The sequence below is a fragment of the Schistocerca nitens genome, chromosome 5 (genome assembly GCF_023898315.1).
Source record: "Schistocerca nitens isolate TAMUIC-IGC-003100 chromosome 5, iqSchNite1.1, whole genome shotgun sequence".
Taxonomy (NCBI): Eukaryota; Metazoa; Arthropoda; class Insecta; order Orthoptera; family Acrididae; genus Schistocerca; species Schistocerca nitens.
The window spans coordinates 756013087-756077525 of NC_064618.1; the positions used below are offsets into that span (position 1 = coordinate 756013087).

The following is a 64439-nucleotide window of genomic DNA, read 5'->3' on the forward strand; positions in this document are numbered from 1 at the left end:
TTAAATGGGTCACAATATTCAATAAGAATATTGCTGTGCTGCTGCACAGCAATGCTTGCTGTGGAGATAGAAAAGGCTGCAGTAGAGTTCACGAAACCTGTCTATGTGGGGATGTGCATATTAGGACTATCAAAACTCCATATTTACCGTTTTCATGAGTTTTCGAAAACTCATTTCACTGACCCTAAATTACTTAATGTGGATACAGGTAGCTTCATTTATTAGGGGAAGAACTGTGATCTGTATGAAGTAATGAGGTATCATAGCGATGAATTTGACATGTCCTCATACATGGCCAATGATTCTTATGGTATTATTCCATGGAATGAGAAGGTCATTGGCCTTATGAAAGATGAGGCGAGTTTGCAGGTCTATGAGAAAAAATGTACGCATATCACACTTTGGAAGGTGCCACCCAGAGGAGGGCTAAGGGTGTGTACTGTGTGGCATCGAGAGCCCTCTCAATCGAAGACGATTTGCAGTGCCTGTAGAGTGGTGTTTGTGGTACACTGCCACAGCTGCAGCAAGGTTCGGCAAATTAATATTTGATCGAGAGGACAGAAGATGTACACTGTGCTGTGCTCTAAAATCAGCCTGTCGCCTCATGATGATAAAAGGGTCATACATGATGACAGGACTGAATCTCTCCCATACTCACAGCATTCACTTGTTGAGAGAGATGGGGTGGGGGACTCTGATTGAGTAAGAAATCGAGAATGAGACTGGGTCTAAATGCTGCAGAATAATATGATCCTTTTATCATAGTTATCATAATGTAAGTAACTGTGTGTGTGTGTGTGTGTAAATATTTATTTATAATAAATCTTGTATTGTGTGTGTGTGTACCATGAAAATTTGTAGATAGAATAATTTTTAAGTTTAATCTGCTGCCAGGTGTCCAATTCTGACTAGTTTTTAAGTGTACATAGCTCACAGTCGATAAGAATTATTGTTGTTCATCCATGTAGCTGCGACTAGTGAGACTGTTGAAATGTAAGATTAAAAGTATCTCAACATTTGTTTTTAGCGAAGATTTATATATGTCTGAAAATTGTAAATATTTCAACCCGTGAATTTTTTACATGTTACTGTCAAAAAAGTATTATGTGAAAAAGATTCAAATTGTATTGTCGAGAACTGAATTGTAATCTCAAGAACTGAATTGTATCTGAAGAACCAAATTGTATCTCAAGAACTGAACAAATGAAAAAAAATCTTTACCATATGCCTTCATTGTTGTTGTTTACAGAAAATCTACACCTAGTTGCATTACATCCATACAAATATCCTCTCCCCATGAGTCATGTACCTTGCCATTGGTGGGGAGGATTGTGTGCCTCAGTGAACAGAGAACTGTACCGTAGGTGCAACCACAATGGAGGGGTATGTATTGAGTGACCAGACAAATATATGGTTTCTGAAGAGGGCAGCAGCCTTTTCCGTAGGTACAGGGACAACAGTCTGGATAATTGACTGATCTGGCCTTGTAACATAAGCCAAAACGCCCTTACTGTGCTGGTACTGCGAACAGCTGAAAGCAAGGGGAAACTACAGCCGTAATTTTCGTGAGAGCATGATGCTGGCGATCTCTTGGGTAAAATATTCTGGAGGTAAAATAGTCCCCCTTTTGGATCTTGGGACAGGGACTACTCAGGAGGACGTCGTTATCAGGAGAAAGAAAACTGGCATTCTACAGATCATAGTGTAGAATGTCAGTTCCCTTCATTAGGTAGGTAGGTTAGAAAATTTAAAAAGGCAAATGCATAGGTTAAAATTAGATATAGTGGGAATAAGTGAAATCCGGTGGCTGGAGGAACAAGACTTTGATCAGAAAGGTGGGAGGAGTATACAGAGGGTCTCTACAAGGGCAATATACTTGAGGACAAATGCAAGATCAGATAGAGGTAATGCAGGAATAGGTTTAATAATCCATAAAAATAGGAGTGTGTGGAAGCTACTATGAACTGCATAGTGAACGCATTATTTTAGCCAAGATAGACACGAAGCCCATGCCTACCACAGTAGTATAAGTTTATATGCCAACTAGCTCTGCAGATGACGAAGAGATTGAAGAAATCTGTGATGAGATAAACTAAATTATTCAGATAGTGAAGGGAGACGAGAATTTAATAGTCATGGGGGACTGCAATTCGATAGTAGAAAAGGAAGAGAAGGAAAAATAATAGGTGAATATGGAGTGGGAGTACGGATTGACAGAGGAAGCTGTCTGGTATAATTTTGCACAGAGGATAATATTATCATTGCTAACAATTGGTTTACGAATCACGAAAGAAGGCTGTATATGTGGAAGAGGTCTGGAGACACTGGAAGGTTTCAGATAGATTATATAATGGTAAGACAGTGATTTGGGAACCAGGTTTTAAATTTTAAGACATTTCCAGGGGGCAGATGTGGACTCTGACCACAATCTATTGGTTATGATCTGTAGATTAAAACTGAAGAAGCTGCAAAAAGGCAGGAATTTAAGGCGATGGGACCTGGATAAACTGAGAGAGCCAGAGGTTGTAGAGGGTTTCAGAGAGAGCATAAGGGAATGATTGACAAGAATGGGGTAAAAAGATACAGTAGAAGAAGAAGGGGTCGATTCTAGAGATGAAATTGTGAAGGCAGCAGAGGATCAAGTCAGTAAAAAGACGAGGGCTAGTAGAAATCCTTGGGTGATGGGAGAGATATTGAGTTTGACTGATGAAAAGAGAAAATATAAAAATGCAGTAAATGAAGCAGGCATAAAGGAATACAAACGTCTCAAAAATGAGATCGACAGGAAGTGCAAAATGGCTAAGCAGGGACGGCTACAGGTCAAGTGTAAGGATGTAGAGGCATATATTACCAGGGGTGAGATAGACACTGCCTACAGGCAAATTAAAGAGACCTTTGGAGAAAGAGAGCCACTTGTAAGAATATCAAGAGCTCAGATGGAAACCCAGTTCTAAGCAAATAAGGGAAAGCAGAAAGGTGGGAGGAGTATACAGAGGGTCTCTACAAGGGCAATATACTTGAGGACAATATTATGGAAACAGAAGAAGAAGTCGATGAAGATGAAATGGGAGATATGATACTGCGTGAAGAATTTGACAGAGTACTGAAAGACGTAAGCCTAAACAAGGCCCTGGGAGTAGACAACATTCCATTAGAACTGCTGATAACCTTGGGAAAGCCAGCCCCGACACAACTCTACCACCTGGCGAGCAAGATGTATGAGACAGGCGAAATTCCCTCAGACTTCAAGAAGAATATAATAATTCCAATCCCAAAGAAAGCAGGTGTTGACAGATGTGAAAATTACCGAACAATCAGTTTAATAAGCCACAGCTGCAAAATACTAACACGAATTCTTTACAGACGAATGGAAAAACTGGTAGAAGCCGACCTCGGGGAAGATCAGTTTGGATTCCGTAGAAATACTGGAACACGTGAGGCAATACTGACCTTACGACTTACCTTAGAAGAAAGATTAAGGAAAGGCAAACGTACGTTTCTAGCATTTGTAGGCTTAGAGAAAGCTTTTGACAATGTTGACTGGAATACTCTCTTTCAGATCGTGAAGGTGGCGGGGTCAAATACGCGGGACGAAGGGCTATTTACTATATGTACATAAACCAGATGGCAGTTACAAGAGTCGAGGGGCATGAAAAGAAATCAGTGGTTGGGAAGGGAGCTAGACATGGTTGTAGCCTATCCCCGATGTTATTCAGTCGGTATATTGAGCAAGAAGTACAGGAAACAGAAGAAAAAAAATTAGTAGAAATTAAAATTCATGGAGTAGAAATAAATCTTTGAAGTTTGCCGATGACATTGTAATTCTGTCAGAGACAGCAAAGGACCTGGAAGAGCAGCTGAAGGGCATGGACAGTGTGTTGTAAGGAGGATATAAGATGAAAATGAACAAAAGCAAAACGAGGATAATGGAATGTAGTCGAATTAAATCAGGTGATGCTGAGGGAATTAGATTAGGCAATGAGGCACTTGCTTTTTGGGGAGCAAAATATCTGATGATGGTCAAAGTAGAGAGGATATAAAATGTACACTGGCGATGGCAAGGAAAGCGTTTCTGAAGAAGAGAAATTTGTTGACATCAAGTATAGATTTAAGTGTCAGGAAGTCTTTTGTGAAAGTATTTGTATGGAATGTAGGTATGTATGGAAGTGAAACAGGGGCCATAGGTAGTTTAGACAAGAAGAGAACAGAAGCTTTCGAAATGTGGTGCTACAGAAGAATGCTGAAGATTAGATGGGTAGAACACATAACTGCTGTGGAGGTACTGAATCAGACTGGGGAGAAGAGGAACGTTTGGCACAATTTGACTGTAAGAAGGGATTAGTTGCTAGGATATGTTCTGAGGGAACAAGGGATCAACAATTTAGTATTGGAGGGCAGTGTGGAGGGTAAAAGCTGTAGAGGGAGACCAAGAGATTCAGAAGGATGTAGGTTGCAGTAGTTACTTGGTGATGAAGAAGCCTGCACAGGATAGACTAGCATGGAGAACTGCATCAAACCAGTCTCTGGACTGTAGACAACAACAACAACAACAACAACAACACACACACACACACACACACACACACACACACACACATATATATATATATATATATATATATATATATATATATATATATATATATATTTGTGTGTATGTGTGCAAAGGGTGATCAAGACACAAATGATACTAGTTTTGAACATTAGTGCTGTTAAGTCAGTGAAGTCTTAAGATGGAAAATAAAAAAAAATTGTAATGTTTGCATGGGATTTTGAATATCATACTGCATGTGTTTCACTGTGAGAGCATGTGGCATGTGACCATGACCACTTCCACTGACATTCAGTAGACATGTCTAAAATTAAATCTCCTGTGCTTGAAGAAAACCACAGAGATAGTATTTGGCTAAAGATGCATAGTATAAAACTAGCAAAGTGGTACAGGGTGAAAGGATTAAAAAAGAGTACACAGAATATAAGGTTAAAGGAAATCATTTATTTCTCATCCAACTTAAAGACAAAATTTGACGTTTTCATAAGCAGATACAGAACAATGTTTTCATACATAATATTATTTTTCCTGAGTTAGCGGAGAGCAGGGCACCTGTAGAATTCCAGGTCTTGAATAGCAACATATTTGAAGATTCGATGCATCCTTGTGATGCCCTTCTCCTTGATGTAGATGCTATCTGTGTGGTCGAATAATCGAAGCGACGCCACCATTTCTTTATTGGGTATACCAGGATCATCCCAGTTAATTCCTTGGTACAAATGTGTTAACCACTTTTCACTCCTCCATGTTTTAGCACACTTCACATACTTGAAAGATCTCGATAATGCAGTGCTTACTGGGAGTGTTCCTATTATACCTGTTTCTTCTTTGTATGCTACAATTGCATCATCCCTAAATATGAAATGTCTGCACTCATCATCATACAGGGTGTTTCAAAAATGACCGGTATATTTGAAACGGCAATAAAAACTAAACGAGCAGCGATAGAAATACACCGTTTGTTGCAATATGCTTGGGACAACAGTACATTTTCAGGCAGACAAACTTTCGAAATTACAGTAGTTACAATTTTCAACAACAGATGGCGCTGCGGTCTGGGAAACTCTATAGTACGATATTTTCCACATATCCACCATGGCGTAGTCTCTGGATGAAATTACCCGAAACCTTTGCCAACGTGTCTGGCGGAATGGCTTCACATGCAGATGAGATGTACTGCTTCAGCTGTTCAATTGTTTCTGGATTCTGGCGGTACAACTGGTCTTTCAAGTGTCCCCACAGAAAGAAGTTACAGGGGTTCATGTCTGGCGAATAGGGAGGCCAATCCACGCCGCCTCCTGTATGTTTCGGATAGCCCAAAGCAATCACACGATCATCGAAATATTCATTCAGGAAATTAAAGTCGTCGGCCGTGCGATGTGGCCGGGCACCATCTTGCATAAACCACGAGGTGTTCGCAGTGTCGTCTAAGGCAGTTTGTACCGCCACAAATTCACGAAGAATGTCCAGATAGCGTGATGCAGTAATCGTTTCGGATCTGAAAAACGGGCCAATGATTCCTCTGGAAGAAATGGCGGCCCAGACCAGTACTTTTTGAGGATGCAGGGACGATGGGACTGCAACATGGGGCTTTTCGGTTCCCCATATGCGCCAGTTCTGTTTATTGACGAAGCCGTCCAGGTAAAAATAAGCTTCGTCAGTAAACCAAATGCTTCCCACATGCATATCGCCGTCATCAGTCCTGTGCACTATATCGTTAGCGAATGTCTCTCGTGCAGCAATGGTAGCGGTGCTGAGGGGTTGCCGCGTTTGAATTTTGTATGGATAGAGGTGTAAACTCTGGCGCATGAGACGATACGTGGACGTTGGCGTCATTTGGACCGCAGCTGCAACACGGCGAACGGAAACCCGAGGCCGCTGTTGGATCACCTGCTGCACTAGCTGCGCGTTGCCCTCTGTGGTTGCCGTGCGCAGTCGCCCTACCTTTCCAGCACGTTCATCCGTCACGTTCCCAGTCCGTTGAAATTTTTCAAACAGATCCTTTATTGTATCGCTTTTCGGTCCTTTGGTTACATTAAACCTCCGTTGAAAACTTCGTCTTGTTGAAAACTTCGTCTTGTTGCAACAACACTGTGTTCTAGGCGGTGGAATTCCAACACCAGAAAAATCCTCTGTTCTAAGGAATAAACTATGTTGTCTACAGCACACTTGCACGTTGTGAACAGCACACGCTTACAGCAGAAAGACGACGTACAGAATGGCGCACCCACAGACTGCGTTGTCTTCTATATCTTTCACATCACTTGCAGCGCCATCTGTTGTCGAAAATTGTAACTACTGTAATTTCGAAAGTTTGTCCGCCTGAAAATGTACTGTTGTCCCAAGCATATTGCAACAAACGGTGTATTTCTATCGCTGCTCGTTTAGTTTTTATTGCCGTTTCAAATATACCGGTCATTTTTGAAACACCCTGTAGAAACCCTGACCATCTGCAATGATCATTCACACCACGAGATGCCATTGTGAAATGCAGCACTTGTTCACTTGTACAGCTTGCTGCATGACGCCAGTGTGTGGGCAATAGTTAATCACACAGTCATGTAGAACTAGAGAATACATGACTGTGTGCTCGGGAAAGTTTTCAGAAGACGTAAATTTACTTCTCACGTCTATAGGCCTCGATTTAATGACGTCGATCTGTTTTGAGCAGCCTATTACGATGATTGGCGCCAGCTCCTTGGATTTCTATGGACTGAGTAGACAGCCCTCCTTTTCATAGTACAAAGCACAGAACCTCGTGTACATGTCATCTGCTAAACTGTATTCGTTTTCGTCTCACTGCAGTTGTGAATTATCATATGGGCAAAATTCCCAGTTCAAGTAGATTCTGGCATCAGGTAACATGCAATTATCAAATTTGGTGGAACCGTTTGCTATATTCCCTTTCCTATTGGTCTGAAATGCAACCTGGGCATCTCCAGTTAAGTAGACGTTTTAATACACTGGGTACTCGAAAACCTCCCATGAACAGAAAGAGAATGGTAGAAATAGAATAGCATTAAAAATTCTGAAAGCTTCAAATGCTGTTCGTCTGATACAGTCATGTGAGTCATTTTCTGTTAAAGTAAATTCTTTTTAGTAACGTATTTAAAAAGAATTTTTGTGTTAAATTATTAATCAACATCATATATGCGCATAATATTTTGTTTATCTCTGTTTTTAGTTTTTAGTCACAACACTCGCACTTTTACTCTTGGGTGTTTTTAGAAGCTCTTTGGTGAAGTGACTTCTTGTGTAAACAGTGCCTGCAGATTCTGAAATGAATCTAAGTATTTGAAAACCAAATTCACCACTTTTTGTCAGCACCTGATCTTTATTGAGAATAAATAAGTTTTTTTTCTCAACAAAATACAATAGGTTATGGATCCGAGTTACATGAATAAAAATGTGTTCAAAAAGTGACAGATACAGTTTTCTTTAAACTCGTATTTGAGAATGTGTTTTTGGTTTTAGAGTTTAAAAGGATGTGGTAAAACATATCAATCCGCTGAATAGCGAAACTGATTGTCCAGTGTGGAAGAGAAAAATACTAGATCTAATTAACCATCATGAAGGAGCTTTAGACATAACTGATGGCAAGTCGGTAAAACCTGAGCCACTGTCTGAAGGTGCTAATGATGCAGCAATAAAGGATCATAAAGTCAAGTCAAATTTTTACCATAAGGCAAACAGTTATACCTAGTCGATGATTACAAGTTCAGTTACAGACACTGTGTATCAGAAGATCATGGACAAAGAAGCGGCTCATGAAGCATTGGAGGCATTGAAGCAGAATTTCGAAGCATCATCAAAGGACCAGGTGTTCAAGATTTGTTCAGATTTCTTCGCATTCAGTTGGACACAGGGAGAAGACACCTCCACACACATAGCAAAGTTAAGTCTGTGGAATAAACTCAACAAAGGACTTGAAGCAAAGGGAGAAACTGTGCTATTGGTATGTAAAGTTTTACATATTCTACCTGCAAGCTTTGATTCCTTTAAATCGAGTTGGATGTTATTAACGAAAGATAATAAGAAAATGTTTTATGAATTAAAGGAACAATTGTGCGTGTTTGAGAGAAATTTCACAAAGAGTAGCGACAAAATCGAACAAGAGTCATTAGTAGTCAAATCAGGTGTACAAAACAAAATAAAAACTAGCAAATTCAGAGTTAAAGGAAAATGTAAATATTGCAAAGAACCGGGCCATTAGATCAAATATTGTAAGAAGTGGATTGCTGACGGAAGACCAGCTAAAAATAGAATTGTGCAGAAAAACATGGACAAAACTGTAGTAACGAATGTAGCATTGTTTACTATTTATGGCGAGGCTTGTTCATTAGAAGTGGACGTATACAACTGGTGGATTGACAATGGTGCAACGAAGCATATGACAAATAGTCCTGATTACTTTGTCAACTTGGAAATGTTCAACAATCCCTGCTGTATAAAGGCCGCTGGAAAGGAGTCTCTAGAAGCAACAGGAGGATCAATTCGGATTCTGTCAAAAGTTGGCAGCAGACGTGAAGAGCTGACCCTGACTGATGTCTGATATGTACTACAAATTTCCAAAAACCTTATTTCTGTTTTAGCTGCCCAAGATCGTAACAAAAACAGTATATTTCAGTCAAGTACTACATATTGCTCTTTGACAATTGGTGGTAGAGTGAGACTGTGTGGAAATCGTGAAGTTGGTGGCACTTTATACAAAGCAGAAATTGAACCCTTAGTGCCAGAGATGGGTGCAACTGTGAATCTTTCAGTGGTAGATAGATTTAATGTACTTCAACTGTATCATGAGAGATGGGGTCATCAAGATAAGCGTCATGTTAAAACAAAACTCAAAAAGGAATTTAACATTGATATTAAGGAAGGGGTAGAGATTTGTGAACCATGCAAATTTGGGAAAGCGCATCGTCTACCATTTGGAACTAGAGAAAAGTCAACAAGGCCTGCTGAGTTGATAACAGCTGATCTGTGTGGACCTTTTCATGAGTCATTCCCGAAGAAACGCTACCTCGTTTTCTTCAAAGACAATTACACCAAGTTATGATTATTTTGATGATGAAAAACCAGAGTTGAGTAAAATTCTCAAAGATTTTGTTCAACGTACTCTGTTAAAGAGATGCTGAGTGACTATGGCGAGGAGTTTGATAACAAAGAGATTAGATCCATCTTAAGTTCAAATGGTATAACACAGCGATTGACTGCTCCCTATACTCCTGAGCAAAATGGTATTTGTGAGAGGGATACTAGGACAGTTGTTGAGATGGCCAGGACACTTGAGTATTCACATCCAGATGTCACTTATCCAAAACAGATATGGGCTGAACTGGCTAACACAGCAATTTACATTTTGAATAGGACAGGGAAGTCATCTGTAGAAGGTGACAGTCCTTATAAGTTGTGGGAACGGAAAAAGCCTTGAACTAAACATATTAGGATTACTGGCTCAACATGTTATGCACACATTCCAAGTACATGTCGTGTGACAAGGGCCTCTCGTTGGGTAGACCGTTCGCCGGTTGCAAGTCTTTCGATTTGACGCCACTTTGGAGACTTGCGCGTCAATGGGGATGAAATGATGATGATTACGAGAACACAACACCCAGTCCCTGCACGGAGTAAATCTCCGACCCAGCCGGGAATCGAACCCGGACCCTTAGGATTGACACCCTGTCGCGCTGACTACTCAGCTACCGGGGGTGGACATATTCCAAGTGAAAAACGAAGGAAAATGGATAAGAAAGCTGTGAAAGGACATATCATTCGTTTGATGGTAATGTTCGCTTCAGGATTTGGATAAAAGAAAGTAATTCAATTGTGCTGTCCAGAGATGTGCAGTTTGAAGAAAAACTGAGATGCTGTACTGAACAAGTTACACTACCATTTCAAGATGTTGAAAAGCTCATTGCAGGTCCAGATTACATTAAAACTCAATCAGAGAGTGAGGAAAATACACAATCAAAAGATAGTTTGGGGCATGAAACTAGTTCAGACCCAGAATCTTATGATGACGTTCTGGAAACTTGCAAACAGGAAACAGGAGTGAAGTTAAGAGATCGTTCATCATTATAGCGACTAAAATACGTAAATGATTATGCAATGATAACAGAAGATTTCTTTGTCACAACTGAGGTTCCTGAAACCTATGAGGATACGCTTAGACATGAAGACAGCATAAAATGAAAGGAAGCAATGGAATCTCTGATCGAAAATGAAACCTGGGAGCTTGAAGACTTACCGATGGGTGCCAAGGCAATACCATGTAAATGGGTGTTTCGACTGAAAACAAATGGAGGGGGCAGATCGAAAAATTTAAGGCTCGACTGGTTGCCAAGGGTTTCAGTCAACGAGAGTGTCTAGATTACAATCAAACTTTTAATCCAGTTGCAAAAATGACAACGATTCGGTCTATTCTGAGTGTTGCTGCAACTAAAAGAATGCATCTCGGACAGTTTGATGTGTCAACGGCCTTCCTGTATGGAAAACCTGAGGAAATCATTTATAAGGCGCAACCAATAGGTTTTGAAGATGGTACCAACAGAGCTTGCAGGTTGAAGAAAAGCCTGTATGGTTTAAAACAAGCACCAAGATGCTGGAACAAGCGAATCAGATAATTTTTGGTCAGTCTAAATTCCAGAGTAAGCCAAGCAGATCCATGCAAGTACATTCAAAATAGAAATGGCAAAGAAGTTCTGGTAATTTTTTTTGTATGTTGACGACGGGTTGGTAGCTGCCACTGATTCAAATGATTTGAACATTTTCTTTCAACAATTTCAAAAGGAGTTCAAGATCACAATGGCATCTGAAAACTATTATTTAGGTCTGCAAATTAAACATGGAAAGGGTGACTGTATCAAGATTCACCAGAAGGCTTATGCACAACGAATTTTAAAATGTTTCAACTTTGCAGAATGTAAAGTAGTTTCTACCCCAATGTTGAAAGTTACAGATATTTCACAGTCAGGGAAAGATGACACGGTAGAACAGTCTTTTTGGAATAGAGAAGTAGTTGGAGCATTAATATATCTCATGCTTGGCACAAGACCAGACCTAGCCTTCAGTGTAAGTGTTCTGTCAAGATCTCTCGAGAGTCCCACCAAAGAAGACATATTAAGAGTAAAAATGGTTTTCAGTTATGTATCAGGAACGACTGAATATGAAATCACATACAAATCAAGAGGAAAGAGCACAACTCTGGAATGCTACAGTGATACAGATTTTGGAGGCAGCTCAAAAACAGGCAGATCAACATTCGGAGTAGTCATCAACTACGCAGGAGGGGCGATATCATGGCTAAGTCAATGACAAACTATGGTAGCAACATCTACAACTGAAGCTGAACTAGTTGCCGCAAATGAAGCTGTCAAGGAGGTTATTTGGTTAACTTGTCTATTTGGAGAAACAATAAGATTATCTGAAATTCTACTTCTCCGTATTGACAATTCGGCAGTAGTGAAGTTGGCAGAGAATCCAGAATTTCATCATAGAACCAAACATATAGCCATCAAGCATTTCTTTATTCGTGAAAGACTTGATGAAGGAAGAGTTAGAGTTCATCAAATCCCATCTGAAGAGCAGGTAGAGGACATCATGATCAAAGCTCTACCGAAGACATGTATGAAGATACTGGGTAGTCAAACGGGACTGTTGTAAAACTCAGTTTTGTTTTGTTTTGTGGGTTTGCGTGTTTGTTGATTTCTATTTAACAAGGAAAAGTGTTAAAGTACATTTTTTAACTTAATGTATTTAAAAAGAAGTTTTGTGTTAAATTAATAATCAACATCATATATGGGCATAATGTTTTGTTTATCTCTGTTTTTTATTTTGAGTCACAACATTCGCACTTTTACTCTTAGGCGGTTTTAGAATCTCTTTGGTCAAGTGACTTCTTGTGTAAACTGTGCCTCCAGATTCAGAAATAAATCAAAGTATTTGAAAACCAAGCTCACCGTTTTTTGTCAACACCTGATCTTTATTGAATATTATTTTATTGATGGCGATTTCGTTGTCTTCTTGAGTTCCTTGAGTATATGAGTTGTTATGTGCTGCATCCATATCAGAATAAGTTCCTGTTTAGTATTCAGAACTATTCGCCACATGTCCTCAAAGTATCCCATGAGAAATTTTGAAGATATACATGCAGTAAATCTCTTGTAGTCTTCCACTATTCTATCCAATAGCTCATCTATGAACCGTCCTGCATTTTCTAAATCTTTCAAATCTGGGAGAGAAACAGAGACATACGTTTTAAGAGTTGATATTATGCCTAAACTCGACCTTGTTCAGTTCATACCATATCCCATACCATATCCCATGAAACAGGAACACTAAAGCGTTATGTGTGAGGTTCGATGGCACTGTAGCAGAACCATCGCTTTTTGTAAATGATTCCTCAAGATATACGAAACTGTAGCATGGGAGGGTTAAAGCATTTTAATGCTGGATGAAAATCCTTATTTCATTGTTCTTGTTAAATGTGGTTGATGTATAAGGTTTATGCTAGAAGTATTTCTGGTGTATAATACACTCAACATATTCCACTGGGCTAGTTATATAGAATGACGTCCAGAAACTTACAGTTTGCATGTGTTTTCATCTTATTGTTCTGTTGTGAAGAGCCACGCTGGCCTTGTGCAGTTTGGTTTTATACCTTTTGGCCATTCTGTCTTCATTGACAATATGGGGACGCTGCGATCTTGACCGGTGGAAGCTCGCTGCCAAGGCTTCCGGTCCTGCAAGTTAAAGGTCGTCGCTTCTGTCTTCAACAGGTCTTCTGGGTCTCAGCACGTTCAATGTCACTTGTGCTTCCATTTTAGATGTATGCTGTACAGTGATTTCCCCGCCACGAAAATTGAAAAGTTGATTATCCTGGTCCACAATAGGCAGCTCCAGATAGTCCAATGCCTGAACTGTTACTGGGAGGTAAATAGCTTTGGTAGGGGTCTCAATCATCTTATACCCTGTTTTATGGTATAGGAAGAGTCCGCAAATTGTATGAATCAGTCTGTTGTTGAGGTAAGAGTTTCCCATAATGTTCCACTTGGCGTGGATTGTACTCACAGAAAGTATATCTACTGACTGGTCGGATCTATAGAATTTATAGGACCCTCCTTCAAAACCCGCCCTTTTGTGAAACACAGTAGTCGTCCTATTGAATATTTCTGCTTAAAGTTGTAAACATAGAACTGTATCACTGACTATCGATAGTCGTCTCTGCCGAGCGCAGAGCAACAGTGGGGAGTCGTGGCGCAGCTTTCGTGGAGCGTGGGCGGAGTGTTGTGGTGATGCCGTGACTGCAGCGAGTATTTTATAAAATGGTGGAGTAACTGAAAATGTTTGCCACACAAGTTTTGCGTTTAATTTCAGTGTTCACGACGCAATTCAACGGTTATCAAAAAGGTGATGTTTCTCGGTTTCGTGTGTAGTGTTGGGAGAACAACAATCAACCACGTCGCGACGGTTACGGAAAAATACTGTGGACTGGTGTGATCCTAATTCCAAGTTCTAAGTGAAAGAAGCGCATAGCGTTTTGACTGGCTGAATATCACGAGCGCAGGTACCGTCTCGTTCGTATATCGTACCCGAAATTTTTTAAAGCATCCGCGTCGCGATTCGATCGCGCACGCTCGTGTATAAGCTATTGAACTGGTTAGTGCTGTTGGAAGAACTGTGCCAATCGTCGAATGATGAAACATCCGTTGAGCAGTGATTATTTTGTGTTCTACACACCATGGTTTTGCATTGGATGCCATCATTTAGACAGCAACTTTATACGTCACAACAGACACGTACTTGGAGTACAAATACTGATCACGTCCATTGTGGAATAATGTTAATTATGAACAGTGCAGCCCCACCCTGTGTGAATGTTTAACAGAACACAGTGAATTCTACAAGATCAACTTTGTATTGTTGGTGTGAGTGACTCCTCTCCCTGCTAGGCAATAGTTATTACAGAACATATTATAGCAGGCAGTGCTGAGAGAAGCAGATCAACCACCGCGGGAAGGACCAGGGACGTGGGTTTAGGCACACGGTCTTTAAATATCCAGCCCAGTTCCTGTGTCTAGGGAGTGTTGTACAGTCTCGAGTGCTAAAGCCTAGCTTTTATTAGTACTGCATATCTACCCCATTTCCTCCCGGGCGTATTACATGGCGACGTGCGTTTCCAGGACTTGTAAGCTTAGGTGATAGGGTGCCGATTTATTCGAAGATGAAAACATAAATAATGTATAGAAACATTGAGCGTATTTTGGATTGTTGTGTGACGTCAGAAAGACTGTGCGCGCTGCGGACCGAGGAGTTTTAAGTTACAGTGATTCTACTTCTCTTTTATGGAGTGCAGTGCAAAGATCCTGTGTTGGAGAGCAATTCTGCTATTGCATGCCACATCATCTACTATGCGGGGAGCACCTATGAGCAAAGCCAACAACTACAACCATAACATTGATGCATTTCACCCACCGCCCAATTGGTGGCAGTGCTGATCGACACAGCGGCACCTGGAGCTGGTGCGAAGTCATGTCCACTCACGCCGATGGGCAGTCAACAACGGAAGTCTCACGCAGCGCTGCGGTTCCTCGCGCATTCAAAGAATGCTGTAGTCTAACTGACTAGCAGTGCAGACTTTGTCTACAGAATTTCATGAAAATAGTATTAAATGATTACAGTGGAAACAACTTGTAAAACTGGCATGATGGGTAATAGATCACAATGCAGACTTATTTAGATAATCTCAGGGAATGCAGCCAGTGTTGATATAATGCAGTGGAGGCAACTTATCACATTGGCAATACACTTTGACACTGGTCAATTAGTGCAGTAAACTTAAATGTCATTGCCCAGTCCTGCCGCAATAGTCCATGCAATATGCTAATGAAATGCTGTAGCAACAGTGAATCTTTTGTGTAAATATAAGTGTACTTTTGTGACATTGATTCTATGTGTGTCTGGTGTGCTTATTATCACGAAACACAGCGTTGAAGAGATACGGCGTTGCCAATTGACTTATGGTTTGTTTGTGTACTATGCAGAAGGGTTACTGTGATTTAGTCTTTATATTTTTTTCTTTTCTCTCCTTTTCCATTTTCTTGCTGGTGTGACGTAAGTAATTCATGATGTCAGCTAATGAGATCAATGCAGCAGTGATGGTCAGGAATGTAGACTGAGATTCGTCAGGTGAAAGTAGTCCGATAGAGAGGAAGGTTCAAGATAGTAGTACTGAAATATCAAGAGATTCTGGTATGGGATACTGTAGTTTGTCGGTTGAAATGGGAAGCTCTGGTGCTGTGTCATCACCAGTCGTGTCTACATCCAGACGAGAGGAGTGTAGGCCTGACTCTGACATGTTCACAGCATTAACGAGTATGCTGAAGAAGGGATTCGAGGAAACTGATAGGCAGCTTGATCAAACTACTAGGCAGCTTGACCAAACCAATAGGCAGACAGAAGAAACTAATAAGCAAATGAAGGATGACAACGATCGACTGGAGGCAGCCATAAAGAAATTGGGGGACAAGTGTAATAAAAAGGTAGACACACTTATGCTTCGATTAGATCAAAGCAGATTACAGAGTATGGTTCAAATGGCTCTGAGCACTATGGGACTTAACATCTATGGTCATCAGTCCCCTAGAACTTAGAACTACTTAAACCTAACTAACCTAAGGACATCACACAACACCCAGTCATCACGAGGCAGAGAAAATCCCTGACGCCACCGGGAATCGAACCCGGGAACCCGGGCGTGGGAAGCGAGAACGCTACCGCACGACCACGAGCTGCGGACGATTACAGAGTACCTGACGGCTCAACACAAAAGTTTTGTCTCAAGTACAGATAGTGTTGAGGATCAGTGGACAAAGTTCAAAACCATCGTACAATATACGTTAGATGAGTATGTGCCAAGCAAGTTCGTAAGAGATGGAAAAGAGCCACCGCGGTACAACAACCGAGTTAGAAAACTGCTGCGGAAGCAAAGGGAACTTCACAGCAAACATAAACATAGCCAAAGCCTTGCAGACAAACAAAAATTACGCGAAGCGAAATGAAGTGTGATGAGGGCTATGCGAGAGGCGTTCAATGAATTCGAAAGGAAAGTTCTATGTACTGACTTGGCAGAAAATCCTAAGAAATTTTGGTCTTATGTCAAAGCGGTAGGTGGATCAAAACAAAATGTCCAGACACTCTGTGACCAAAATGGTAGTGAAACAGAGGATGACATGTAACACTACGCTCGTGCGCTCGGTACTCCTTAAAGCCTGTACTATAGTAAGTTGACGGGCTTCACCTTAAGAGAAAGGATTTTTGTATAGACATTGACCGCGTGTACCTGAATGGAGGCAAATCAGACTTACACCCACTCAGTAATAACAATGATACGTCAAGCAAGTCCGAAATGCAACTACACGTCAGGACGGACAAGAAACAACACATAAGATGTTACCAATTTGTTAATAATACGGTCGCCAGCCTAATTAGGCATTAACTGAGTTTCTTCCCTGTACAAGTTGATGTACGTTCGAGCATAACAGCACGTAGTAACACTGCATAATATGGTAAATTTTAGAACCAGAAAATCTACTGAACTGATAATTTCACTTTCTGTAACAATATGGATAAACCATAAATACATAACATTACACTATAATGTTTACTACAAAACTTCGTACTGTCCATTGATCTGATCAAAATCAGGCATAGGTTACCCTAGAAATAGCACTTTCGAAACACACACACAATGTCAATTTTGATAAATGTAAAACACTGATAAATTTTGGGTTTTAATTTGGCTTTAACTTTACTGGTCTAATCAGTTTAGAACACTTCAGAATTCAAATGAATAAGAAAGGGGGGGGGGTGACCCTGAAACTGTTACGATCACTGTATTAAAACAATTAATTTATTGAAATCATTAAGCACTCAAAATTTCCACTATATGAGTTACTACTCTTTTTAGCTTATTTCCTGCTCATTTAATTACCATTATATCTGCCTCAAAATAATTAAACTTCATTACTAAACCCATTTCAAAATTATCTCCCCACTTTGTCAGACCTTTGTTATTTACCTATAGATTCATTAACAAAACAGTTCTTTAAACATCATTCTAACATAGCTAGGTCTGCAAGTAATTATTATTAACATAAACTTTAAATCTTCATCTCGGGACACTCGGATTGCACAACATGTGGAAAGGACCCTGTCTAGGTTGGTTGTGAGGATAATTAAAAGATAGGACAGTTCTGGTAAAATTTAAGTTGTTATTGAACAGTATGGAACAAAAGTAACACTGGTCCACACGAATACAGCACTAAAAGTTTCAACCTGTTCGTATCGATGCGGCGGTCGGCAGGCAGCGAGATGGCGAGGCACAGGGCACACATACAACCACAGCAATGGCTTTTGATGTATCGGCACTTTGCTTCTTCTTAGCGTCGCAATTCTTTTCCATTTAGTGCCTATGGAATTTTGCCATGCTGTATAGGCCTCGGGACGGCACATCCGAGGCTCAATGAAACTACGTCTTCCAGGAGAGCCTCCTCGATCCAGAACGTGTGGCTCAGACCGATGCCCAACTCCGACTACTACTGCTGAGCCCGTTATGCCGTGCAGCGCCCGTGTGCATTTTCCCGCGCTCGCCTGCCATCCACCTTTTACCGCTCCCCTACAGACAGGGTATTCACCAGAGGTTTTGCATTCTACATATCCCAATACATTGCCTACGTATGGACCAGACGCACAATTACAACTTCGACATCCTACAATAGTTTCAACGTTTCTTACATTTCAATTCTGTTATAACATTGCTTGAAATTTGACATAAATATTAATATTTGCATTGAAAGTTGTTTATAGTTTCCTTAACATAATGACATGAAACAAAAAAAGAAATGAAATCAGAATATCGATTACACTAATTTATCGAAAATCAGAAGAAAAAAAAATTATATGTACAATAGTACAGCGTTGTTGTTGTTACAGACAGACTAAAGGCCGAAATACTAAATGTCTTTTTTCCAAAGCTGTTTCACAGAGGAAGCCTGCACTGTAGTTCCTTCTCTAGATTCTCGTACAGATGACAAAATGGTAGATATCGAAATAGACGACAGAGTGATAGAGAAACAATTAAAATGGCTCAAAAGAGGAAAGGCCGCTGGAACTGATGGGATACCAGTTCGATTTTACATAGAGTACGCGAAGGAACTTGTCCCCCTTCTTGCAGCGGTGCACCGTAGGTCTCTAGAAGAGCGTAGCGTTCCAAAAGATTGGAAAAGGGCACAGGTCATCCCCGTTTTCAAGAAGGGACGTCGAACAGATGTGCAGATCTACAGACCTATATCTCTAACGTCGATCAGTTGTAGAATTTTGGAACACGTATTGTGTTCGAGTATAATGACTTTTCTGGAGACCAGAAATCTACTCTGTAGGAATCAGCATGGGTTTCGAAAAAGACGGTCGTGTGAAACCCAGCTCGCGCTATTCGTCCACGAGACTCAGATGGCCATAGACACGGGTTCACAGGTAGATGCCGTTTTTCTTGACTTCCGCAAGGCGTTCGATACAGTTCCCCACAGTCGTTTAATGAACAAAGTAAGAGCATATGGGCTATCAGGCCAATTGTGTGATTGGATTGAAGGGTTCCTAGATAACAGAACGCAACATGTCACTCTCAATGGAGAGAAGTCTTCCGAAGTAAGAGTGATTTCAGGTGTACCACAGGGGAGTGTCATAGGACCGTTGCTATTCACAATATACATAAATGACCTTGTGGATGACATCGGAAGTTCACTGAGGCTTTTTGCACATGATGCTGTGGTGTACGAGAGGTTGTAACAATGGAAAATTGTACTGAAATGCAGGAGGATCTGCAGCGAATTGACGCATGGTGCAGGGAATGGCAATTGAATCTCAATGTAGAAAAGTGTAACGTGCTGCGAATACATAGAAAGATAGATCCCTTATCATTTAGCTACAAAATAGCAGGTCAGCAACTGGAAGCAGTTAATTCCATAAATTATCTGGGAGTACGCATTAGGAGTGATTTAAAATGGAATGATCATATAAAGTTGATCGTTGGTAAAGCAGATGCCAGACTGAGATTCATTGGAAGAATCCTAAGGAAATGCAGTCCGAAAACAAAGGAAGTAGGTTACAGTACGCTTGTTCGCCCTCTGCTTGAATACTGGATCCGTACCAGATAGAGTTGATAGAAGAGATAGAGAAGATCCAACGGAGAGCAACGTGCTTCGTTACAGGATAATTTAGTAAACGCGAAAGCGTTACGGAGATGATAGATAAACTCCAGTGGAAGACTCTGCAGGAGAGACGCTCAGTAGCTCGGTACGGGCTTTTGTTAAAGTATCGAGAACACACCTTCACCGAAGAGTCAAGCAGTATATTGCTCCCTCCTACGTATATCTCGCGAAGAGACCATGAGGATAAAATCAGAGAGATTAGAGCCCACACAGAAGCATACCGACAATTCTTTCCACGAACAATACGAGACTGGAATAGAAGGAAGAACCGATAGAACCGTCAGGTGGCTTGCGGAGTATGGATGTAGATGCAGATGTAGATCAAACCGTCTTAGAGCAGGCTAAACGTTTTACCAAGGTTGAAGCTGAAGTTATTGAGGTAAAAGAGGAACTCAGCAAAAAGGTTGAGGTCTATGATAAAGAATTTGAAATACTGGATGGGGAGGTGCAGAAGTGTAAACACAAGGTGAAAGCTATTGTGCTGAATCAAGATGCTTACGTACGCCATGTAGAGCAGGTGTGCAATGAAGTATCCAAGACCCAGTCCCTTGTGGGTCAACAGGTTAAAAATGAATTAAAATCGTTATTGTGCAATGGAGGCGTAACAGGAGGCACCATACTTGGCATATGAAATGACGAGATCTTTCTCAGTGTTGGGAATTTTAGGAATTTTGATCCAAACGGAAAGTGGCAGCTGAGGGACTATTTAGACCAATCTAAGGGTGTGCTACCTGCACTATGGGACAGCGGAAGATACACTTTGTTGTATCAAGAATTGAGGGCGAAGCTGGTACTTGGGGAATGAAAATAGCACAAAAATGCGAGACGTATGTGGAGTTTGAGAGGGAGTTTTTAAAACAATATTCCTCTCTGCAAAAGCAGAATGATGTGCGAAACAGCTTATACCAAGGCATAAGATTTGATAGAGGTCGCGACCGGAACTTTAAGAAGTTTTTCCAAGATTATTATGAAAGAAACCTGTATTTAGATGAGCCACTCAAGATGGAGGCAATGGTATCCGTGATCATATGTAAACTACCAGTAGCAGTTCAAGCGAAGTTGCTAGCGATTCCTAAGGACGACGCAGAAGCGATTAAGTCAGCTTTGGGACAGTTACATAGACTGTATGAAGAACGAGGAACTGATGAAGGTGGATATAATAGAGGTGTGCCAGGGAACAGCGAGAAGAATGCTGGTACGCGACCATGTAATGATAGAGGGTGTAGTGGTCAACATTGGAATCAAGAGGAAGACAGTAGATTTGAATGTAGTTTTCGAGGTCGTGGAGGTTACAGAGGACAACAAGGTGGGTACAGACACCACCACAATACAGAGTGTATGTCAATTCAGGAAGTTGAGTCAGATGGCAGGAGGTGGAATGTGGACAACGACTACGACATGTTACGGTGTGATAGGAGTGGAAAACTAGAAGAAGTTCCTGATGCGGCCCAGTCAGGGACAAATGACATAGGGCCAGGAAATATGTCGATATGCAAGATAGGAGATACAAATAGTGTAATCGATGACTTGATGGAGATGAGATGGTACAACCTGTAGTAAAAGCGAATGTTTTTGGAACATGAATAGATGTTTTAGTTGACTCAGGTAGCCAAGTTAATGCTGTGTGCCAAAAGATATATACAAAATGATTAGAGCAGGGAAGAAACATACCAAACTTTCCAGTGCATGGTATATGTATTACAGGTGCTGTGAGTGTGAAAATCAAAGTAATTAAGGAGCAAACCTTAATCACAATGACGCTTAATGATAAGGATTGTGGTGTAGCAGCACTTGTGGTGCCAGGTTAGCATTACCTATAAATTTGGGTGTTGACTGATTAATAGAGGAGAAGGCTCGTCTGAATTTTGGGAGAGGTTATGTTGAAGTGCAAAGGAAAGGAAAGGAAGCTATCATTGACTTTAAAGGGAGAATCAGTGTTAGGGAGGTGGTAGGAACGAGGGAGTTATGCTGTTTAGCTGATTTGCAATTAGCACCACAGAGTAATACAAGAGGAGACTCAGCAGCATTATGCAAGAAGCAGTGGAGATGAGAAGGCAAGGCAGGCACTTATTGAGCAGAAACTCCAGTCCCTAGAACGACAAAACCAGGTGGAAAGGGTGATAAAGATCCTGACGAGGCACAGGCGAGTTTTTTTGATTGATCCAGGGGTGATAAAGACGGCAGAATGTCAACTGCAGGTGAGGGAACATGAGCCATTTTTTGTACGACCATATGTCAAAGTGTGAGGCAGTGTAGGAGGAGATCCAGAAGATGCTAAGGATGAAGGTTATCGAACGGTCGACCAGTCAGTATAATAACCCGCTATTTGTGGTAGAGAAACGTAATGGTGATGTCAGAATTGTACTGGATGCACACCCAGAAAACAAGATAATAATTCCAAAATTGGATACACCCAAGAACTTAGACGAGTTGCTCCAGAGATTTCATGGGGCAAAGGTGTTTAGTAGTATTGATCTGAGATCAGGGTATTGGCAGATACCCCTACACACGGACACTAGGCGACACAAGGCATTCCTGTATGGAGGATGGAGCTACCAATACAGTGTGCTGCTGTTCGGTCTGAATACTTCTACCTCCGCTATTGTGAGATCACTGGACAAGGTTCTTGGTGAACATTTAATTTAAAAAGGTGAATGTGTATGTTGATGATATTTGAATTGCAAGCAGAACTTGGGAAGAACGTGTGAGGATAATCTAAGAGGTGCTAATAGCCTTTGAAAGGGCAGGTATCATAGCAAACTTAGAGATGTCAGAATTCGGCAAGGAATCAAGCCTGATGACACAAAATTGCAAGCAGTTGAAGATTTTCCAGCTCCGCATTGAGAAAAGCAGCTAAGAGGATTCCTTGGGTTATGCAGTTGGGATAGGCAGTTCGTTAGTTGGCAGTCGCTTAACAACTCACATCTCTTGAACTTGTTCAAGAACCAAGTGTTGTGGGAATGAACTGAGAAGTGCCAGCAGGCATTTGAGGAGATTAAGCAACAGCTATGTGATCTGCAATTACTTTCACACTTGGATTTGAATAAAGAATTTTACCTGGCCTGTATTAGTTCGGTTTTTGGATTGGGTGTGCATTTGTACCAAGTGGACGAGGCTGATCCTGAAAACATTAAGACCATTGCATTTGCAAGCTGGGCCTTTACAAAATGGGAGAGACAATACACTATAAAAGAGAGAGAGGCACTTGTAGTCCTATGGGGATTTACCAAATTCGGATACTATTTGGCAGGCAGAGTCACTAAGGTTGTAACGGACCATAAGGCATTGTCTTTCCTGATTGAGTGAAAGCTATATCATAGACGCCTCGCTAATGGGCACTCGCCTTGCAAGAATATCAGTTTAGCGTTATATACCGACTTGGAAACCAAAATATCATACCAGATGCACTTTCGAGGACGCTACCGGGTGTTGAAGACGTCAATGTGAGTAGTCTGCAAGGGATGGAATTGAGCATTAATTTGATAAAAGGCGTGCAATATGAATCCTTTGTGACCAAGTTGCTAACGAACATTGGAAGGGAACAAAATCGGGATCCTACACTGAAGAGTGTCAAAGTGAAGTATGGATGTGCAAGGAAGAGAAATTGAGAAGGTATTATTTGATTCAGCAACAAATTCTGTATCGGCATATGGATGAGTCATCACAAGACTCGAGTAACTCAAGAAAGAGTGTATATTTTTGGGTATGAATACCAAGATTTGCAAGATTCTATGAACATGTGATGTATGTCAGGCGAAGACGACAACTGTCAGACATCAAGGCTCTATGCATCCCGTAATTCCAAAAGGTAGCAATTATATTGTGGCTGTCGATTTACTCGGTCCTCTGCCGAAATCCCGTGGCAATTGTACACAACGTATGGTAATATTAGAGGTGTGTTCGAAGTATGTGAAGTTCTACCCACTAAGGAGCGCAAATGGTAAGGTAATGTCCAGTAAACTGGAGAACCACTACTTTGTAAATGTGTGCAAACCCAAGCAAATTTTGACAGAAAATGGTCCACAGTTTGTTTCAAGAGAGTGGAAGGAGATGCTAGAGAGGAACAACGTCGAACAAGTCTTAACAGAAAAATACAGACTGGCTTCTAATCTGGCAAAGAGAATTATGAAGAAAGTGAACCGCATCTGTCGTATTTATTGCAACCGCAAGCAAGGTAAATGGAAGGATTGTTTAGAGGTCTTCGAAAGAGTAATCAACAATATGCCTCATACCTTGATGGGATTAGCACCATGCGAAGTTCTGCTTAACCAGCCATCTGAAAGTATGTTTTCTGACACTTTGGTTAACTCCCCAGCCACAGATCGAAGGTGGGATGAGAAGATAGAGTTAGCCATGGAACGATTATGTGAGAACGCTCAGCAGAGAATGGAGAAGCACGATAGAATAGTGCGGCCCATAAGCTATGAGGTAGGAGATCTTGTGTTAATTAAGACTCATATGCGTTCAAGCAAGGTAAACATAGAGTTACAGAAGTTCAATCATGTCTACAAGAGTCCGTATCGTATTATAGGTATCGAGTGTCCAAATACTGTCGAGTTGGAAGCCATAAATTCTGGTGGAGGTGAGGGCAAACATCATGTGGAAAACATTAAACCATATTATGAGCAGTAAAAATGTATGGTAAAATAATTCTGCTGAGTGCGTGATTACATAGTTAATTGTTTATGTAGACTGACAACTTTTGAACAGTATAAATAAGTGTTTGTTTCTTATGGGAGTATTTACTGAGACTTTCTTGTGTGCTTAGAGCTGAGTGGTGATAATGATATTTTTGGGTGGTACTGATAAGTGTTAACATGCTAAGTGGTCTGGCATTATGTTCATGTTTTGAGTATTTTTAGTGCTTGTTCCATATGTGTATTTTTCTTTATGAAAAAGCGAGATGGGCGTGTTCCAAATTGTCGATATGATTCTTAATATGTGGGTAAGTTGCAGAATTTTGTTTTCCTCGCTCCAACATGGAGACTAGCTGCTATCGTGCTTAGGCACGAAAATCTATATTTTCAGGTCGCGCAGGCTCATTTAAAGTTTTGTAGATATTACTTTAATTCTCGTATTCCTGTTAAAGCTAGTTGAGCAAACTTTAAGGGCTACTCTGAATAGATATAAGCTGAAGATATGATACGTAGGTTAAGAGCAGGTCAACACTGAAGAGGGACTGTTAAGTTTGTTTCATGTACACCTTGGAGGGATTACCTCAAGACGAGGGTGGGGATCTGATGTCTGGTTGTTCGAGTACAGTATTGCTGTGTCAGCGGTCGTGTAATCTGGGTGCGAGCTGTCAGCGCTGTAACAGACTAACCCGTTCTCCACTTTTTCGTGGAATTAACGCCTTAGAGGTGCAGTGCTGTGAGTAATGAATTTTGTGTGTGTGTGGACGACCAAGTGCTGACGTGTAAGTGCAAAAAAATTTTTTTTCTTGTTCCGACGGTGTATTTAAAATCACTGCGTTTATGTAGCGTTTATGCATCTATACCTTTTTTTCAGGAACTTAAATGATATTGTATTTTGATTTTGTATTTTTCTTTATCTTATGATTGTAATTATGCTTTTCTGTAGCGGGCTGCACTGTAGGTAGGTTTGTAAGCGTTTGTCATAGTATGGCTTTGCGGTAATCAGTTGACTGTGACACTATTCGTGGGACGAAATGTTCCACAACCCCCCCCCCCCCCCCCAAATTGTCACCACCAGAGGGGTTTCATTATTTGTTTTTCCCAATTCTCTACTACAATTCGAAAACTTTTCTGTGCGAGAATGTAAGTATAGATTGTATCGTTGACCATCGACAGTCGCCTCTCTGCCAAGCGCAGAGCAACAGTGGGGAGTCGTGGCGTAGCTTTCGTGGAGCGTGGACAGAGTGTTGAGTTGATGCCGTGGCTGCAGCGCTTACCTTACAAGTTATGGTGAAGTAATTAAAAATGTTTGCCACGCAAGTTTTGCGTTTAATTTTAGTGTTCACGACGCAATATCAACGTTTATCCAAAAGGGGATGTTTCTCGGTTTCGTGTGTCGTGTTGGGAGAACAACAATCAACCGCGTCGCGACGGTTACAGAAAAAATAATGTGGACTGGTATGATCCTAACTGCAAGTTCTAAGCGAGAGAAACACACATCGCTTTGACTGGCTGAATATCACGAGCGCAGGTACTTTCTCGTTTGTTTATCGTACCCGAAATTTTATGGACCATCCGTGTCACGATTCACGCGGACGCTCGTGTTATAAGCTATTGAACTGGTTAGTACTGTTGGAAGAAATGTGCCAATCGTCGACTGATAAAACATCCGTTGAACAGTGATTATTTTGTTCTATGCACCGTGTTTTTGCATTGGATGCCATCATTTAGACAGCAACCTTATACGTCACAACGGACACGTACCTGGAGTACAAATACTGATCACGTCCATTGTGGAATAATGTTAATTGTGAACAGCGCAGCCCCACCCTGTGCGAGTGTTTAACAGAACACAGTGCATTCTACCAGATTGGAATTGTTGGAGTGAGTGGCTCTTCTCCCTGCTAGGCAATAGTTGTTACAGGACACAGCATAGCAGGCAGTGCTGAGAGAAGCAGATCAACCAGCGCAGGAAGGACCACGTACGTGGTTTTAGGCACACGGTAGTTAAATATCCAGCCCAGTTCCTGTGTCTAGGGAGTGTTGTACAGTCTCGAGTCCTAAAGGCTAGCTTTTATTAGCACTGCATATCTACCCTCTTTCCTCCCGGTCCTGTTACAAAGTGAAACGTTGCACCCCTTTTCTTTATTTCAGATTTAAGTGTATTGATATTTGCACGCAGCACAGTCCCTTTTGCAGACCGTTTTGAAACTTTATTTCAGTATCGTATGCACCAGGTACTATTTCCACAATTTCTTTTCCACCATTGATTTCCAGATGAAGTTTATTATTAGCTTTCGTGATATTCGGAATGTTGTTGGAAGTCTCCAGTTCAGTCAGCACAATATTACACTCCATGTTGCTTAAATCAATCAGTGGGAAGTAATTCGCGCGTAGTAATAACGATCGTTCTTTTAAAGTCAGAGTATATGACATTGCATCTGAAAATCAACTGACAGGTGCGTGCTTCATGCGGCTCCTTATATGTATGCTTCTCCTGAAACGTTAGGAGGCACATGATGCACAGATGCCCGCGTAAGTAGGTATTAAAGTCTTGTTAGCGACGAAAATTATAGGACACACGTATTCTGTTGTTTAAATATAGTTGTAACTCTTCTGGCGGCTGCAAGTCTCCAAATGAGTCGTAATAGTAGACATTCTTTGCATTTTTCTTAACGTACGGCACGATGTGGGTTCCTGGTCCCTCAGCAACATCTAAATTCATAGTTACACATTCTCCAGATTTCAACATAGTCTTTGGTAATGTATCCCTCACAAACACATCACGGAATCTTGGAATGCTGAATTTTTCCTAACAAATTTGTGCAGGTATGTATTTGTAAGCCATATATCCGGTAGGATAGCTAACGGGCTGTTTTTATTTATGAAGAGATCTAGTCCTTTCTTGTATGGTTTCAGCTATAGTCCTTTTCCGATGCCTGCTGCTTCCATCATGCAGTTACGTCTTCTTGCTTCCTCTAGCTGCTCCTGGAAGTTCTCTGCGTTCTTGACTGTTCTGGCAATAGCTGCAGCACCACCAGGCAGTGAACATATCGCTGAGAGACCTGCGGGAAATGGAATGAGGAAGGGGGATAATTCCACCTAATGCCATGGGTATCGGCAGAACCCTGAGTGCTTTAACGGGTCCTTAATGCTTCAGAGCACTTTTAGGTGCATACATCGCTGTCAGGATGCAGTTTTTTAAATACTCCTGACCTGGCTTCTTCTTCTTCTTCTTCCTCTTCATCGTTGTCTTCTTATTCTTCTTCAGTGCATGTCGTGCAGCGTTCGTACCTTGCTTGGAATTCACATCCAAGCCCAATTTAGTTTTAACATGCATGGTTTTATCAACTACAAATGCTGCAGTACACTGTTGTATAGCAGTACCCTTTATCGCATGTATTACCTTGGCTTTTTTGGCTAAAATTCGATCTGCAGCGTGGCATCCTGGTAGTTCTTTATGATTTGCGTATACAATATCGTGTTCCAAACACGCCTCGTCAAGCAGGTTAATCCCGTTATCTCTATGAGCCAAATATTTCTGAAGTTTTGTTCTAGGTCCGCATTAATTATATCCTGAAATGTGAAATTCAATGGGAAGACTTATATGCTGAAATACAGTCCTGATAATTGAAATAAGAACACCGTGAATTCATTGTCCCAGGAAGGGGAAACTTTATTGACACATTCCTGGGGTCAGATACATCACATGATCACACTGACAGAACCACAGGCACATAGACACAGGCAACAGAGCATGCACAATGTCGGCACTAGTACAGTGTATATCCACCTTTCGCAGCAATGCAGGCTGCTATTCTCCCATGGAGACGATCGTAGAGATGCTGGATGTAGTCCTGTGGAACGGCTTGCCATGCCATTTCCACCTGGCGCCTCAGTTGGACCAGCGTTCGTGCTGGACGTGCAGACCGCGTGAGACGACGCTTCATCCAGTCCCAAACATGCTCAGTGGGGGACAGATCCGGAGATCTTGCTGGCCAGGGTAGTTGACTTACACCTTCTAGAGCACGTTGGGTGGCACGGGATACATGCGGACGTGCATTGTCCTGTTGGAACAGCAAGTTCCCTTTAGAACGATGGGTTCGATGACGGTTTGGATGTACCGTGCACTATTCAGTGTCCCCTCGACGATCACCAGTGGTGTACGGCCAGTGTAGGAGATCGCTCCCCACACCATGATGCTGGGTGTTGGCCCTGTGTGCCTCGGTCGTATGCAGTCCTGATTGTGGCGCTCACCTGCACGGCGCCAAACACGCATACGACCATCATTGGCACCAAGGCAGAAGCGACTCTCATCGCTGAAGACGACACGTCTCCATTCGTCCCTCCATTCACGCCTGTCGCGACACCACTGGAGGCGGGCTGCACGATGTTGGGGCGTGAGCGGAAGACGGCCTAACGGTGTGCGGGACCGTAGCCCAGCTTCATGGAGACGGTTGCGAATGGTCCTCGCCGATACCCCAGGAGCAACAGTGTCCCTAATTTGCTGGGAAGTGGCGGTGCGGTCCCCTACGGCACTGCGTAGGATCCTACGGTCTTGGCGTGCATCCGTGCGTCGCTGCGGTCCGGTCCCAGGTCGACGGGCACGTGCACCTTCCGCCGACCACTGGCGACAACATCGATGTACTGTGGAGGCCTCACGCCCCACGTGTTGAGCAATTCGGCGGTACGCCCACCCGGCCTCCCGCATGCCCACTATACGCCCTCGCTCAAAGTCCGTCAACTGCACATACGGTTCACGTCCACGCTGTCGCGGCATGCTACCAGTGTTAAAGACTGCGATGGAGCTCCGTATGCCACGGCAAACTGGCTGACACTGACGGCGGCGGTGCACAAATGCTGCGCAGCTAGCGCCATTCGACGGCCAACACCGCGGTTCCTGGTGTGTCCGCTGTGCCGTGCGTGTGATCATTGCTTGTACAGCCCTCTCGCAGTGTCCGGAGCAAGTATGGTGGGTCTGACACACCGGTGTCAATGTGTTCTTTTTTCCATTTCCTGGAGTGTATATCTTCAACATACTTACCCTACACGTCGTACATTTAAATATGTGTATGATAAATTGAGAACAACTGGATCTTTAACGCATCGGAAACATATCCGGCAAAGGCAAGTTACTAACGAGGAAACGGAAATTGGTACTCTTACCACTGTGGTTCGAGAGCCTTGTGTGAGTTCGCGTCAAATCGCAAGGGAATCTGGCATGAGCCGGGGTAATGTTGTTCGTGTTCTGCATCACCATAAATATCATCCCTACCATATCCGTCTCCGCCAAGAATTAACGGTTACGGACTGTATGCGTCGCATTGAATCCTGCCGATGGGCTCAACTTTAGATTCAGAGGGATGACACATTTATTAATTTTATTTTATTTACTGACGAGACTACATTCACGAACCATGGAAATGTTAATATACATTATTGGGCAGCTCAAAATCCATTTTGGCTGCGGCAAGTTGCACGCCAAAAACTGTGGTCGGTGAACGTATGGTGTGGGATCTGGTCAGCAGAATGAGAGGCTCCTGTTTCATCGAATGAAATCTTAATGGTAGGAAGTACACCACATTCCTGGAAGAAACATTAGATCTGTTATTGGAAGAAATACATTTAGGAACAAGGAAAAGAATGAGGTATCAATACGACTGGTGTCCGGCACATTTTTCGCTGATGGCTAGAAATGAGTTGCAGAGACAATACCCAGATCGTTGCGGAGGAGATGTGTCGTGACCGGCTCTTCCGCCAGATTTGAAGCCTCTGTTTTTTTTTTCTTGTAGGGATTCGTAAAAGACATTGTTTATAAAGACATTCCAACTAAACCTGAAGATATGCGAGAGAGAATTGTCAGAGCATGTGCTTCGATAAGTGCTGATGTGACAAGGAATACCACTCAGTCCATGATAAGAAGATTGCAGCACTGCATTGGTACCAATGATTATCACTTCGAACACCTTCTGTAAATGGACGTTCATGCCACCTTTGTGACCTTCGTTGAACTTCAAAGACCTTACTGTTACACATCATTGGATTCGTCTCGATGGCCGCTATCAGAAAATTAAGTACCAAACTACAGCATCCCATTTAAAATAAACAAAGTTGACCTTCATGGCTCTGAAGCGACCCCACCTAGCAACAAAAAACCAACGTCATATTATGGCCCCCATTGTCCCATGCAACTTTTTCCCACAAACTTTTCAGCTCCTATCATACTTTCGGAGTTATTGTTAGTGGTAATAGTTAGTGACCCACCATGTATATTTGAATCCGGTATTCTCATATGAGTATTGCTGCATATCGACAAGCTCAACCAGCCATAAGTCATCCAAACCTTTAATCATAACATGCCTACGAGAATATGTTTTGCATGCTGCTTTGTGCAGTTCTCAAACTATTGTCTCCATACTCATTAGATTATATATATCTCTCTCAGCTCTCAAATTAGTGAGACAAGCTCATTCTAACTAGCGGTATTGCCTGCAGTAGCTAAGTTCATGAGCAGTCGTAGTCGATCTATTATCTCATTGGTGTTGTTATACTGTATATACTGAGGGGGCTGACTGCTGACTCTTTTATACTGAATGTCAATGTTGTTGTTGTTGTGGTCTTCAGTCCTGAGACTGGTTTGATGCAGCTCTCCATGCTACTCTATCCTGTGCAAGCTTCTTCATCTCCCAATACCTACTGCAGCCTACATCCTTCTGAATCTGCTTAGTGTATTCAAATGGCTCTGAGCACTATGGGACTCAACTGCTGTGGTCATAAGTCCCCTAGAACTTAGAACTACTTAAACCTAACTAACCTAAGGACAGCACACAACACCCAGCCATCACGAGGCAGAGAAAATCTCTGACCCCGCCGGGAATCGAACCCGGGAACCCAGGCGTGGGAAGCGAGAACGCTACCACTTAGTGTATTCATATCTTGGTCTTCCGCTACGATTATTACCCTCCACGCTGCCCTCCAGTACTAAATTGGTGATCCCATGATGCCTCAGAACATGTCCTAACAATCGATCCCTTCTTCTAGTCAAGTTGTGCCACAAACTCCTCTTCTCCTCAATTCTATTAAATACCTCCTCATTAGTTATGTGATCTACCCATCTAATCTTCAGAATTCTTGTGTAGCACCACATTTCAAAAAAATGGTTCAAATGGCTCTGAGCACTATGGGACTCAACTGCTGAGGTCATTAGTCCCCTAGAACTTAGAACTAGTTAAACCTAACTAACCTAAGGACATCACAAACATCCATGCCCGAGGCAGGATTCGAACCTGCGACCGTAGCGGTCTTGCGGTTCCAGACTGCAGCGCCTTTAACCGCACGGCCAGCACCACATTTCGAAAGCTTCTCTTATTGTCTAAACTATTTATCGTCCATGTTTCACTTCCGTACATGGCTACACTCCACACAAATACTTTCAGAAACGACTTCCTGACACTTAAATCTATACTCGATGTTAACAAATTTCTCTTCTTTAGAAACGCTTTCCTTGCCATTACCAATCTACATTTTATATCCTCTCTACTTCGACCATAATCAGTTATTTTGCTCCCCAAATAGCAAAACTCCTTTAGTACTTTAAGTGTCTCATTTCCTAATCTAATTCCCTCAGCATCACCCGACTTAATTCGACTACATTCCATTATCCTTGTTTTGCTTTTGTTGATGTTCATCTTATACCCTCCTTTCAAGACACTGTCCATTCCGTTCAACTGCTCTTCCAAGTCCTTTACTGTCTCTGACAGAATTACAATGTCATCGGCGAACCTCAAAGTTTTTATTTCTTCTCCATGGATTTTAATACCTACTCCGAACTTTTCTTTTGTTTCCTTTATTGCTTGCTCAATATACAGATTGAACAGCATCGGGGATAGGCTACAACCCTGTCTCACTCCCTTCCCAACCACTGCTCCCCTTTCATGTTCCTCTACTCTTATAACTGCCATCTGGTTTCTGTACAAATTGTAAATAGCCTTTCGCTCCCTGTATTTTACCCCTGCCACCTTCAGAATTTGAAAGAGAGTATTCAAGTCAACATTGTTAAAAGCTTTCTCTAAGTCTACAAATGCTAGAAACGTAGGTTTGCCTTTCCTTAATATTCCTTCTAAGATAAGTCGTAGGTTCAGTATTGCCTCACGTGTTCCAACATTTCTACGGAATCCAAACTGATCTTCCCCGAGGTCGGCTTCTACCAGTTTTTCCATTCGTCTGTAAAGAATTCGCGTTACTATTTTGCAGCTGTGACTTATTAAACTGATAGTTCCGTAATTTTCACATCTGTCAACACCTGCTTTCTTTGTGATTGGAATTATTATATTCTTCTTGAAGTCTGAGGGAATTTCGCCTGTCTCATACATCTTGCTCACCAGACGGTAGAGTTTTGTCAGGACTGGCTCTCCCAAGGCTAGCAGTAGTTCTAATGGAATGTTGTCTACTCCCGGGGCCTTGCTTCGACTTACGTCGTTCAGTCCTATGTCAAACTCTTCACGCAGTATCATATCTCGCATTTCATCTTCATCTACCTCCTCTTCCATTTCCATAATATTGTCCTCAAGAACATCGCCCCTGTATAGACCCTCTATATACTCCTTCCACCTTTCTGCTTTCCCTTCTTTGCTTAGAACTGGGTTTCCATCTGAGCTCTTGATATTCATACAAGTAGTTCTCTTTTCTCCAAAGGTCTCTTTAATTTTCCTGTAGGCAGTATCTATCTTACCCCTCGTGAGAAAAGCCTCTACATCCTTACATTTGTCCTCGAGCCATCCCTGCTTAGCCATTTTGCACTTCCTGTCGGTCTCATTTTTGTGACGTTTGTATTCCTTTTTGCATGCTTCACTTACTGCGTTTTTGTATTTTCTCCTTTCATCAATTAAATTCAGTACTGCTTCTGTTACCCAAGGATTTCTACTAGCCCTCGTCTTTTTACCCACTTTATCCTCTGCTGCCTTCACTATTTCATCCCTCAAAGCTACCCATTCTTCTTCTACTGTATTTCTTTCCTCCATTCCTGTCAATTGTTCCCTTATGCTCTCCCTGAAACTCTGTACAACCTCTGGTTCTTTCAGTTTATCCATATCTCATCTCCTTAAATTCCCACCTTTTTGCAGTTTCTTCAGTTTTAATGTACAGTTAATAACCAATAGATTGTGGTCAGAGTCCACATCTGCCCCTGGAAATGTCTTACAATTTAAAATCTGGTTCATAAATCTCTGTCTTACCATTATATAATCTACCTGAAACCTAGTATCTCCAGGGTTCTTCCATGTACACAACCTGCTTTCATGATTCTTGAACCAAGTGTTAGCTATGATTAAGTTATGCTCTGTGCAAAAAACTACCAGGCGGCTTCCTCTTTCATTTCTTAGCCCCAATCCATATTCACCTACTACGTTTCCTTCTCTTCCTTTTCGTACTGTCGAATTCCAGTCACCCATCGTCTCCCTTCACTAACTGAATAATTTCTTTTATCTCATCATACATTTCATCAATTTCTTCATCATCTGCAGAGCTAGTTGGCATATAAACTTGTAGTACTGTAGTAGGCATGGGCTTTGTGTCTATCTTGGCCACAATAATGCGTTCACTATGCTGTTTGTAGTAGCTTACCCGTACATCTATTTTTTTTATTCATTATTAAACCTACTCCTGCATTACCCCTATTTGATTTTGTATTTATGACCCTGTTTTCACCTGACCAAAAGTGTTGTTCCTCCTGTCACCGAACTTCACAAATTCCCACTATATCTAACTTTAACCTATCCATTTCCCTTTTTAAATTTTCTAACATACCTGCCCGATTAAGGGATCTGACATTCCACGCTCCGATCCGTAGAACGCCAGTTTTCTTTCTCCCGATAACGACGTCCTCTTGAGTAGTCCCCGCCCGGAGATCCGAATGGGGGACTATTTTACCTTCGGAATATTTTAGCCAAGAGGACGCCATCATCATTAAACCATACAGTAAAGCTACATGCCCTCGGGAAAAATTACGTCTGTAGTTTCCTCTTGCTTTCAGCCGTTCGCAGTACCAGCACAGCAAGGCCGTTTTGGTTCTTGTTACAAGGCCAGGTCAGTCAATCATCCCGACTGTTTCCCCTGCAACTACTGAAAAGGCTGCTGCCCCTCTTCAGGAACCACACGTTTGTCTGGCCTCTCAACAGATACCCCTCCGTTGTGGTTGCACCTACGGTACGGCTAACTGTATCGCTGAGGCACGCAAGCCTCCCCACCAACGGCAAGGTCCATGGTTCAAGGGGGGGGGGACTGAATGTCAATACGACCGTCTAATAATTATGGTTTTACAACGTCTCTGTATTTTGCACTGCGTTGGTTTCCTAGTTTTCTGTCTACTGTGGACAACTTTATTATTTCACCATACATCTCCAGATCTTTGGGTGAAAATTTTACTGTTTTTGAGCGTTTTGGGAATCTGAGGTTCAGTAAACCTGTTGTTCCTTGAAATTCCCTATTGCCTATCTGTATTGGTTTTTCATTTGAACGTATAAGTTACTTGCAAAAGACGCATGATTTTTCATCACTGACACCGAATGTTTTGTCTATCCTAGCATTGCTGTGACAGTTAATGAAACTAGCAATAGCATCATCGTCATCGCTGTGTAATTTCGCTGAGAATTAGTCGAGAGATTCAGAAACTGGTTGAAAGGTTTCTCTCGGGGTCTGCTCTCATTCCATATGTCCTAACCTTAGGAGCCATAGCTTCTCTCGAACAGCCTTTAGTGCAATGATGACCTTATGCTTAGTCAACATCTTGCTATATACTAAGCGGGCTGCTTCACAGGCTACACCTTGTATAAGTTTCGGTCAACCTTTGTAGTTAACTCATGTACTTTGTTTTCAATTCCATCAACGTTCGCAGCTTCGTTTATCCACATTCTTTCTCGGAATGACGAGGGTGTATGTCTCTAACCATAGCATCTAGTTCGTTGATCAGTCTTAGAAGGGTCTGGGCATACGTCTCTATCTCCTTAACCTTACGTTCAAGAGACTGACATTTTACATCTGCGTACAGACGCATTCCCTCCCTGTACACAGCTATCCTCTCGAGCTGAGTGCCGACATACGCGCAAATTTGTTCATCGTACAGTGTATACTAACATATTCATTTACTTAATACTCCTGGAAGTTCCGTCTGCTCCTACCACCTACCACCATTCAGTTTTCTTGATTTATCAATAACGAGAATCCTGTACTGTGTGCGAGTCCAACAATCTGCACATGGGGGTACCCAGCGAGGGGCAAAGGGGGGGGGTAGCCTTCCCCCCCCAGAAGATATTCGCAGTTTTTCACTAGTTTACTGTTTTATTTAATAAGAAATGCTGCATGTTTTCTCGGATTGTACAAGTGCTTTCTTGTATTTAAAATGTTTATTAAAAGCAGTGTTTCACTGGTTTACTGTTTTATTTAATAAGAAGTGCTGTATGTTGTCTCGAGTCCTTGTTTCCTGAGACTAGTATGACCTGCCGCCCCCCCCCCCCCCCCCCCCCAGTTCAGATCCTGGGTACGCCCTTGTATTATCTGCACATATCTTTACAAAATCATTGAATGACATGATGGTTCCTGGATGCACTTAGTAAAAGTGTTTTAGATTCAAATTGTCTTGTTTGAAATCTATAATGAGATTTGTATTATCTCTCACCAACTGTTTCAGGAATCTTGAGTATGTCTGAGTCAAATAAAATACGTCCACACCCATATAACGACCAAAACAGAGATATCATAGAATTTGATCCTGGTTTTCCACAGCAACATCGCCAAATACGAACACAGTGTTTGCCTTTACTCTTTCTGGCGGGGTGATTTAATTGCTCTCACTGAATGTCGTATATGTTACACCATTTACACCCTGCAGTATCTTTTGCAGTAGCAGGTACTGGGGTTGAAACAGCGTTTTTGAAAATACACGTACATGCTCAAAGCGGACTCCATCCGGGTGAGTTAGTAGTGACATGAGAACATTTGTGAGACCTGAGTTTCTCCTGGCGTATACAACTTTCAAATAACTTCCGGGAATTCAGCCAGGTAACACTTTCAGCAACCGCCGATATTTCGGCGGGAGAACACCCCGCCATTTTCAAGGCAAACTGCAACGGACAGGCGGCGTACATGCAAATTTAATACCTCGGTTCTCCGACAGAAGCAGGAAAGATAACACACACACACACACACACCAATGGAGATTCTTGGCACCAATTTCTGTGCTGATTTTGCTACGTCACGGAGCTATGCCCTGAGCAAGCCAATCCCAGTTACTATTTTGCAGAAAGCGCGGGAATTTTCCCGCCACAGCTGCCTGGGTACATAAGTCATTCCCACGCCTCGCTGGTAGCCCGCCAGAAAGTGTTTTCGCTAAGCTTCTGCGAAGCAACGGAACCTCCAGCCCAGCCGCCATTTCCGGCCCCAAACGGGCGCGTCTCCTGACAATGCCGGCGTCCGGAAAGCATTCACTCGACCCCCGACGCCTGTCGGCCTACCCTTTCAAAGTCACTGGACCACCCGGGTGAGGAGAGACGCTGCATGGGAAGTCCGCGTGTGAAGGAATAGCAACCCTCCACCGCATGCAACTAGAGAGGAGAATCGTAAGATAGAAATGTGAGAGGGGGCTCATGCCACCTCTCACATTCTCCAAATGAATCACTTCAAGAATAGCGCTCCACTTCCTGGATTCATTTCAGTTCACGCTCCCATCTTTTCAGAAACTTGCTGAGACAGTGCATTGGGAGGATATGCATACCACCAGAGCAGCATATCATGATGATGAAAAGTTTCAGCATTTGAGAAAGAAGGAGGTATTTCCCTACGAACACCTAGATTCGATGATGGAGAGACTCCACGAAACCACATTGACTGATATGTGAGAGACTGGGGCACGTTGGCAATAGGGGCACGATGGCTAGATGGTATTATTTCGTTAAACTTCCGTTAGAATGGGCCACCGACCTAGGAGGTTGGTGGCGACACTGTCATGTTCTTTCCACAAACGCGCTAGTGCAATTACATTGTCGAGTGAGGTAGGGTGCACATTTTTTGTTTTCTTGTTAGTGAAAGTAAATTTTACTTGCTCAAGATATTTTGTTGTGTATTCCAAAGTAACACTCTCACGAAAGAAGTAAGCACGACGATTAAAGTCCAAAGATTAATGATTATTTTGACAGTGTATACGGTGATAAATGATCAAAGCGTTTTCATAAACGAATTAACATAATTCCAGTAGGGCTGTGGGTCACAATAGCCCCACGTTGGCCCACCTGGCCAACCCACCCCACTGTCTTTTTCTAAGTGATTACTCTTATTAACTTTAATAGGTCCAACTTAGCCCAGATCAAATTTAATGCAGTTTTATGCAAGAAAATTGAGTCCTGAACTGAGTTTAAAGAGGTAACATTTGATCATTTATTTTTTTCCCCTTCTAAAATCAATGACTGTCTTCAAGTATTCAACTAAAACGACTGTAATATAAAGTGGAAATTATTACTTATGTGACAATGGAGGATATTTATTTTGAAGTCTCAAATCCACATATATCTTCAAATGTAGTCATGTTTTTAATCTTTGTCATTCTACCTTTTTGTATCTAGAATCGTTCTAAGGTAGAAAACAGAAAGAGGCAATGTTTCTAAAGCAACAATGAGATTAGCAGTTATAAAAGTAAAACGAAAAGAAAAATCCGTTAGGGAACTGAGCAGAGAGTTAAACATACCTAGAAAACATCACAGAGGTACTGTAACATATTGAAAGATTTAGAAGCTTCTGAAACGCCAACAGAATTCTGGGATAGATTTGCCTTCGCAAAAAGATTTCAGGTAACATATATTTTTTTGTAGTGTTGTACTTAAGATTTTAGTTACAACATCAAATATAATGGAAGTAGTGTATAAAACTAAGTTCGGTGATAATTTTCTGAAGTCTTTGTTTATTCAAGGATTATTTAAATAGGGGCTACGTAGCTAAAACAAATCGGTGTTTCAAGGTATGTGAACATGAACAGGAAACATTGCTTGACGAGTATCTTACTAAAGCTAGTGACATACACTTTGGCCTTCCACTGAAAGAAGCTCGACGGTTTGCTTACACCTACGCAACTGCCCGTCAACGCAAAATACCATAATATTGGACTGATTTTGGAATGACGGTACCTGACTGGTTTTCAGAATTTCTGAAACTACATCCAAAACCCTCCATTCGGACTCCTCAGGCATCTAGTTTGGCAGTGTAGTAGCTTCACCATGCACAAGACAACCTTGTTTCTGACAACCTGAACAATGTTTTGACGAGACAGAGACCGAAGCCTGGTGACATCTGGAATGTAGATGAAATCATAAATCACTACAGTCCAAAGGTCTGAAAGACTAGTAGCTCGAAAGGGATTACGTCAAATAGGGCGGGTAACCTCTGCTGAAAGAGCTTCACTAGTCATTACGGTTTTAGCCGTTAGTGCAGCAGGGTGCAGCGTCCGTCCATTTTTTCATATTCCTTAGGGTTAACTCTAAACCTCATTTTATCTGAGACGGTCCTGTTGAGAACAATGATAGTGTCCATTCCCCAGGGTGGATGACAGAAACTAGCTTCTTGAAATGCATGTAACATTTTGTATACTCCAAAGAGCACCTTGCTTGGTAATAATTCACAACCACAGTTCCCATTTATCAGCTGAAGTCTTAGATTTTGCAAGGAAAATGGTGTCACTCCTCTGTCTTTTCCAGTCCACTGTAGTCACAAACTGTATTTCTTCAACCGAAGTGTTCACAGCGCCTTTGAGAAGTTTGTAAACTCGGCGTGTCATGCATGGGTCACAAGAAGCAAACGAACAATAACAATATACGATCTCCCAAGCATTGTGAAATCTGCACTACCAAATGGAATGACGCCCAGAAACATACTGGTTGCATTCAGAGCGACAGGCATTTCCCTCTTAAGCAGGGACGTTTTCGCCGATAATGACTTTCTGTCTTCGTGCACAAGAAATAGACGAGGTCCTAATGTTATTGGTTGCGGTTTGATTGCTGAAACTGGCCCTTCAACTTCTGCAGTAAACAGTGGTAAGTCTATTTTGTCAGTAACAACGCCTGTTAGGTTAAATATCATATCGCGTCAACAGCCAAGCTTGATAGCCTGAAGAAGTAACGCCATTTAAGAAGTCATAACCAAGGAAAAAAAAGACAGAAAAGAAAAGAAGAAGTGCTTCAGCAATACTTAAACATACTCCAGTGAAAGATGCGTTACAACGCTAACAACAAGCGTCCAAACAGAGAAAAGACAACACTTTAAAGTGAAATACTGTGTAAAAGTGGTTGTGATCATGATAAAGCTCCTCAAATAAAGCGCGGAAGAAAGTAGGCATTCGTAAGAAGGTTCTTCAAGATGAAGATGAAGGATGAGGATGAGGATTCCCTGTGTTTTAGGTGTGGTGGTAGTGGTTAGTGTTTAACGTCCCGTCGACAACGAGGTCATTAGAGACGGAGCGCAAGCTCGGGTTAGGGATGGAGTGGGAAGGAAATCGGCTGTGCCCTTTCAAAGGAACCATCCCGGCATTTACCTGAAACGATTTAGGGAAATCACGGAAAACCTAAATCAGGATGGCCGGAGACGGGATTGAACCGTCGTCCTCCCGAATGCGAGTCCAGTGTGCTAACCACTGCGCCACCTCGCTCGGTGTCTTAGGTGTCTCAAACCGTTTTCTCATAGCAATACAGGTGATGAATAGATTCAATGCACGTAGTGCAAGCGGTGGGCACATGTTTCATGTGTAGAAAATGATGCGAAAGGATTTTTTACGGCTGTTTGAACTGCGAAGACTGATAAAAGTTATGGACATGATTTTCTGTCAAACTGCTATTATAACAATGATACAATTTATGACTGTATTTTTTGTCATAAAACTGTAGAAATTTATATTAAAATCACTTGTGATTATTAAAGGCGATATATTTTCAGTTAAACAACTAATGTCGAACCTAATTAAATGATAAAATCATATGGACCAACCTGCTCCAATTTCTGGGCCAACTTATCCTGTGAATGGGGTAGGTTGGCCCATGGAATTACTGTACTAAATATTCTTTTTTATGAATGTACATCAGTGAGATGCCGTAATTACTTGTTATAAAGGTACTGAAACTATGTACCAACGTTCCCACTTAAAAAGACAAAAGACAAACTGTTAGACTGGCGACATACCATCAGACTTTCGGAAAAATATGATCCATGCAGTTAAGAAGATAGCAAGTGCAGATAAGTCAGAAAACTAACGTACAGGTCACCTTAACAGCTGACGGACCCAAGTTCCTGACAAGAATAATACGCAGAACAATAGAAACTTATGATCTGCTAATGATGAGCATTTTACCTTTAGGAAAGATAAGGCCTCAGAGAGGTAGTTCTAACGTTGCGTTTGATAGTGGAAGCAAGGCTGAAGAAAAATCGAGACATGTTTCATAGGATTTGTCGAAATGAAAAAGGTGTCAGACAATCTAAAATGCTCAAAATGTTCGATATTCTGAGAAAAACAGGAGTAAGCTATAGGGAAAAAAACGAGTAATAAACAACATATACAAGAATGAAGAGGGAACAATATGATTGGAAGACCAAAAACGAAGTGCTCGGATTGAAAAGGATGTAAGATAGGGATGCAGTTTTTCGCCCCTATTATTCAAGCTATACATCGAAGAAGCAATGGCGGAAATAACAGAAATGTTCAGGGGTCGAGTTACAATCAAGGTACCAAAGATAAGATTCACTGATGCCATTGCTATCCTCAATGAATGTGAAGAAGAGTTAATGGAGCTAGTGAATGAAACGAACACTCTAATGAGTAACGAATCGGATTGAGGGTAAGCCGATGAAAGACAAAAATAATGAAAAGTAGCAGGAATGAGAATAGGAGTCTGCAACCTTGGAAGTTGTGTACCCCATGACAGACGAAGCAAGGACGTAAAAAGCAGACTAGCACAAACAAAGAGTCACGAAAACTGACAGCAGCCATGAGAGCGACGTGCTGACCATATGCCACCTCCATATCAACATTCGGTGACGCCTGTGGCTGAGGATAACATGGCAGGTGATCGATACCGTTGAGCCTTAGAGGCCTGTTCGGACGGAGTATAGTTAAGTTTAGCACAAGCAAAGAGGGCATTCTTGGCCTCGAGAAGTATAATCGCATCAAACATACGCCTTAATTTGAGGTAGGAATTTCTGAGAATGTACGTTTAAAGCACAGAATTCTATAATAATGAAACATGAACTGTGAAAAAGCGAAACAGAAGAGAATCGACGCATTTGAGATATGGTGCTACAGACATGTGTTCAAATTTAGGTGGTCTGATTGGGTAAGGAATGAGGAGGTTCTACGGAGAACTGGATAACCTAGTAAGACGACAAAATTCGAAAACTTAGAGATAATGCAGAGGCTTACCGGCAATCATTCTTCCTATGCGTATTCGCGAGAGAAACAGGGAAGGGGAATCAATGAATGGTAACAGAAGTACCCTGTCACACATGCCGTTAGTTGGCTTACGGAATATGATATAAATAGATGTAGATATGGAAAACTCTGATAAGAAGAAGGGGCAGGCTTGTAGGATGTGAATTAAGACATCAGGGGAAAATGTCAATGGTACTAGAGGGAGCTGGAGAGGATAAAAACCGTAGAGGAAGACAGAAATTGGAATACATTCAGCTACACTGAGAAGAAGAGGTTGGCACAAGAGAGGAATTCGTGGCGGGACATTTCAAACTAGTCATAAGACTGATGAATGAAAAAAAAGACATGAATACTATAACGATCCTGACGCCCCACCTCCATGATTGCATATTGTGATAATTTACGAGGGCTATGTTTTTTTTGTCAACTTTCGATCGGTCGCGAAATTAAAACCACTGTGAAAATCAGGTGAAGCTTCTCACAGATGTGCCGCACATGTGTCTAGTATGCACTTTTCAGTTCAGAGTGCATAGTAGGCACGTAAAGATGCCTAGAAAATAGCGTCTCCCGCCAACTGTGAGGTGCACATAACATAACTGTCATGTGTTCCCTTCTTCATTACAATTCTAGACTGCACACGATAGGGGCAACGAAGAGCCTGTAGCGTTTTCGATGGAAATGTTTCATCAGCCAACCACGATTGAGCCCTCAGATTTTATATCTTCGTTCACATAAATCACTGGCTATAAAAACATCGTTTAGGCACAGACAGCGAGTTGCAGACCAGTGTAGGGAATTTGCAGAGATCACAGACGGCTGCCTTCTATGACGATTGTATTGAAAAGTAGATACCACAGTACGAAAAATGTCCAAGTCCTAGCGACGACTATGCACGGGAGTTGCTGGAAGGTTCTGATTCTCAATGTGATTTCTATTTTGCGGCCGATGAGTGGCTGAAGAAGAGAAAATATAGCGCTCGTACAATGACATCTCTAGTGAATCTTGCCTATACAATGGGATCCTACACATTGTTTGTCAGAAGTGAAACGGCGCATATCTCAGCGTGTACTACTTTCCACCCATGTACGAGTAAATATAGGAACTTTTGTTCGAGTTTTGATCAGCAATACGTCTTGTAGAAATATGTGATTTTTCTTTTAAAACACCGTGTACACTGCTATCTTTGTACGTTCCGTTTCTTCAAGTAAAACGTAGGACGCAACAGACGGAATTACCGCAAAGTTGAAGGAAGAACACGTCTCGGCTGCCAACACTTGCGGTGCCAACAGAGAGCTTACCGCTTCTGGGAAGAGGAAATGACAGAAGAAGAGGAATGAATTTTCCTGCTGTTCCATTACACAGGACAGCACCATCCGGCGATCTCGTCCGCTACCTGCGGTTGGATGCATCATCCCTGGAATCGGACGTGGCCGATCCGGAAAGGCTGTGAACGCCGTGTCGCGGTCGGAAGAAGTGGCGTTTCACAGGGCAGGCGGGAAAGATTTATCTGCGACCGGCCGCCAGTAGCACAGCATCGGGTTTTTCTTCGGCCTCTGGCGCGCCAGTTTAGAATTCAATGGGCGCTTCGCGCGGATGACGCAGCCGGGGATTAGTCCATTTAAGTCGGGGCTGCGAGTGTCGCCGACCTGGTCTCTGCGGAGCGGCGCGTCGCCGCCGCGTGGGAACTATGGGCGGCTCTGATCGGCAGCTAGGGGTGAGTTATTGGCTCTGGCGGCGTATATAACAGGGACGGCTGCTCCAGGAGCGGACATCTTAGATCGCTCCAACATGAGGCCCGTATCGGTAAGTGGCAGAGTCGCATTGTTCACGTTAGAACATACGAATTTAGTTACTTACTCGTCTTGATGAACAGACGTTAATGGCGACTAACGAAGTCCGAAATTGTTTCGAAATAATTTCACTGACTGCGAATATCCTGACACCAGCAGTGGTAGGTGTAGACATGCTACCTATCAATGACATACGCATATTTGTGTTGGACGGGGACTCAGGCGGTTATAAGGATGTAGAAGGAAGGCTGGATCGGTCCAGGAGGCGTGCACGGATAGCCGAAGTGATCAAGGGCGACCGCTCGCGATAAGCAGGAAATCCTGGCTCGAGTCCCGGTCAGACACGAATCTGCATATGTCACTAACAGGTAGTATATCTGTACGTAACACAGCTGATGCAAAGATATTCGCAGGCAATGAATTTATTTCGATATAAGAATTTAGTTTCTAAGTATTTCAATCTTTGGGGTTCTGCACCTCAGTCGGTAAAAATAGAATCCTTACAGGATAACTTTTCTGTGTGTCTGTCCGTCTGTTAATAGCCCTTTCTATCAGGTACGAGTAGAGATTTCAAGTTGAAATTTATGTCAAATACTAAGGTCTACGGCCCTTTGGCGTATAAAACATTTAAGCTTCTAACTCAATGCAATCAAAAGATACAGTCATTTATGTCATATTTTTTTATTTTCGAAAACTCACTTATCAAAATCTATTGTTGAACTTTTTAAGTTTGTATATAACCCCAGAGCGCGAGTTCTACACGCACAGGTTCGTTTTTTTTAAATATTTATACCTGCATCCGTACTTACTATGCAGACATTTGATCATCTCGGGAACAATAGCTTCAAGTGAACAGGTAGATTCCGTCTTCCTCGATTTCCGAAGGGCGTTCGACACTATTTCCCATCATCGACTACTGAACAACATCGCCTGTATGTGATTAGCACGATGAATATTTGAACAACAGAATCAAGTACATTTTAACGAACGGCGAATGTTTCACAGTAACGAATATAACAACGGCCGTGCCCCAAGGGAGGCTAATAAAACTAAACTAAACTCCTCCCGAACAGACCATTAAGATCCAACGGTACCGACCGGCCACCGTGTCATCCTCAGCCCACAGAACCTCAGTATACATAAATGATTTATCAGTATCAGCTTTGTTCGCCCAAAGCCGGCCGCGGTGGTCGAGCGGTTCTAGGCGCTTCAGTCCGCAACCGCGCGACTGCTACGGTCGCAGGTTGGAATCCTGCCTCGGGCATGGATGTGTGTGATGTCCTTAGGTTAGTTGGGGTTAAGTAGTTCTAAATTCTAGGGGACTGATGACCTCAGATGTTAAGTCCCATAGTGCTCAGAGCCATTTGAACCATTTGAACCATTTGTTCGCCCAAGATGCTGTTGTATTAGCTACATGGACTCATCATAGTTGGGCGATCGTACGGAAACGCACTAATATTTTGACAAAATTTCCGGTTGGTGTAATGAATGACAGCTCTCTTTAAGTCTACATAAATGTAAGATATTCGCGACTGCTACGATCGCAGGTTCGAATCCTGCCTCGGGCATGGATATGTGTGATGTCCTTAGGTTAGTTAGGTTTAAGTAGTTCTAAGTTCTAGGGGACTGATGACCACAGCTGTTAAGTCCCATAGTCCTCAGAGCCATTTTTTTGTAAGGTATTGCCTGCAACAAAGAGAAAGAACTCGACAGTACCCGTTAGCAAGAATAGTGGTTAACATCTTGACCACGTCATAAGTATTAACATTTGAGGATAGTACTATGAAAACGCTAAGAAGCGATCATAAGTGAGACTAACACGTAAAGTCAGTATTAGGGAAGGCGAACTGAAGACTTATATTGTTAGAAGGGTGCTGGGAAAACGCAACGTATCTATAAAGGAAGTAGCATACAAGACACCAGTGACACCAAATGTAGAATATTATGAGAGTAATAGTACGCCTTAAAAGCATTAAGTTTTTTAAATGACCGGTTTCGGTTCGACATGAACCGTCTTCGGATCTGATTGTAACTGTTACGAGAGTATCCCGTCCAGCTATCAGCAAAATTTACATGCTATATCATAGGATAAAATAAAATGACATAGTATGTAAATTTTGCTGGTAGTTGGTTGGGTTACACCTGTCACAGTTACAATCAGGTTTGAGGGTGGTTAGTGTTGAACCGAACCGGGTCATTTTAACAGATTAATGCAGCCAAGACGGACGAAAACTCTATTTTACAGCCAGAGGTTACGGACTTTCTCCGACAATGTTTGCAAATATTATTTGGAAACTTTAGCAGGTAGGCATAACAGGTACCCAGTCAATTCGGAAACGCATTTGTAGGATTGTAACAAACGGAAATGCCCATACGACAGTATAATAGAACTGCTGGGGTAACTAAATAGGAATACCTGGAAGAAGACGTAGTCCTCACAGAAACCTGTTGGGTAATTTTACAGAATCCGTATTCGAAGAAGACTGCGCGACCACTATGCTGGCAACAACATATATCTATTTTAGGGACTATGATAGCAACGTAAGAGAAAGATGCAGAGCCATATACACAGTCATTGTTCCATCACTCAATAAGCGAAGAGAGTCGGAAAAAATCGATACTGCTGATACGATGTTCCCTCTGCCACGCACTCTGAAATGGCGTGCTAAATATGTATGTAGTTGTAAGTAAATATGACATAGTATGTCATTTCGTCTCCTTCCTATACTATTCGCTTATTCCATAAGGCAGTGCGGAACTTGACGTCGTCTTTCTTGACCTTTGGAAAGCCTTCGCTATATTCCCACTCCATCACGTAGTAAAGAAAATACGCCGATTCGGAATGTATGAACAGAGATATGATTGGACTGAAGATTTTCTGGCAGGCAGAACTCAACACGTTGTTGGTTAGGAACTGAGAAAGCGTCTGTCATACCTCAAGGTGATGTTAACGTGACATGACTCCAGCGCTCCTCGTGTATAAAGTCAAAAGTTTGTAAGATCGTGTTTTAATGTTTTTGCGGTAACGCACCGATATGAATGGTACTCGCTTTCCGATAGTCAGCACCAGCTAATTATGCCTCAAAACACGTGGTTTTGAGAGTCATTCATTTTATTTTAACTCCGTCTTACGGTTTTGAGTCATTCATTTCATTTTAACTCCATCTTCATGTGTTTATATTTAATTACCTGTCGTGAACATTACTTCTTTATTTATAACGTTTTACAGCACGTGACATAAGAACTTCCGTTGCAGAATTCTGCAATGCTGTTAGTGAAGAAAAAATGTTCACAACACATAAATAAACGTAAATATGTGAAGATTGCATGCCAACATCTCATCGAAAAATAAAACCCTATAAAGGCAACTGGTTGCAGGTAATTCATTATAAATTACACTCAGTTTCAACAGTTGCAATGTACTAGTAATACGTCCAACGGCTTCTCTCACTCGTGCTCTCTCTCTTTCACACACACACACACACACACACACACACGAATATCTTCCGCGCGCCGGATTGAAACGAATCACAGGCCTATCCCAGCTCGCGTACCACAGGTTGCCTACCCATGCAGTACAACATCGATTATCCGCAACAGTTTGGGACTGGAGGGTGGGGGTGGCTGTTCGAATGATTTTTTGGATATCCATTCACTTACTCACTTATATCAGTGATCATATGAACAAAAAGGAAATCAAAACACTGAATTAAACATGAAACTATACAGACATATATACGCGTTTTGTATGACATGTATTACAGATAACGCAGGTAAGGGATTATTTACTATGTAACTGAGTTCATAGTTCTGTAATATTTCATGAAGAACAACGTTTCTGGAGTAGGCTTATTAAATGTATTTCTTCACGATCACGATTTTGCTATTGTACCATTATCAAATGGCTGATCGCTAATAAGTGCGCCGGCCGGAGTGGCCGAGCGATTCTAGGCGTTACAATCTGGAACCGCGCGACCGCTACGGTCGCAGGTTCGAATCCTGCCTGGGGCATGGATGTGTGTGATGTCCTTGGGTTAGTTAGGTTTAAGTAGTTCTAAGTTCTAAGGGACTGATGACTTCAGAAGTTAAGTCCCATAGTGTTCAGAGCCATTTTTTTGCTAATAAGAGCGTCATGTATATCGTTCCTTGTAAGGGGACACTGTTCTCGCCTCTGCCGTGTTTACGTATTCCATGTGCATAAAAGACAGTCGCCGTCATTTATATAAAATGACGTAGCACTTCTCGTAACTATCTCTACCGGGAGCTACTACACAACGTGAACTTTTTTTGACTTATTATACACACGAAATATCGAAACCTGCAGTGAGCTACCACTTGACAATGGCAGTGCAGGCCGAAATCGCGAACGTGAAAATATTTGTTTGATAACAGAATAGGCGGAAAAGTTGCCCTTTCTAAGGCAGCGATCTGACACCACAGCCAAATCTGAAAAGTTCAAAATGGCCATTAAAGTAGGCATACAGTTTAATTATTAAAACCTAGGGATTTTGTTGGCATTTTATTCCAGTACAAACCAGTTTAGTCCTAATTGTAGACATTCGTTTGCTTTGTAACGTTCCCAATCAATCGTATTTTTAAAAGGCATTTTATAATTTCCAGTCGCTTCAGTACCAGTCGGCAGTTTTTCACCCTGGATGTACAATACCCTATTTCTATGCACACATTTGAAAAGATAAGCCACCCGGTAATCACCTCGAAATCAGTGGCACCCCCTTGTTTCCCGTTCATCTAAAGGGATTTTTCACACGTCAAAAGGCTATTTATCACCAGTCTTTGGCTACATAACGGTATGCACCAGAATTGTCTAAACTGTAGTTTTTGCTATTTTACTGCTTTTTTCCGGCAGGCTGTCAAGTACTTTCAGATGCACTCACAACTTTTGTAATGGCACCACTGTTCCCTTTAATGTCGTATATTTCGTAAGATCCCACTTCTCGTTAATGCTACCGTGTGCTATTGAATGGATAAGGCTTGATTGGCGGAGGCCTTAGTACTCTCCCTACACACTCACTCTCTATGTACTGTTAATGAAGACAAATAACTCAAGACCCGAGCGGTTCTAGGTGCTACAGTCTGGAACCGCGCGACCGCTACGGTCGCAGGTTCGAATCCTGTTTCGGGCATGGATGTGTGAGATGTCCTTAGGTTAGTTAGGTTTAAGTAGTTCTAAGTTCTAGTGGGGGCTGATGACCTCAGAAGTTAAGTCCCATAGTGCTCAGAGGCATTTGAACCATTTTTTAACTCAAAACTCATAGTTAGAACACTTAGTCTTGTCCTACCAAAAAGGTGAAAACATAAGAAGATAGGGAGCGTTCCGTCAATATCTTACCTGTGGCTAACATTATCTCAAGTCGACGTTAATCACTGAATTATCACTTCACATTTTATTAAAAATTTTACAAATGTAACTCCTACCGACTATGGAATGGGGAAAGCATATAAGATGGTGCACGTATTGTAACTCTGCATTTACAAGATAAGCCTGATACAGATTCCTTCCACTTGTGTATTGTTTTAAATTTGTTGTTAATATTAAGAACGATATGTTTAGCTCTAGTCGTCATTGCCAACAGCATACAAACAACTGCACGATGTGTCAAAAGCTAATGTTCAGACTTGAACACAGAAAAGCAGCATTGACGGTTAATACTCCTTCTGGGTGTTCTGCAGCACACGACATTAAGCAATCGTGCCGAGAAAACCTGGGCTATCACAACAATGATGGTTAGTAAATATGGCCGGCTCGGCGCAAGCGGAACTTCCGCGGGGCACACGCGCTTGCCACTTGTAACGCTTTCGGGTAATCTATGAGTGGCTTGATTGATTTTCGGATAATCGAGGATCTTAGAAGAGGTCGATAAAAGGGAAACATTTTCATTGTTGGCTGATGAACCTGCTGACATTAGAAGCAACTATCTGTTGGCATAAATTACTGTATATTAGACACATTAGTTTTGCTGGCTGCACAATGAAAGATGAATTCGTATGTTTTCCCAAGTTTGTTAAATTGGATGCAAAAAAATAAGACTTCTTTCTGCTTTTGAATTTGTTAGAATTTAAAATGACAGAGCTTTTTGGATTAAAGTTTAACGAAGGCTCTTTAATAGCTCGTGTTCAATAAAAGAACAACATAAATTTCCTAAAGCACCATATTTTCATTCTTCTTTCCACCAATTGCATTTAGTGGTCAATGATGTCGATAATGTACTCATTAATGAACCAGAAATCGGTAAAACTGGAGCGATAAAGCAATTGCTCTTTTTGTTAAGGATACTCTAAGCATGAAACAATTTGAAAACATTCCGTGTTTGTGTGAAACAAGTTGCTCGGAAAAATATAAAATTTTTTCGAAACATTTTATAATCATAAAGCAAGTTTTCTGTTGATTATGTTTGAGTCTAGAAACACTCACATGTCTCCCTGTTAGTTCTTACAACTTCATCACACTCATTGAGTGCGTCAGAACCATTTCAGTATATTTCTCACCTCTATAGTCATTTCTGAATAAATTGCAATTTGCAGATTTTGATTTGCGTTTTGTACACCAACGAGAAAGAAAAGAAACTTTTGGGGATTTTACACACGCAGTTTCGAACTGGAAGATGAATTTGTTTAGGTATTCGTGGAAGTAAAGATACGTCCGATTTCTGAAAATTGACATCAAAATACCTATAATTTCTGCAAGACAAACTAGATTACTAGAGCGGTTAAGCTTTAAGCAACAACAACGATTGGTGTTTAACGATTCGAACAATATACACTACTGGCCATTAACATTGCTACACCACGAAGATTACGTGCTACAGACTCGAAATTTAACCGACAGGAAGAAGATGCAGTGATATGCAAATGATTAGCTTTTCATAGAGTTCACACAAGGTGGGCGCCGGTGGCGACACCTAGAACGTGCTGACGTGAGGAAAGTTTCCAACCGATTTCTCATACACAAACAGCAGTTGACCGGCGTTGCCTGGTGAAACTTTGTTGTGATGCCTCGTGTAAGGAGGGGAAATGCGTAACATCACGTTTCCGACTTCGATAAATGTCGGATTGAAGCCTATCGCGACTGCGGTTTATCGTACCGCGACATTGGTCGACATCCAATGACTGTTAGCAGAATATGGAATCGGTTGGTTCAGGAGGGTAATACGGAACGCCGTGCTGGATCCCAACGGCCTCGTATCACTAGCAGTCGAGATGACAGGCATCTTATCGGCATGACTGTAACGGATCGTGCAGTCACGTCTCGATCCCTGAGTCAATAGATGGGGACGTTTGCAAGACAACAAACATCTGCACGAACAATTCGACGACGTTTGCAGCAGCACGGACTGTCAGCTCGGAGACCATGGCTGCGGTTACCCTTGACGCTGCATCACAGACAGTAGCGCCTGCGACGGTGTACTCAACGACGAACCTGGGTGCACGAATGGCAAAACGTCATTTTTTCGGATGAATCCAGGTTCTGTTTACAGCATCATGATGGTCGCATCAGTATTTGGCGACATCGCGGTGAACGCACAGAACGCACATTGGAAGCGTGTATTCGTCATCGCCATACTGTCGTATCATCCGGCGTGATGGTATGGGATGCCATTGGTTACATGTCTCGGTCACCTCTTTTTCGCATTGATGGCACTTTGAACAGTGGACGTTACAATTCAGATGTGTTACGACCTGTGGCTCTACCCTTCATTCGCCGACCGGTGTGGCCGAGAGGTTCTAAGCGCTTCAGTCTGGAACCGCGCGATCGCTACGCTCGCAGGTTCGAATCCTGCCTGGAGCATGGATGTATGTGATGTCCTTAGGTTAGTTAGGTTTAAGTAGTTCTAAGTTCTAGGGGACTGATGACCTCAGATGTTAAGTCCCATAGTGCTCAGAGCCATTTGAACCATCTACCCTTCATTCGATCCTTGCGAAACCCTACGTTTCAACAGGATAATGCACGACCGCATGTTGCAGGTCCTGTATGGGCCTTTCTGGATACAGAAAATGTTCGACTGCTGCCCTGACCAGCACATTCTTCAGATCTCTCACCAATTGAAATCCTCTGGTCAATGGTGGCCGAGCAACTGACTCGTCACAATAGGCCATTCACTACTCTGGATGAACTTTGATATCGTGTTGAAGCTGCATGGGCAGCTGTACCTGCACACGCCATCCAAGCTCTGTTTGACTCAATGCCCAGGCGTATCAAGGGCGTTATTACGGCCAGAGGTGGTTGTTCTGGGTACTGATTTCTCAGGATCTATGCACCCAAATTGCGTGAAAATGTAATCACATGTAAGTTCTAGTATAATATATTTGTCCAATGAATACCCGTTTATCATCTGCATTTCTTCTTGGTGTAGCAATTTTAATGGCCAGTAGTGTATTTTTCCTTCCGTTAAGACTGAAATGAAAGGCACAGGATGCCCAAGAATATTTGTTTATAACAACACATATAGAGAAGAGTGTAATTCGCTGTAGAGTTTTAAGAATAAGGTAGTTAATACATTATGTGGCGGTTTACCTTTGTAAATGCCAAACGAGTAAATGTAATAATAAAATAAATTAATATCCTGAAGCGAAGAAAGAAAATTTGTACCAAGGCCACGATACGAACCTAGGTCTCCTACTCACTAGGCAGATGCGCTGACCACTACGCCACCCTGGCACAGTTTCTTTGCACAACTCCACGGTATTGGAATGGCTCCTCAGCATCGAACGAAACGGGGGAACCCGCCTGAAACACAGGCATAGGTGCTTCTGATCAAATACGAGGGCCGTTCAGAAAGTAACCTCCGGTTGATTTAAAAAAATACACCAAGTTAAATAAAAATATTTTAATATATACATCTTACAACTACGTCTTTGCACTATTTTTCTACATAGTCTCCATAGCGATTGAGGCACTTATCGTATCTCTTCACAAGCTTTGAAATTCCTTCTGCATAAAAATCACCCGCTTGTGCCTGGAGCCAGCCTGTGACCGCATCTTTGAGCTCTTCGTCATCATCAAACCGCTGTGACCCGAGCCATTTCTTCAAATGCATGAAGAGGTGATAATCACTTGGCGCCAGGTCTGGGCTGTAAGGTGGATGGTTGATAACGTCCCACTTGAAGGACTCAAGAAGGGCCGTTGTTCTGAGAGCAGAGTGAGGACGGGCGTTATCGTGCAAAAAAACGATACCGGAAGTCAGCATACCACGGCGTTTGTTCTGTATAGCCCGTCGTAACTTTTTTATTGTTTCACAGTACACGTCTTGATTAATGGTCGTACCACGTTCCATGAATTCAACCAACAACACCCCTTTGGCATCCCAAAACACCGTTGCCATCAGTTTTCTGGCAGAAAAATCTTGCGAGGCTTTTCTTGGTTTGGTAGGGGAATTTGAATGTGCCCACATCTTTGATTGTTCTTTTGTCTCAGGGTTCACGTACTTAATCCAGGTTTCGTCACCGGTCACGATTCTGTTTAACAATGGTTCTCCTTCGTCCTCATAACGTGACAGAAAGTCTAATGCAGAGGCCATTCTTTGAGTTTTGTGGTGGTCGGTAAGAATTTTGGGCACCCATCGTGCACAGAACTTACGGTAACCCAATCTTGCTGTCACCATCTCGTACAAGAGAGTCTTATAAATCTGTGGAAAACCAGTAGACAACTCCGACATTGAGAAACGTCGATTTTCACGAACTTTTGCATCAACTGTCTGAACGAGTTCGTCAGTCACCAATGATGGTCTACCACTCCTCTCTTCATCATGAACGTTTTCTCGTCCACTTTTAAATAAACGTACCCATTCACGGACAACTCCTTCACTCATAACTCTTGGTCTGTACACGGCACAAAGCTCACGATGAATAGCTGCTGCAGAATATCCTTTGCCTGTAAAAAACCTTATGACAGCACGCACTTCACATTTGGCGGGGTTTTCTATTGCAGCACACATTTCAAACTGCCACAAAAACTAAACTAGCGCAGGTACGACGTTCACTCGACCACGGCTTGATGCCTACTGACCTGTTGAGTGCGTGAACGCACAGATGGCGTCGCTACTCCCCCCACAACCCGCACTGTGACCAATCGGAGGTTACTTTCTGAACCACCCTCGTACAACTATATGGTCCAGAGACATTTCTACGTCTCAAACAGCTATTATGCATATATGCAGACTGCAGAGACGAATGAAAAATTTGCGAGGTGGATTTAGGGGTTAACGATCTGCCTAGTGAGCAGGAGACGACGGTTGGACTCCTGCCCTTGGTAAAAATTTTCGTTCGTCACTTATGTCTGCCTATGGACATCATAGATGTTTCAGACTTGAAAAGGTTTGTGGAAGCATGTAGTTCCATTTGATTTAAATTGATATAAAGTATAAAGTATTCTATTAGTAAAATCTGATTAAGTTTTGTGGAGTAATGTTGCCAACGTATGTGAAGAAAGGAAACCTTTAGAGCCAGGGTGACCAAGCCAACTGTGCAACGATTTTATTTTAACACATGATGACAACGACCACAGAACTCTTGACTTCTAGAAACACAAGCTGAGTGTTCTTGAAGGACCTCATATGTATTTGCCGTTGAATGTAGGGATTATTTATTTTACAATTGCAGTTTCGGCCTTAAGGCTGTTATCAAGTGGTACCTTCCCGAGGCCGGAATTGCAGTTTTAACAGAAATAATCTCTAGACTCAACTGCGAATATGACGTCTTTTCAAAAATTCCACGTGAGTGTGAACCCCAGCAATGAGAAGTTAATCGCATACTGACATGTTGTTGTCGTTGTGGTCTTCAGTCCAGAGACTGATTTGATGCAGCTTTCCATGCTACTCTATCCTGTGCAAGCTTCTTCATCTCCCAGTACCTACTGCAACCTACATCCTTCTGAATCTGTTTAGTGTATTCATCTCTTGGTCTCTCTCTACGATTTTTACCCTCCACGCTGCCCTCCAATACTAACTTGGTGATCCCTTGATGCCTCAGAATATGCCCTACCAACCGATCCCTTCTGCTAGTCAAGTTGTGCCACAAATTTCTCTTCTCTCAAATTCTGTTCAATACCTCCTCATTAGTTATGGATCTACCCATCTAATTTTCAGCATTCTTCTGTAGCACCACATTTCGAAAGCTTCTATTCTCTTCTTGTCTAAACTATTTATCTTCCACGTTTCACTTCCATACATGGCTACACTCCATACAAATACTTTCAGAAACGACTTCCTGATACTTAAATCTATACTCGATGTTAACAAATTTCTCTCCTTTAGGAACGCTTTCTTGCCATTGCCAGTCTACATTTTACATCCTCTCTACTTCGACCATCATCAGTTATTTTGCTCCCCAAATAGCAAACCTCATTTACTACTTTAAGTGTCTGATTTCCTAATCTGATTCCCGCAGCATCACCCGTTTTAATTTGATTACATTCCATTATCCTCGTTTTGCCTTTGTTGATGTTCATCTCATATCTTCCTTTCAAGACACTGTCCATTCCGTTAAACTGCTCTTCCAGGTCCTTTGCTGTCTCTGACAGAATTACAATGTCATCGGCGAACGTCAAAGTTTTTATTTCTTCTCCATCGATTTTAATTCCTATTCCGAATTTTTCTTTTGTTTCCTTTACTGCTTGCTCAATATACAGATTGAATAACATCGGGGATAGGCTATAACCCTGTCTCACTCCCTTCCCAACCACTGCTTTCCTTTCATGCCCGTCGACTCTTTTAACTGCCTTCTGGTTTCTGTACAAATTGTAAATAGCCTTTCGCTCCCTGTATTTTACCCCTGCCACCTTCAGAATTTGAAAGAGAGTATTCCAGTTAACATTGTCAAAAGCTTTCTCTAAGGCTACAATTGCTAGAAACGTAGGTTTACCTTTCCTTTTGAAACTCTCTACAACCTCTGGTTCTTTCAGTTTATCAAGGTCCCATCTCCTCAAATTCCCACCTTTTTGCAGTTTCTTCAGTTTTAATCTACAGTTCATAACCAATAGATTGTGATCAGAGTCCACATCTGCCCCTGGAAATGTCTTACAATTTAAAACCTGGTTTGCCGACCGGGGTGGCCGAGCGGTTCTAGGCTCTGCAGTCTGGAACCGCGCGACCGCTACGGTCGCAGGTTCGAATCCTGCCTCGGGCATGGATGTGTGTGATGTCATTATGTTAGTTAGGTTTAAGTAGTTTTAAGTTCTAGGGGACTGATGACCTCAGAAGTTAAGTCCCATAGTGCTCACGGCCATTTTTTGAAAACCTGGTTCCTGAATCTCTGTCTTACCATTATAGAATCTATCGGAACCTTCTAGTATCCGTAGGCTTCTTCCATTTATACAACCTTTAGGCGGTGGAATTAGGCGGGAGTGGGGGGAGGGAGTGGAGAGGACAGAATATAGCGGTGGTGATCAGGAGGAGGGGGGAGGGGAGGGTGAAATACGTAACAAATCCATCCGCTGCGAAAATTTGTTACGAGACTGGGGTTTTGTTGAACACTTAACATGTTCTTCAGTGCAGAGGTACGTCTCTTAGTTGACTTACTTAGTATATTACTGTGCTTAGAAAAGTCGTGGATGTTTATTTGCCTTTTGCTGTCCTCAGATTGCACTGCTGCTGACGTTCGCCATAGCTGCGGTGCTCGCCGAGGAGTACGAGACGGCAGAGGGCAGAACGCTGCTGGGAGGTGGAGGGTATTGGGGCGGCAGCAACCCCAGGGGCGGCGCTGGGGGCGGCTGGGGAGGCTCCTGGCCTGCCGGGGGCGGTGGAGGCGGCAGCGGCGGCTACAGGGGCCCCAGCAAGTATGGCGGTGGCGGCGGCGGCGGAGGCAGCGGCTACGGAAGCGGCGGGCGGTGGGGCAGCCCCGGTCACAGGGTGCAGTACCAAAGCGGACACGCCAAGTGAAGCAGGCGGCACAGCTCCTTAACAGCAGCAACCAACTTTTCTACAATTACTGTACAAAACCGCACGCCTGTGCAACTCATAAAATCAGCAGCGGCATCCCCTTCGGCTTTGTAATGAAAATGTATAAAATTACAGATCACAATTGCAACTACACTATATATACAGCATTTAATAACGGTTTGATGAACTAAACAGGCATCTTAACTGCGAAATGTAACTTAATCAAAATCCCTTATTGAAAAAGTATACAAACAGCCGAAATATTGAGGAATTGCAACTATATGAACTATATTTATGTATCGGTCCTGTATTTATATACTTAAGATATCTGGCAACAAATTAACAATAAATTTCTTTGACAATGATCGTCACTATCTTCAAAATGCTTTCATATTTTGTATAATATTTATACACCTTCACTTGTTTTTCAATTTCCAAATACTAGTGTACTGAGTAACAGAACAGCGACTACGTGGAGAGTTTGGTACCGTGCTTTGAGTTACTAAAAACAGATATGTATAGCTACAGCAGACGAGTTTTCCATTTTAATTCACAAATGCGTCTCAGTGGCCGTTTTTGTGTAATCCAATATTTACACTAAGTCTCTTTGTACGTCTGTTGTGAGAACTGGTTAAGTTTCATCCACAATGTTGGTATTCAGGTAAAAGCTGCAGCATGAAATTTACTAGAAAGGGACTTATGAAATTATGTGCACTATTGTACATTACGGGGCACTATTTACGTATTGTTCGTATTTGTTCACTGCGATGGAATAAAATTCTGCAGATGATAATTGACCCAAAATAAGATTTTGTTTCAAAACGTTAAAAATATTGTCAGATCGTCTCAGTCGCAGAGGAGGAAATTAAATTAAAAGTTAGGATAGAGAAATCATGACAGTGTAAGAGCAATGAGGTCTTAGAAAACGTATCTGACTAATACTTATCAATTTTTAAACTTTTATGTTGTTTTTGTTCCTTTCTATTGGTAACCTTTTCTGACTGTAACCTCTGAAATGAGCTTTCAAGTGCTTTGACCACAATCCTAATGGCTGAATATCGCACTGTCGGGAGAGAGGCTTACTTCAGCAACGATAAAATAGGAAACTAAACTGTAGCATAACTGCATTTCACTATATTTATCGTTTACTCCAAAATTTATCCGAAATTTTGACATGATTCTTCTGAATTAAAAGATACTATCCTTTAATCAGTTCATTTAACTACCCAGCAGTAGAAAACACGCTGAACAGTATCACACTTGTTCACTTCTATGAAATTCACATGCCGGCCGTTGTGACCAAGCGGTTCTAGGCGCTTCAGTCCGGAACCGCGCTGCTGCTACGGTCGCAGGTTCGAATCCTGCCTCGGGCATGGATGTATGTGATGTCCTTAGGTTAGTTAGGTTTAAGTAGTTCTAAGTCTAGGGCACTGATGACTTCAGATGTTAAGTCTCATAGTGCTTAGAGCAATATGAATCATTTTGAAACTCACAATTTCCAAAATTCACACTGAAAAGCCACGGACAATTCAACATTCGTAATACAACGAAATATTTCCCTCGGCGCACTATTAAACACATTATAATAATTAACCTTAGCGTATTTCTCATTCATGACATTTTTATTACATATTCACTTGGCCGACCCCTCTCCACTACTGTCTTTGTGCACCTGCTATTAATTCGCTTTGTCGACGCAACACGACAGTGCCTTGTCTACTGGAGAAGATGGATGACTACAGAAAGTTCTAGAAACTAAGGCTCGCCAGCTACTGCCTGCTACTAGGCAAGGGTGTCGACCACGGTATCCTTACATAATACGGCAGCTGATGTGGAAAGCATGCATTTCGTTAGAGTGTGGTTGTTCAGAGAGGGATTGAGTGATTTCAAAGCTGCCATGCAGGCGGCTTTAATATTCCTCACTTGTGGCGGAACACTAATAATAAAGAGAAGTTTTCGAACAAACTTCCTCATCTATACGCTACTAATTAATGTGAAGTGTACTTTCAGTCGTAATATTTATTAATTATTTTTGCCGTTCCACTCTTGTTCGGAACGTGGGGAATCTTGTATCCCTCTATGTGAGCTCCTACTTTCGTGATTGAAAGTGTTCAGCCCCTACGAAGTAGATGCACAAAGGGCTGAACAGTTCTGATAGTTTATGCTCTGGAAGTGGGGTTCCTCAAGTTTTGTGAGCAGATTTTCATGAGACGGACGGAGTCTTTCCGCTAGTGTCTGCCGGTTAAATTAAAAGTCATGCATGATGTGACTGATTTTCACTCAGCTCCGTGTTTATGATGCCATGTTTCCTGCACAGCAGGTATATTCAGCATCATGTGTGTATACCGTCTGCAAAATGTGCCGTGAATAAAGATATAATAAATTAAAAGGTCATGCTTTACGTGGCAGTTTTACTGCATGAACACCAGAAACGTAGTAAGTAATAAACTGTTTTCCTTTCATCATTTTGTGGCTGTTGTCAGAGAGAAAAAGTTTCGTTAATGTTTGATATTATGTGCAAAGTTTGTTGGTAGTCAGTAATTGCTCACATTCTCAAATAATGGATGACTAAAGTAAGGCTACTCGTGAGCCGTATAGTGCTATTATCCTCCACCTCCATCCCTGTGATAGGTGGTTCTTACCTCCACAGCGATTCTTTCCAGACGGTAAGTGGAAATTTGTTCAGTGGTTTAAGAGACGTAGAACATGCACGCATACATATATATGTACATCCATTTTTATGATATGTATGGATATCGCTGTTCTGACTGTTACAATGTAATGTTTAACCATTCATTGTTCTGTATAATAGGGGAATGCACACAGGCTGTAGAATATTTGGACATCACCATATCTGAGAGAAAGACCGGGACAGATCAGCACTCGACTTGAAACATTCGTTTCCGTGGAAATAATAGATCCCATCTGAATCATCCTAGCACATCTAAAACCTCAGATCACAGCTTCAAAGTGCCTGCCAGTACATCTCTCCATATCTTCAAAATCTCGCTGAGTTCATACATTTGTTTAAAAGTGGGGCACTAAAAAAAGTATGACATCATAGAATTGCTAGTTGACTTTAAATTTGACCAGTAGGGGGTAAATATTTAGGGTGGGGTGTGCAGCTGACATTTCGGTCCTACCGTTCCTCGACTGGTTTACTAGGACAGATGAACGGGTCCAACCAGGCGCTGCCAAGGGCTTTTTACCTCAGCGTCAGGAAACAGATGGTACGAAACATTACAAGCAGCGAAGCTTTTGTTCTTTACGACTTTTTAAAATAAAAGGAAGCGCTAGTATTGAAAAGATACGATGTGGGGGAGAAGGATTCTCGTCCAACCAAGCCAATACAATTTTTTCAAGCCTTTGTAATGATGAGTAATGTTTTTGGCCAATAGAATGTTTTATTTTTACGTCATCGTAACAAATTGTGCGCCAACAAAAGCGAAACAAGGATAATGGAATGTAGTCGAATTAAATCAGGTGATGCTGAGGGAATTAGATTAGGAAACTAGATATTTATTGTAGTTGATGAGTTTTGCCATTTGGACAGCAAAATATCTGATCATGGCTGGAGTAGAGAGGATATAAAATGTAGACTGACAATGGCAGCAAAAGCGTTTCTGAAGAAGAGAAATTTGTTAACGTCGCATATAGATTTAAGTGTCTGGAAGGCTTTTCTGAAAGTATTTGTATGGAATGTAGCCATGTGTGAAAGTGAAACAAGGACGATAAACAGTTTTGACAAGAAGAGAATAGAAGCTTTTGAAATATGGTGCTACAGAAGAATGCTGAAGATTAGATGGGTTCGTTATTAACATTTCGTTACAATGTCTTCTGAGTGTATGGACTATCATGAAATAGAGAGTATTTTCAATGCTGTTCCTGTACAAATTCATAATGAGAAGAAAAGAGCTGTAAATGATATTACGAAACTTGAATATAAAGTTATTCCCAATTTCACCATCAAACAAGTCTAAAGTATTCACTTTGCGACCGAAAGATAGCCATTCGGGCAGGATTAATCATCTTGTGTACATTCATCGTGCTGAACATAACGACGTTCCACATATGTGCAGTCAGCACTTTGTATTTTCAACATTAATTATGGAATTCTTCTACCAGACCCTAAATGAATATTCCACCAACTTCATGAATAGAATGTTCACAATAGAGTCCTGAAAGTTATTTTTGAGCACCATGCGCAAGAGAAAACGTATGTGCATTTGGATCAAAAGCTAACAACACTTTTGATTAATTATGTATCTAGAACATTCAGACTCACGGACTGTCGTAATCTTCGTTCACGTCATGCACGTAAGTACTGTGGGCTGCCTTCTTCCCAGGCGACCATCTATTCGCATTCGAGTTAAGAACGTGATATCTGCGTCAGCTGTGATGATAACCGGTTACTACGAGGGTGGCCTATTTGATTGACTGACACGTAGTGTGTAGTTCATTCCTGGTTACAAATTTCAAAGCAATGTCAGGTACAAACTCTCATGTAGAGCATGAAAGATGTGAAGCAATGTATTTTTTGGACGCTAGCCAGTAAGCCGTCATTCTTTGATTCATCACAGGCTGTTTCCCCATTTATGTTTGAATGACATATTTCAAATCAACATCCTTATAGACGCCTAAGTCAAACCAAATCATTCGCATCCCTTATTGACATATTTTTACCCATTTATTTGTCTCGAGTTATCTAATCACTGCGGCATATCATATAATAATGAATCACTCCTTATACGGTTAGTTAAGAGGAAATGGTAATAGATAAAAACCGCAGTATAATGTAATAGCATTTTCTCAAAATCTGAACATGATGAAAATCAGAACAATTTAGCATGAAATTATGGAATTTTAAAGTTCTGTGCTTCTCTAAACATAACAACGTATTAATCTTACACTACACAACTGATGAGTCACAAGGACATACAGCTGTGTCAAAATAATACGTGGAATTATTGATGCATAATATCGAATGATTGCATAAGTTCAGCAAATATATAAAACAAAAGATGATCTTTGGTTTATTGGTAGTATACAAGAGAAGTCGCTTGCGAAGATGTTACAAGAACATTACTCTCATGTGGCCTTTTCAAGTCAAGTTGGAGTAGCTAGAGGCTTCGAGGTAAATAATGGTCAGATGAAGCGTCCACAGACCACACCGGAGACTTTCACTTGCAAAGAGTATTATTTGCACCGTGAATATTTACTCAATGTAAAATTAGATGGAACTCAGTTCTGATTGAGGCAGACAACCAAGATGTATGCAGTGAAAAACCTAAAAACATTATACAAAGTAAATAATCAACCACCATGCACAAAACGCATGTATATGTACCGAAGTTTTTGTCAAAATCTGAAACCACAAAAGTATTTAAAAATGTCCGTTCAACCCAACGTGAAATTCAGTATGAAGTAAAAAGTAATGAAAAGATTCCAGATTCAAGATTTTCTACAGTTACGACCAATTTCAAAGATTAGTTAAATATCGTCTTATCGCAAGAATAAGGTTCACTATTAGCCGATATAACATTTATTTATTTTTGAATTTATTTCACCTGACAGGTTAGAGTCTTCAAATTCTCTCTTGCCTTTAACCATAAATCTTTTGTGAGTGAAATTTACCACATGAATAGGACCTGAAACAATGATAATAATAATGATAACATTATTCCTGTAATAACAATGTCAAAAGCTATACTGATGAATATATGTCAATCTTATTACAGAATATTGTGTTAAGCAATTACTTCATAAATTTCCTGCAGAATGTTAATTAAGGCATGTGCCATAAATTTACGGCATCAGTAAAGGTGGAATCAAATGACTGATCAGAGGGGGGACGAGAAAAAGTAGAATACGTTTAGTAGGTGAGATACAATGACTCAAGCAGAAATAGATAGGAATGAGACAAGCGGAGACAGATAGGAATGAGACAAGTATGATTAGTGTTGACGATGTGACATCTCTGGTTGAATATTAGACAGAAAGTAAACAGCAGGAATATATCGAGAGATATACGCCTATGATAACAGATAAATCTTTAATCTACAATTGAACGATGCACGTATTTGGATGATACACAGTTTGCAGGACAGTTTGTCTATGAATTAAATGAAGAAGGAGATGTAGAAATATTTAGTGTTAGGCGTATGTTCGGTCCAGATGCTAGAGATAACCTTTGTAGTTGTGGGAAGTATCTGAGATGTGGGAACAGATATTGAAGAGACCAGTCACTAATAAACCGACGCAGGAGACAGAATGTTTGAAAATAACATGACTTGTCCGGTCGCATTCACCCTGACTGAGCATAGGAAGGATTGACATGATAAAGCAACTGAAAGTGACCCACAGATTTAAGCAGTCATCGTGAGTAGTGCAAGTCGTCTGGAGTTTCTTGTGTTTGAGCAGCATTGAACTATATCACAATAGTGGCATGTCTAAATAATTGACTAATTTTTGTCATATCTTTATGAAATGTATTCTCAAGTTGTGAATACGGTTATACACTGAAGAGCCAAAGAAACTGGTACACCTGCCTAATATCGTGTAGGGTCCCCGCGAGCACGCAGAAGTGCTGCAACACGACGTGGCATGGACTCGACTAATGGCTGAAGTAGTGCCAGAGGGAATTGACACCATAAATCCTGCAGGGCTGTCCATAAATCGTAAGAGTGCGAGGGGGTGGAGATCTCTTCTGAACAGCACGTGCAAGGCATCCCAGATAGGCTCAATAATGTTCCTTTCTGGGGAGTCTGCTGGTCAACAGAAGTGTCTAAACTCAGAAGAGTGTTCCTGGAGCCACTCTGTAGCAATTCTGGATGTGTGGGGAGTCGCAGTGCCCTGCTGGAGTTGCCTAAGTCCATCGGAACGCACAATGGACATGAATAGGTGCAGGTGATCTGACAGGCAGGGTCCATGGATTCACGAGATTTTGTCCATCACCACACACGTCCTTCCGCTCAATAGAATTTGAAACGAGACTCGTCCGACCAGGCAACATGTCTCCAGTCATCAACAGTCTAATGTTGGTGTTGACGGGCCCAGGTGAGGCGTAAAGCTTTGTGTCGTGCAGTCATCAAGGGTACACGAATGGGCTTTCGGCTCCGAAAGCCGATATCGATGACGTTTCGTTGAATGGTTCGCACCCTGACACTTGTTGGTGGCTCAGTATTGAAATCTGCAGCAATTTGCGGAAAGGTTGCACTTCTGTAACGTTGAACGAATCTCTTCAGTCGTCGTTGGTCCCTTTGTTGCAGGATCTTTTTCTAGCCGCAGCGATGTCGGAGATTTGAAGTTTTACCGGTTTCCTGATATTCAAGGTACACTCTTGAAATGGTCGTACGGGAAAATCCCCACTTCATTCTACCTCGGAGATGCAGTGTCCCAGTGCCTGTGCACCGACTGTTACACCACGTTCAAACTCACTTAAATCTTGATAACCTGCCATTGTAGCAGCAGTTACCGATCTTGCAACTGCGCTGGGCACTTGTCTTACATAGGCGCTGCCAAGTGCAGCGCCGTATTCTGCTTGTTTACATATCTCTGTATTTGAATACGCTTGCCTATATCAGTTTCTTTTGTCCTTCAGTGTACATAAGCTGTAAAATTTTCTAGAAAAATTATGAGAGTTTGTGCCGAATCAGGACTGGAATTCGGATTTCCCGCTTATCGCGACTAGTCGCCTTAACCACTCCTGTGGTTCATGTGCCCCTCCATGGCCGGCATAAACGTTTCATGTGTTTTTAGTAAGCTGTACAGCTAATGTATAATCTTATTTGCAATTTTTGTATACGTTTCATAAATTTAATGTGTGCGTAGATCGTCAGCGGTGTCTGTTCCTTCA

General features: G+C 41.8%; 1 protein-coding gene across 1 annotated transcript; it reads left to right on the plus strand.

Moving 5' to 3' along the window:
* Window positions 1-43558: 43558 nt before the first annotated feature.
* Window positions 43559-57793, plus strand: LOC126259727 (uncharacterized). Its single transcript, XM_049956707.1, has 2 exons — window positions 43559-43704; window positions 56285-57793. Exons 1-2 carry the CDS (start codon window positions 43690-43692, stop codon window positions 56582-56584), a joined length of 315 nt encoding a protein of 104 aa, XP_049812664.1. The 5' UTR covers window positions 43559-43689; the 3' UTR covers window positions 56585-57793.
* Window positions 57794-64439: the final 6646 nt, after the last annotated feature.